Source organism: Loxodonta africana, chromosome 17 (genome assembly GCF_030014295.1).
Source record: "Loxodonta africana isolate mLoxAfr1 chromosome 17, mLoxAfr1.hap2, whole genome shotgun sequence".
Taxonomy (NCBI): Eukaryota; Metazoa; Chordata; class Mammalia; order Proboscidea; family Elephantidae; genus Loxodonta; species Loxodonta africana.
Window position 1 is genome coordinate 47,881,259 of NC_087358.1, and position 72,089 is coordinate 47,953,347.

Sequence of the window (72,089 nt, forward strand, 5' to 3'; positions counted from 1 at the left end):
ATGTTTTAGCTCATTACAAAGACGATGTTGCTAGTGGGTAGAGACACCCAAAGGGAAAATAAATGTCTTTGTAAGGTCATGAATTTAGAATTATTTAAGCATAGGCTATGCAACCATTTAGTAGAAGTGTTACAGAATACATTTTCAAGTGTTTTATTTAAGCATATAATATATGTGGTCACTTTTATTATTGAGAGTCTATGATTCTGTAGTGTGAAAATAGTATGCACTCTTTAAAAAATTAGGTGGTTCAGTTTACATTATACCTTCTGTGTAATATCCAAGATCATATTGTGTTAGGCTGAATAATGACTTCTTAAAGATATCCTCGTTCTAATGCTCAAAACCTACCAATAAATTACCTTGCATTGTGGAAGGGACTTTGCAAACCTGTCTAAATTAAGGACCCTGAGATGGAGAGATTATTCTGGATTATTGGGGGGTCCTATACAGTCACAAGAGTATTTGTGAGGGAAACAGGAGGATCATCATCAATAGTAAGAGATATGATGATTGAATCAAGAGTTTCGGGTTACATAAGGAAGGGGCCATGAGCCAAAGAACGCAGGCAGCCTCTAAAAGCTGAAAAAGCCAAAGAAATGAGTTCTCCCTTGGAGTTTCTAGAAGGGCACCTTTATTTTAGACTTCTGATGCCCAGAGGTGTGAGAAAGGAAATTTATGTTGTTTTACACCACTAAATTTCTGTGGTTACAGCAGCAGTGGGAAACCATGCATAGAATTTTGTTTATTAAAATAGCAATTCCTATTGGCAGACAAAAGAATAATGATGAAACTCTAGATAAGAGATAGTGTCCTTTATCAATGTTTTGTGTGATTTATATAATTTATACTACTCACAGACCTGAAGTATGTACAGTGGAGGTGGGGTAACTACTGAAATAACAATTGATTGGTGAGGTATGATGATGTGTGTTTTGAATTGAAGATGAATGAATTCTTGCTGCTGCTTTTCTGTTCACTACAACAGTAACACTCACTGCTGTGTCTAACAATAGCTCAAAACCTATTTCTGGAGGTTTGTAAAAGGAAGGTAGTGTGGAATTAAAAAAAAAAAAAATAGGTAATGGTCAGTGCTTTTCCTTCTCAATTGGTAAGCTGCTTCTATGAATAATTGCAGTTATTTGAATTCTTCCTCCTCTATCTTCAGTATTTTACATCATCTTCCCACTCTATTAGCAACAGAAAGCCAAGACCTAATGGAGGACTAAGAGTAAATGATGCATTCGCACTTCTCACTTAATTCAAGCAATTGGTTATCACTGCTTAATTTGCAGATCTCTGATTGAAATTTTACACTTCAGAACATTAAATGAGCTTGAACAACAGATGACTATCTTCGTATTTTTGGGGGTGTCAAGAAGTTTGAGTGATAGAAACTTGTAAAAGCCAAATAACAAATCCAAATGTAATGAGAAAGAAAGCATTTTTACAAATAGCGGCTACCACTTGTCTGTCAGTTTGTTGTACTGTGGTGGTCTGTGTGTTGCTGTGATGCTGGGAGCTATGCACTGGTATTTCAAATACCAGTAGAGTCACTCATGGTGGACAGATTTTAACAGAGCTTCTGGACTAACACAGAATAGTAACAAAGGCCTAGTGATGTACTTCCAAAAATTAGCCAATGATAACTCTATAAATCACAATAGAGTATTGTCTCATGTAACACTGGAAGATGAGCCACCTAGATTGGAAGACTCTCAAAATACACAGTGTACACAACAATGGACTTGAGCATACCAAGGTTGTGAAGATGGTGCAGGACCAGGCAACATTTTGATCTGTTGTACATGGGGTCCATCTAAGATACAAATATTGGCCTCTTCCCATCTGGAACAAAGGAGGGTGAAGAAAACCAAAGGCTCAAGGAAGCAATTAGTCCAAAGGACTAATTTTTCACACAAACTACAGCCTTCACAAGTCACAGATCAGAACAAATGGTGCCTGGCTAACACTACCAACTGCTTTGATCAGGATCACAATAGATGGCCTCTGACAGAACGGGAGGAAAATGCAGAACAAAAACCAAATTCATGAAAAAGACCAAACTAGAGGAACCCCCGAGACCATGACCTTTCCAGTTTGGATCTGAAGGCACTCCTGGAGATCACCTTTCAGCCAAATAATAGACAGGCCTATAAAATAAACAATAACACCCGTGAGGAAAGTGCTCCTTAGAATAAACAACTAAAGAACACCAAAAGGGCAACATTTGTGCAAAAGCAAAAATGAGAAAGCAGGAAAGAGCAGGGAAACCAGATGAATGGGGATGAGGAACTCAGGGTGGAAATTGGGGAGTGCTGACACATTGGGGGGATTGTGACCAATGTCATGGAACACTTTGTGTATAAATTACTAAATGAGAAACTAATTTGCTCTATAAACATTCACCTAAAAGACAATTAAAAAAAACAAAAAACAAAAAAAATCAAGTCTTTGTGAAAAATGCACCTAACTTTTCTCCTCATCATTCTGATTCTTTCAAAGTTCACTGACTTTCTTGAAACTTTCTTTTCTTATTTTGTTAAGGGTGCTAGAATAAGACAACCAGAAAACAGGTGAGAAAAGCTTCATGAGACCACCCTATCTTTTTTGTCAACGAGAAGTTAGGTACACGATAGGCACTTAATGCGTTCATGAGGAATGAGTAGTGAGAAACAAGAATATGGGTAGAGTGGGAGGCAAGACAGAGATTAAAGGTTCTCAGTTCTCAGAAGCAGAAAGTTTAAATTAGGATTGTCTGGGAAAGTAAAAAAAAAAAAAACTCAGTGCCATCAAGTCGATTCTGACTCGTAGCAACCCTATAGGACAGAGTAGAACTACCCCAATAGAGTTTCCAGGGAAAGTACATCCTGCTTATTTGAAATGGAACTGTTAAAAAAATTCAGGAGACTACAGTTTAACAAGAAAAGCAGGTATTGTAGATCTAAGACTTGCAACTTTTTTATTTAAGAGTTGGTTAAGATCTGAAATTTCAAACTTTCTCATCCAAAACTATTAGTACTGACATAATTTTGAATCACTATTTTTGAACACAGGAATAATTACAACAATTTGAAAGAAAACAGAATAGGTGCAAAATTTTAAGACATTAACTATGTATGTAGGGAGAATGTATTAGCTAACTAAAATTATAAATAATGTTATATTACTCATAACACTAGATGAAAGCATTTTAACAGTTTACATTTTGAAATACACATTAAGGCACACGCTGAAATTCTTAGAAACTATCTTTTGTTTTGTTTAAAATCAGTATCATGCCAAGTTAACAACAATGGGGACAAAAATTGATCACTTTTTTTGTTGTTCTGTTTTTTAACTGAATAAGATGGTAAACAAAATCTTCACTGATTATCATTATAAAACTCATTGTCAGACATATTCTTTCTGATTTTTTGATGAAAGAAGTACACTGAATTAGAGTCTGGGAAATGAGAGGAATGTCTGAGCTGATGGAGTAATTTTCTTGTGCTTGTAATTTCCCTGGTCTGTCTTCAGGACCAATAAGATGTTATATCCATGAACTTACACATTAGAGCGAGGTTTTAAAGCTGAATAGACATGAGTCCACCCACACACCTCCTTTAAGTTTCAGTGAATTTGGCAAATAATTGTTTTTGAGGAGGAGTTATGAATGAGAAACTCCAGCCTTAGAGGAGAGATCACCAACAGAGTCATGTCTTAGTTGTGAGAAAAACATTGCGGTAGGGACCATGCAACACTAGCTAATTTTCTTTTGGCTACAAGATAATCTGGCTACAGAAGCCATCAAGCAGCTACCTCTGGTGCTGATCTTGAGACGTGCTGAGTGTTTCGTCTGGATCAACCAAGAAAACCAAGGCGATTCCTTGACGTTGTAATGAATTTCAGTCATTTTCATTTAAAAATAATTTTTGATCATAGAAATTGTCATAAAAAACCTGTTGCCGTTGAGTTGATTCCAACTCATAGTGACCCTGTAGGACAGAATAGAACTGCCCTGTATGGTTTCCAAAGAGCAGCTGGTGGATTCAAACTGCTAACCTTTTGGTTAGCAGCCAAGCTCTTAACCATTGTGCCACCAGGGACTGTGATAATTAGTTTTATGTGTCAACCTCACTAGTCTGTCGTACCTAGTTGTTTGGTCAAGCACTAATCTAGATGTTGTTATGAAGTATAGACGTGTGATTAGCATTTAAATCATTCGGCAGTAAAAGAGGTAACATCCATAATTTGGTAGACCTCATCCAATCAGTTCAAGAATTTAAGAGCAAAGTTTTAGTAATGCCTGAGTTTATATATTTAGTATGTGAAACACACAGAATCTATATCTGACTAATCCAAATACATTGCGGTTACCACCACTTGATGGTGACCTATGAAATTTAATTGATCATGGAGCCATTATACTATATTTTCCCCAAAAAAATTAAGATAATTTTTTCTGACATGCTTTTGGGATTTTACACAGTTTTTATACTTTTTTCCACTTCATTGCATAATCTTTCAGTGAACTAGGCTAAACACTTCTATTTGTCAATTATTTGGCAATGTATAGATCTGCTGTTTTATTCAACTAGACTATAAATGAAGATTAATAAATTGTTTCAGTTTTGTTTTAGCAACTAGTAATACTGTTGCTGGTGTTCTTTATTCATTACTAAACTTGATTTTCAGCTCATTACAACAAATAATATTTTATTTCACTAATCAAATAGGCATTATTTCTGATTAAAAAAAGATTTTAGTAAGCACACCGTCGTTATTGTTTGTTGTGTTGTTAGGTGTGGTCTAGTCAGTTCCGACTCATAGCGACTCTATGCACAACAGAATGAAACACTGCCCAGTTTTGTGTCATCCTCACAATCCTCGCTATGTTTGAGCCCATTGTTGCAGTCACTGCATCAATCAATCTCATTGAGGGTCCTCCTCTTTTTCACTGACCCTCTACTCTATCAAGCATGATATCTCTCTTCAGGGACTGATCCGTGCTGATAACCTGGCCGAAGTACATGAGACGAAGTATCACCATCCTTGCTTCTAAAGAGCATTCTGGCTGTGCTTCCTCCCAGGCAGATTTGTTCATTCTTCTGTAAGTCCACGTAACAAGCACGCTAAGTACTTGAAATATTGTCTCAATATTATCTAGGGTGACTTATTATCTATGCATTTTCAGTGTGTTATTAAGCATAAACATTATTTTCAATAAACATTAACTGAACTCTATGGGTTCAAAAAAATAAAAATAAAAAGTTACTTCAGAGTACTGCTACTAAGTGTTTTACAATTTCTGAGATAGAGTCATCCTAATTCTTTATAATACTGAACCACTTGCTTGACTAATTAGGCTTTCTATTTTCCCCATTTGCTTCGAAGTGCCTTCTCTCCTCGCTTCTCTGGGCCATGCAAACAACCCCTTTCCAGTAGTTTTCTCTTTGTCCTATTGATCTTTGTACTTTATACATGCCAATCAAAATCGGTATCACCTCTAAATTTACCGCCTCAACTTCTGCATATTAGAAGTTAGAGAAAAGCATTGTTTTGATTGGACGCACTAGACACCCATAATATTTAAAGTTTATTTGGCTTTCTTTGTTACCCTCTTCACCTTTTCAGTGGTTTGAGAGGTTTTATTCCACAGGCCTCAAACGCCATCTCTATGTCTTTCACTTTCAGCGGATCTCCTCATTCAACACTCTACTGAAGACACTCTGACTGTTTGGAAGCACTTTCACTTACACAGTTCCTATTCATGATGGTTTTGTTACCAGAAAACAAACAAAAATCATCTTTAGAAAAAAAGGAGTTCTACATTCTGTTTCTAAACTCTTTCTTAAAGAAATTCCCTTCATTCATGCTAAATGTAACTTGTATACTTGGTTTTTTCCCTCTTCTTTGATTCTACTCCAGAAATGTTGCTGTACCTATTATCTTCCTAGTTTCTTATGTTATCACCCTCTCCCTCTTTATTATCTCTTTTTTGCTTTAACAATTATTTTCGCATATAACAACTAAGAAAAACTATTCAAACGCTTGCTTCAAAAAACCAATTCTCTTGTCAGTTGCTGTCTTTTCTTCCCCACCACCAAATTCTCACCCTTTGTAATAGAATCATGGACTCTCAGGACCAGAAAGGATCTCATCAGATGCCTGGAAACTTTATCACAAGTTATTCATTGTGGCGGTTTTTTTAATTATTATTATTAGCAGACTATATTTATTTTAGTATTTTTTTTTTTTTATTGTTTTATGGCATTCTTTAACAACCCCATGACATGTCAACACTCTCCCTTCTTAACCTTGGGTTCCCTATTACTAGCTTTCCTGTCCCCTCCTGTCTTCCAGTCCTTGCCACTGAGCTAGTGTGCCCCTTTAGTCTTATTTTGTTTTATGGGCCTGTCTAATCTTCCACTAAAGGGTGAACCCCAGGAGTGAGTTCATTACTGATCTAAAAGGGTACCCAGGGCCACACTCTCGGGGTTTCTCCAGTCTTTGTCAGGCTAGTAAGTCTGGTCTTTTTTTGTGAATTAGAATTTTGTTCTACATTTTTCTCCAGCTCTGTCTGGAACCCTCTATGGTGATCCCTGTCATAGCAGTCAGTGGTGGTAGCCAGGCACCATCTGGTTGTACTGGATTTAGTCTGGTGGAGGCCTGGGTAATTGTGGTCCATTAGTCCTTTGGACTAATCTTTCACTTTTGTCTCTAGTTTTATTCATTCTCCCTTGCTTCCAAAGGGGTGAGGACTTGGAGTATCTGAAATGACCACTCATAGGCTTTACAGACCCCAGGCAATACTTAAGAAAGTAGAATGTAGAACATTTTCTTTATAAATTATGTTATTCCAATTGTGGTAGATGTTCTCCAAGACCATGATCACAGGGCCCTCAGCCCATTAATTCAGTTCCTCAAGGAGTGTCTTAGTCATCTAATACTGCTATAACAGAAATACCACAAGTGGATGGTTTTAACAAAAAGTATTTTATTTTCTCACAGTATAGTAGGCTACAAGTCCAAATTCAGGGCATCAGCTCCAGTGAAAAGGTTTCTCTCTCTGTGGGCTCTGGAGGAAGATCCTTCTCATAAATCGTCCTCTGGCCTAGAAGCTTCTCAATACAGGAATCCCGGGTCCAAAGGACATGCTTTGCTCTGGGTGCTGCTTTCTTGGTGGTATGAGGTCCCCCTATCTCTCTGCTTGCTTCTGTCTTTTATATCTCAAAAAAGCTTGGCTTAAGGCACAATCTAATCTTGTAGATCTCATCAACACAACTGCTGCTAATCCATCTCATTAACATCATAGTGATAGGATTTACAACACAAAGGAAAATCACATCAGATGACAAAACGGTGGACAATTATAAAACACTGGGTTTCAAGGCCCAGCCAAATCGATACACATATTTTTAGGGTACACAATTCAGTCCATGACAGGGAGCTTGGATGTGTCTATGGAGCTTCCGTGACCTTGCCTTGTACAAGTTGTGCTGGCTTCCCCAGTATTGTGTATTGTCTTACCCTTCATCAAAGTTACCACTTACCTATTGTCTATTTAGTGTTTTTCTATCCTCAACATTTCCCTCCCTCATAACCGTCAAAGATTATTTCTTTTTGTGTGTAAACCTTTTCATGAGTTTTTATAGTAGTGGTCTCATACAATATTTGTCCTTTCGTGATTGACTTATTTTACTCAGCGTAATGCCCTCCAGATTCATCCGTGTTGTGAGATGCTTCACAGACTCACCATTATTCTTTATTTTGCATAGTACTCCATTGTGTGTATGTACCACAGTTTGTTTACCCATTCATCCAATGATGGGCATCTAGGTTATTTCCATCTTTTTGCTGTTCTGAACAACGCTGCGGTGAACATGGATGTGCACATGTCTATTCGTGTGATGGCTCTTATCTCTAGGGTATGTTCCTAGGAGTGGAATTGCTGGATCATATGGTATTTCTATTTCTAGCTTTCTAAGGAAGCACTATATCATCTTCCAAAATGGTTGTATCATTTTTCATTGCCACCAGCAGGGCATAAGAGTCCCAATCTCCACACAGCCTCTCCAACATTTGTTATTCTCTGGTTTTTTGATTCCTGCCAGTAATGCTGGGGTAAGATGGTACGTCATTGTGATTTTGATTTGCATTTCTCTAATGGCTAGTGACCATGAGCATCCTCATGTTTCTTCTTTGGTGAAGTGTCAGTTCATTTTTTAATAGGATTATTTGTCTTTTCGTCGTGAAGGTGTTGGATTTTCCTGTAGGTTTTAGAGATTAGATCTTTGTAGGATTTGTCATAGCCAAATTTTTTTTTTCCCATCCTGTAGGTTCTCTTTTTTGCTCTTTTGGTGAAGTCTTTTGATGAACAAAAGTGTTTCATTTTAGAAGATCCCAGTTATCTAGCTTATCTTCTGGAGTTTGTGTGTTTTCAGTTATATTTTATACCCTGTTAATGACATGAATTAGGGTTTCTAGCATTGATCCTATTTTTTCTTCTATGACCTTTATAGTTTTTGGTTTTGTATTTAGGTCTTTGATCCATTTTGAATTAGTTTTTGTGTATGATATGAAGTATGAGTCCTGTTTCATATTTTTGCAGATGGAAATCCAATTTTGCCAGGACCATTTGCTAAAAAAACTGTCTTTTCCCCATTTAATGGACTTAGGGCATTTGTTGAAGATCAGGTGACCGTAGGTGGATGAATATACATCTGGATTTCCAATTCTATTTCTTTGATCAATGTATCTGATGTCGTACCAGTACCAGGCTGTTTTGACTTCCATAGCTGTATAGTAGGTTCTGAGGTCAGATAGTGTGAGTCCTCATACTTTATTCTTCTTCTATAGTGGTTTACTTATCCAGGGCCTCTTCCCTTTCCACATAAAATTAATGATTAGATTTTCCATCTCTTTAAAGAATGTTGTTGGTATTTGGATTGGGGTTGCACTGAATTTGTAGTTTTTTTTTTTTTTTTTTTGATAGAGTTGTCATTTTCACAATGTTGAGTCTACCTATCCATGAGCACGGTATGTTTTTCCATTTATGTAGATCTCTTTTGGTTTCTACACAGTAATGTTTTGTAGTTTTGTTTGTACAGGTTTTTTACATCCCTGATTAGATTTATTCCTAAGTATTTCATTTTACTTTTTTAGGGACTATTATAAGTGGTATTGTTTTCCTCTTTTCCTTTTTCTTTTTTTGTTCTCTTTATTGGTGTATAGGAATCTAACAGATTTTTGTGTTTGTCTTGTCATGCTATTCTGCTGAATCTTTCTATTAGTTCCAGTAGTTTTCATGTGTAGTCTTTTAGGTTTTCTATGTATATTATAATATCTTCTGCTAATAGGGACTGTTTTACTTCTTCATTAGCAATTTGGATCCCCTTTATTTCTTTTTCTTGCCTTATTGCTCTAGCTAGGAGTTCTAGCACAATGTTAAATAGGAGCGGTGATAAAGGGCATCCTTAGGAAAGTAACTTTTTGATAAAGCACTTTATTTTCTTTTAATGTATTCTTAAGTGCTGGGCTAAATTTACTATAAGGTCTGTCTTGTCTTATCTAATGTATACCCATATGTTGAAGTTCTGTAGCAATGTAGAGCAATTTGACCAGTATTCCATGTTGTCTCACAGTCTTTCTTCCCAATCCTAATTATAGATATTCTTTAGAGTTTCATATTCCATTTTCCTTTATTTTCTTCCTACATGGTCCCCTATTGTAAATTCATCAATTTTAAAAATTTTCTAATGTGTTTTCTCAGCTTCATCTTGCATCTCCAAGTTCTTATTGCACATTGCCATTTGAACGGTCCGGTAGCATACCCACATGTTGAAAAATAGAACTCATCATTGTCCCCTTTTTGTCCAATGAAACTCCAATCCTTACTTTCTTAATTCCATCAAATGTGTATGCAGTACATTTTTATTTCCCTTTCTCTTTTACTTTACTTTGTCATTTGGTTTGGAAGTGTTGATCATTCTTTCATCCATTAGTTTTTTTGAGGTTTTGTTTTCTTTTGTTTCTCTTATAATATAATACTAAAAGGGAAAAAAATGTAACCTCTGATAGCTGGATGCTAACCTGGCACTATCAACTATACCTTACTGTTGGTAAGTATTGATCTGTCAGTAGCTAGGCAGTGCTGTTCTCCTGATGAACACAACAATTGTAGAGAAGACAAACCTCAGGCAAAGCCACTCTTCGGCTGTAATTGGTTAAAAGGAAAACAAGACTGCTCCATAATTACGACTATATACCAATGGGAGGGAGAGGGAAAGCAATATTGTCCAAACCACAGAAATGACCAAACATTCCCCATCCTGGTTAATAAGACTGATAGTGGTTTCTTTTCAAATTACAATTTTAACTATATGTAATTGTTTCTGACTCCTAGGTAATAATTATTAGTATACCAATAATAAAATCTCCCAGCTCCTGACACAATTCATTTCATGCTTAAATCCTCTCCAAAACCACCTTACAGAAGACCCAATTCTACAATTTATCTTTCCTAAAATTATTTTACTCATGCAGTGAATTCTTCTTGTTGCAAGAAATCAATAAACCCAGCTTTGTTCTTCTAGCTGATGGCCTTCGGCTGAAAGGCAATGAAAATCACTTTCCTTGTTTATAATACTTTTTATCTCACAATTGGAAATTTATAACAGTCTCTTAACTATTTTTCTGACTCAGATTTCTGTTGTATTAATCTTCAGATCTACTAATAAATCCACTAATTAATCTCTCCAAGTACATTCTGGTAGATTTTGGTTGTCACCTATCTTAATTATCAGTGCTGCTATAACAGAAGTACCACAACTGGATGGCTTTAACAAAAAGAATTTTGTTTTCTCACAGTCTAGTAGGCTAGAAGTCCAAACTCAGGGTGTCAGCTTTAGGGGAAGGTTTTCTCTCTGTTGGCGCTGGAGGAAGGTCTTCCTCATCAATGTTTCCCTAGACAAGGAGTTTCTCCTCACAGGAATCCCATGTCCAAAGGACACACTCTGCTCCCTGCACTGTTTTCTTGGTGGAATGAAGTTCCTCGGTCTCTCTGCTCCTTCTCTCTTTTATATCTCAAAAGAGCTTGGCTCAAGACACAATCCAATCTCATAGATTGAAATCTGCTTTATTAAAATAACTGCTGCCTATATTTTATCCCACCTCATTAACATTATAGATGTAGGATTTATAGCACATAGGAAAATCACATCAGATAAAAAAAATGGTGGACAATCACACAATTCTGGGAATCATGGCCTAGCCAAACTGATACACATATTTTGGGGGGGACACAATTCAATCCATGACACCTCCAATGAACCATAACTCTCATGCTTTAGTGCACCCTGTCTCCTTGAATCTTAGCTTGTCTGGTGATTTGGTTTAAATCAATAGAATGTGATGAAATTACACTGTGTCAGTTTCCAGGCTAAGCCTTACTAAGGTTTGGCACCTTCCAATTTTGTATTCTGGGGAAGCATGGGTACTCTGAAGCCTTCATTCTGTGGGTGAGAGTAAATAAGTGAGAATACGTGAAGACCGCTTTATTTGTAAATATTTAATAATTAGAAATCAAGCGAGCCAGTTGTTAAATAAAATATATGTATCTTCTTAACTTTAGAAATATAATTTAATCAGGACCTGGAAAGCCAATTCTCAGAGTTCTTGGATTTATCTCCTGGAATTCAGTGATCTGGGGATAGCAGCCTTGTCACTGACTCCCATTTCCTCACCCAAGGCCACTTGTCTTCACCCTTTCTTTCCATACCCAGTTCTGTCCTGCACTTCAAAGGGCCTCACATACATATCCAAAATTCATTCCTTTCCTTGGAAATATAGCTACACTTTTGCCAATTGGCAACATAGTAGGTTCCCAGGAGGACAGAGAAGACTTTAAAAGAGTATCAGGACTATTTTTGATTCCAGTTAGCTGCATTTGCTTTGGAACTTGCAGGAGTAGGTTCTGAGGCTGTAGTATCCTTTCACCTGCAAATTCCTCATCATATGGGACAGAGCATGGCAGGAGGAGGGCAAGAGCACTGCTCCAAAAATTGTGGAGCCCTGGGCAAGGGCCCTCATAACTGATGGTAAGGGTGGTACTGACGCCCGCTCTCCACATCTTATAAATTATACCTCATATGTTATTATAAGAGAAGCCATTGTTTTAGTGATTACGAATGAACCTGTCTCCATATATGCAATATTAAAGTTAGTCCTAGACCCAGTGTACTAAGTGGAATTTGTTCTTGCTATTCTCTACTTCAGCATGTGGGCTTAATTTTATGGCTCCCCTCTCCCCTCTCCTCAGGATAAGTGGTTGCCATCTTAGAAAGAAAATAAAACATCTAAAATAATTAAATTTGCAGTAAATAATTTTATTTCTTAGTGAGTTACTGGTTTACCCTATAACATTTGCTTTTAAAAGAGTTTTCTTGATGAGGTACTCTCATTATTTCTTGGAGTTACATTTCAATAACACTGAACAATTAGTGCACATTCAATCACTTTTAGGTACTTTTAAATGGTTTACTATATTCATAGGAAATAAATATGAGAATATATGTGATTATTAATATTTGACTCAGGGTAGTGCAAAAGAAGATATTTTGTCAGACTTCTCTAAGCTATATATACTTGATATATAATAGACCAGTTGAAGCATAAGTTTATTATTATTATTTTTTTAATAATTACATGTTTACTAGGCTAGAAAATCTTAAATTCCATATTGTCAGGAATGGTAGGTAGTAAGCCATTTGTGCTTGTGCTAGAATTTTCTACTTTTTTGTGTCTATTTATATCCAAATTTATGGAAAAAATTTTTACCAAAGATGACTTTTGGCACTCCATTAGATACTATATCAAGAAACATAGTTCTTTTAACAGCTATAAGAAGAGTGAGGAGATACTGAACAATTGATTTAAAATGTACATTTTCATTAACTTCAGATTTTGAAAGTGTTTATTTTTAAATTCAATATTTGGGTGTAGATTTTCAATAGTGTATCATGATTCCTAGTGGTATCACTAGGACTTGTGTTAGTGCAGTAACTAATGATGTCGTTCCCACCATGGACCTCCTCCCATTATAGACCATACAGAATCCTTAGTAATGTTTATTATCTATTTTAATCATAGAATAATATGTGATAAATATGGTTGTAAATTGCTTAAATGTAATATTTCTTAGGTTATATGAATGCTAATGACAAAATTGTTTTGTAAAATCTTTCTGCATATCAGAATGCATTAATAAAAACAAACCAAACCTGTTGCCATGGAGTCAATTCTTACTCATAGGGACCCTAAGGGGCAGAGTAGAACTTTCCCCTAGGGTTTCCAAGGTGTGGCTGGTGGATCCAAACTGCTGAACTTTTGGTTAGCATAGGAGCTCTTAACCACTATGTCACCAGGGCTCCATTAGAGCACATTAAAAAACAAAAACAAAAACAATGCTGTACAGTATATTCGGACTCATAGTGACTGTAAAGGACAGAGTGGAACTGCCCCATAGGGTTTCCAAGGAGCCTCTGGTGGATTTGAACTACTGACCTTTTGGCTAGCAGCCATAGCTCTTAACTATTACGCCACCAGGGTTTCCTAGGGCACATCAGAAGGTTCAAAAGGTAAATTAACACAGAGTATTAGCCTTGTAGGTGTATTGATACATGTAAGGTGGGCTTGTGAAAAATGTTTTTGTTGTTATAACTAAGTAGAGAGATATTTTTATAAAAAATAATAAATTTTGGCTGAAACACTGGACAAAAAATTTGTAGACAGTCTTTTTGGTGTCACCCTCTCTGACAGCATCACCCAGTGTGGTCCACACCCTTGCACCCCTCTAGTGATTCCACTGATCATTGTCATCATTTCATTTGCAGACATGTGAAGAAAACCAGTTGATGGGGGGGAGATAAATTCAGAGACTGAGTCTTAGAATATTTGGGTTTATTATTACCTAAAATAATCCTGATGTCTTGACTTCATGTTGAATAATCATTACATTTTGGCATTTACTGTTTCTAGTGTTCTCAAGGTACAGAGCATATAATAAAAAAACCAATTGAAAAAAGCCCACACTGAAGTTCACTTTTTTCTTCACCATATTGCCAAAATCATGAAGGCATATTTACAATTTAAGCTCTAATCTAGAGAATATTAGAACCACATTCCCTACTAGCTATAAGAGCACTCCAGAGTTGAAAAAAAAATTTTTTTTGGAGAGGTCCACTTATTTAAATGGGTATCTAAAAAGTTATATGTGGTCATAAGTTTTTGACTTGTGATTTTCACTATTTTTTCCAACATTGAATCCAGATTCATAAGCATATTTTTGCGTGACACACACTTCTTTTTTTTTTTGAATAATGCAGTTTGTGGATTGGCATTCAGGTGCATACTCTCTTGTGTCTATACTAAGCTCTTTGCTGCAACGATGTAGTTCGATCAACACTGATCAAAAATTACTGCAGATTAAAGAAAACACCCGTTTCCTTGTAGTATTTATTCTCAGTGATGATGGGACAAAAACTCATTAAGAACTTTTCATTCTTATATTAAAACACATTTTCCAATTGACGTACTGGCTCCATACCCATGAGTTTGCTCAAGTGTAGGTTAAAATAGCTGGCAGTCCAAACTCTTCATACTAATTGCTCTTGCGCATTAGACGTCATTGCAATGAACAGTCAACCATGCAATTTGATAAATTTATTTTTTCAGACTCTTATTCTGTTTTTACCCCCAAATGGATTATGTGTTATTAACTTTGCAAGCAGTTTAGAAGTTTCTCAGAAATTACATAATCATACATTTCAAATTTTTGAAATGTTTGTGAGAATAATTTTTTGTCAACTCTTCCTCTAGGGCAACCAAACAGCCTGTTGACCAATGGTAGATTTTTTTTTTATTGTATATTGAGACCTGGAAATTGGCATGTATTTTGCATACTTCCCTGGGTAAATAAAATATATAATAAAATGTATAGATAAACCCATACATACGTGTTTACATTTATTTGTATTATATTTAAAAACAGTATTTTTTTAAACTGAGACTTTGTATATAGACCCTGACAATCTATATATTTTAGTCTTATCTACAGCCAAGTATAAATGAAGTAATGCTATAGTATAAATTAAAGCGGAAATGAGAATATTAAGGATCTGTAGTTTTAATAGAAATTATTTATAAATACCTGGTCCATAAAATATGGAAAAAAAATATTATCTTTTCTTTATACTAAAGTGTTATTCTAAATCAGTGTACCAAATTTTTTGCATAATAACAAGTAAATGTGTTAAAAATACATATTCTGTGTTACTGGCACTAGATTTGTGTTCAGGAATTTATAACTGATATGATTGATATTATACCTCCATTTAATTTTGGAGAGGCAGTTTAGTGTCATTGTTAAGACCATGCTTTCTGCATAATGACTTGATAATCTTTAGCTCTGTGATTTTGGACAAGATAATTTACCTTCTTCTATGTGAATCTCCTCAATTGAAAAAGCAGGGTATTAATACTGTGGGTAATAAATGATTTAATATATGAAAGTACTTAGAAGAATTCTTGGTTCACAGTAATTCTTCACTACAAGCTCATAATTTTAAAAGAACATATTTAGACAATGTGGTTTGTGATGATTTTGGAAAGTTGGGAAAACTTTTTCTCCATATGATTTTCCAAAGCTCATCTGGTCAGAATGCACAGAGCTTATGGTCACAAATTCATCCATTCATCCACCCACCCATCCACCCGTCCACCCCCAACCACCTGCCCGCCCACCCATCCATCCATCCATCCATCCATCCATCCATCCATCCATCCATCCATCCATCCGTTCTCTTATTCATTGTGACAGTTATGGGAATACAACAGTGGTCAGTAAGAACTATGCTACGCCTTCAAAGAGTTTATAATTGAATGTATCTATATTATCAATCAGTAAAAGTTCTAATTCCTTTTTTATATTTTACTATAAGAAATATTTTTAAAGAAGCAGAGATTTGTTTAAGTATTTATGATAAGTCACTTACCTATAATTATCAAGGCTATTAAGAAAATATTAAATTTTCATAAGTTAAAATTATCTTTTACTTTTTTTTATTATAATGCTGTTGAAAAGGCATTAGAAAATATCTTTTTTTTTTTTTAATTTACTTGTTAAAAGTTTGATGGATTGGCTCTTTAACAATTGAGACCAGATAATATCTCTGGCTTGATGAAGTAATTATAGCAGAAAGAGAAATTAAGTCTATTCTGGAACATGGAATGTTGGATAATTGTAAGTTAGATTTGGAAATAGAATACTATCCATGTAGCATTAAATGTCACACTCAGTTTTTTTTTTTTTTTTTAATGTTACCCAATACCATATAAGTGGAAGTAAGTATAGTATGATCTGCACAGTGGTTGCTACTATATCAATTTTTATAGAATTTTATAAATTTTACTTCTGAGATAGCTCTTTCAACATAATAATTAAGCAAATTATATTACACTCCCAATATAAGTTGGAATGATACTTGAGAAAGATGATTGTCAGCCCTTTGAATCATAGGTTGGAAGCAATAATTGTAGAAGCAGCATTCCTCTTGATTGTGTGCATCCTGGATACAAACCTAATGTCGTGAAAATGGACATGATTTATGATGACTGTAGCATGATAGGGAAACCTGGTGGGTAGTGTTTAAGAGCTACAGCTTCTAACCAAAAGGTCAGCAGTTTGAATCCACGAGGCGTTCCTTGGAAGCCCTATGGGGAAGTTTTACTCTATCCTATAGGGTTCCTATGAGTGGGAATCAACTTGATGGCAACGGGTTTGGTAGCATGATAAGGAGTCCCGGTGGCGCAGTGGTTAAGAGCTTGGGTGCTTAGCAAAAGGTCAGCAGTTTGAATCCACCCGCCTCTCCTTGGAAATCCTGTGGGGCAGTTCTACTCTGTCCCATAGGGTCACTATGAGGTGGAATCAAGTCCACGGCAACAGGTTTGTTTGTTTATATTTTTGGTAGCATGATAAATGAATTTAAGATTACAAAAATGGTGATTCTCATCAAAGACTGTGCAAGAACAGAGACATCCTTAAGGAAGGCAGGTATTATTAAAGTTTAGCTGCCTCAGGGCACAGTATATAAAAGAAATATCACTAGGCAAAAAAGTCTAAGATTTTTCACAAATTGTAAGCATGCTCCTACAACTAGAGATTGTACTCATTGTTGAGTTGTAGAAAATTGTCTGATTTTGCCTAAACAACCTAATCCTGAGTTAAGGTTTGTAGGCCTTGTTATAACCTGATATATAATGTGATGTGTAGTACAATTAGATAATATTAAGCATATGGTTTTAAACACCCCATGTTATGCTAATAAATGCAATTGAAATATTCAATTTAGATTTCCCATATTATATTTTAATGGATGTTACATAGAAGCACAGTGAAATCAGTTGACACTATATATTCATGTGGAAAAAACTCATAACTAACACCTGTGTAATGTTTTATAATATAAAAACAGCCATCACACAAGTTTTCTCTTCATCACAAGACTGAGCAATGTCATGATAATTTCTTTGAGACTGATGAGGAAATAGGAAATCAGAAAGCTGAAGTGCCATAGTCTCCTCAGGGGCTAAGTGCTGGAGGGAAGTGACAGTACATTGGTGAGTGTCTTTTATAGGCCAAGCCCAGCGTCAGGATCCTTTACAAGCATCACCTCTTTTAGTCGCTCCTATCCTATGAGCTGGATTCCTGGTGGTGCAGTGGTTAAGAGCTCAGCTGCTAAACAAAAAGTCAACAGTTCAAATCTACCAGCCGCTCCTTGGAAACTGTATGGGGCAGTTCTACTCTGTCCTATAGGGTGGCTATGAGTCAGAATCAACTTGACGACAATGGTTCCTTTTTTTTGGTTTAGCCTATGACCTAACAACCATACAACAACAAATTCTATGAGGAAGAGTCCTTGGGTGGTGAGAATGGGCTGCTAATAAAAAGACTGGAGCTTTGAGTCCAGCCAGAGGCACCTCAGATGAAGTGCCTGGCGATCTACTTCTGAGAAATCAGCCGTGGAAAACCCTATGGAACACAGCTCTACTCTGACACATATGAGGCCACCATGAGTAAGAGTTGACTCAATGGTAACTGTTTTTGTTTTTGTTTTCTTACACTTTGAGGGAGATACAAATGAAGGAAAGAAGCCTGGGCCTTATAAAAAATTTGGCTAAAGAATTTCAGATTTTTATTTCAAGACTATATCTGACTCATCATCGGGATCCATGATCCATATCCAGGGCCTACCATTAAAACTGTCGTTTCAGAGTATGCACACTCTTTACCTGTGTTCCGAGCTCACTGTACTTAATCAGACTGACTCATAATAACTAAACTCACACAAATTAAAATATATACCAGTAGCTCAATGTACTGATTTAGAATGAGCACTATAACTATCAAACAAATCAAAATACTTACTTGTGTGGCTGAGAAATCAATGTAGGAAACCAAATCACAATCAGAACACTTCTTTATGAGCATGCAGGTAGAAAAAAGGGAAGTAATTTTGCATGATTCAAACGTTAAATAGCATCAAACTCTGATTGCTTCATTTACAGATTTCCACAGATGAAATATAGTTGTCACAAGCACTAAAACAATTGAGATTACGGTGCACGGTGTGAAGACAAATGGCCAGTTTTGCCTTCCTGTTCATTTTCTTTCTTTTTATTCTTGATTCTTCTTTTTCCTTTTCCTCTTTTTTTTTTTTTATTCATTCTTTCTGAGATATAATAAGGTCATCTGTTTTACTATTTTCAACTCTTACTCTATTCTGAGGACTGATCTCTTTTTTCATGCAAAAAGCTTGTTTCTGATGATTTATTTTCATTGCATACTTTATCTGTTATAGGATGTATAAAGTAGTGTTAGTTTCAGTTGCATGTAACAGGAAATCTCCAAATAACTGCCTTACAAACATCACAGAATTTTCTGGAGATTAGGTAGTCCAAGTCTGGAGATATGTAACCCAAGGCAGCCACAGTGGCTCCATGGGAAATCAGGAACATGCTCCTATATTTCCCCTTCATCTTCATTTATGACAGTTTTGATCAGCAATGTTACCTCATGGTCTAAGATAACTCACAGTACTACTCAAAGCAATACTTGGAAACTATAAAATAGTGCTCCACAGTATGTAATTTGCCTACAAATGGTGGTTTGAGTTGACTCATCCCAACTTGTAGCAAATGTATGAAGGGCCAATACACGCTTGACGGAGTCTGGAGAAGTCATTAGGAAACCTAAGTTCAGTTCATTCTCATTCATACTGGCTACGTATACTACTCCCATAAAATTCTATATCCTTCAGGTTCCTCTTACTTATAATGGATATAATTTACATACCTAGTGAGAATCATTGAGACTCAAAACATGACAATATTTCGAAAAGAATATATCGTTGTTAGGTGCCATTGAGTTGATTTTCAACTCACAGCGACCCCATGTGACAGAGTGGAACTGCCCCAATCTGCTTTCCTACACTATAATCTTTCAGGGAGCAGATTGCCAGATTTTTTCCTGTGGAACCTCTGGGTTGGCTCCAACTGCCAATCTTTCGGTTAGCAGCTAAATGCTTAACCATTGTGTCACCAGGGCTCCTTTGAAAAGTATGTAGTGCTAACCAAACAGATTGAATTTTTTAAGCTACATACACTGTGTAAAATATTTATTTTGCCAAAATCTAACCTAGTCTCTTTTCAGAGCTTATTCCATCTGAGTTAGATGTAATCTTTGTAAATTCAAGGTACACTTAGTCAATTTCAAAACTGAAACTAAGTCAATTCAGTATGGTTCCATATTTATTTCTTCCCAAAGTTATGACTAAGATATGTTGCTCTTACATCATAGATTTTCCATGTTAATAAAGGATTATCTCAAAAATGATTCCAATACCTAATCTTTTGCCTCCTCACCTGCATTGTTTTCCAGTATCTCCTGTGGAAAAAGAACTTGGTTTGGCCTTTTGTCTCTGGTTTCTGAAAATAGCCCTTAGATTTGCCAGCAATAACTGGCCTTTGTTTTATAAAATAGCCAGGCAACATTTAAATATGTGTAAATGAGTAGGGGCTGCACAGACCCCCACCCTGGCAACAAACCTCAGAAAGAGAGGTGGGCATGATGGAATCAGTCATACATCTCATTGAGTCTCACATATATATTAAGGCCTCAACCATTCGTATTCATTAGGCCCCAAAGACTAAGAGACATTGTAACTCTCTCTTTTAGGCTTCCTGGAATGGTGAGAACATTATGTCTATTAAAGTTTCACATTTACATAAACTCATCAACAATAGGCAACCCCACTAAGCAGGGAAATGGGGAAACTAGAGCTGTGTTTGCGTGTGCTCACATTATATGCATCGTGTAGCACAGAGTTATAGTCTTGTCTAGATGTTAAGAAAACAGAGAATGTTCATGAAATTGGCATAAATACAGGTAGAAATTATGGATTAACTATAAATTTTAGTGGAAACTGAAATTTTAAAAGCCTTTAAGTTTAACTTACATTTTTCGTCCTGTAATTCAAGTGTGAATGATCTAAAAACACCTTAGCTCGATAATAGCCCTGTTATTTATCGCCACAAAAAATAGCTGACATTGTCCAGTTAGTCTAAACGTTAGGAAAGAAAAAGAGTAATGGGTAAAATTAATGGAATTTTTTTAATCCTTAATACTTATACCCTGTGGAATCAATTTTCCACTGCCATGTTATGATTTTTATGATTTAGGAGTAACTCAGTGAAAGCAACTAAGGGTAAAGCAGTATTTTCTTTGTGCCCCATTCAATCCCCAAAATGAAGTTTCTTTTCTATCAAAGCAACATTCCAAATTTCTAAATTCTACCAAATTTCTAAGGGGCCTGATCAATCTATCTTTTCTCCACTGCTTAGCCTATTCTCTAAAAAATAACTCTTAAGGCACACAGGATTAGAAATATCACACTCACATAGGTATGAACTAATACTGTCATTGTAAAATGAGTTATCGTTAAGGTGACACAAGGTATGCCAGGCAAACAGTGATGCTGTCATATTTTCAGACCATTAATAAAAGCATCAAACTATACATCAATGTCTGCAGATGGCTTCTCAGAGAATGTATTGATCGAAAGCAAAAATCAAGTGCATTTTTTAATAGAAACCTAGTTTCTAAAATGAAATTATTATGTTTAAAACTATTTGAGACCTATTATCGATTTCAGCATTTCTGCCATTAACAAAAACATTATGTGTAATGTATTTTAGGTGTACGTTAAAAAAAAAAAATTGTTGCTGCTGAGTTGATTCCAACTCATAGCAACTCTATAGGATAGACTCATTTTTTAAAGAACTAAGAATCTTTCAGATTCTGAAATGAATCTTAGACTCCTGTAGTAATGAGGTCAACTGACTAGGCCAAGAACTGTATTTTGCAGATGAGAAAATAAAGATCTAAGAGGTTGAGATAACTGATGGCCGAGCTAAAAATCAGAGATCTGGTCTTCAAATTAATTGTCCCCCTCCCCCCCACCACCGACAACACCAACTCGTATGAATTACTTGATGCACCTCATATTTAGTTCAATGTATAGCACATTTATCATGAACGTTGTGGTAGTGACAAGCTAATTCTTCATGAAACCCATTTTCTTTTAATCCCAAACACATACTACTGTATTTTTTGTCAGCCTTCCTTACAGTGACGTATGCCTTAGTAACTCAGCTCTGGCCAATGAAATATTGGTAGAAGTGATGGCAACCCGTTAAAACCTGGCCCAGGACAACCTCCCACATGAGTTTACACACTTCCCTTACTTGTTTGCTAGCTGTTGGTTGATAATAGAGGAACCCTGGAAGCTGTGAGTACAAGAGCCCCTGCTGGCCTAACAAGAATTCCTTTGTTTAGCAGAGGTTTCCCTGCTGCCAATCCAGGAATGAAGGAGCCCCAGTAGTGCAGTGGTTAAGCTCTCAGCTGCTAACCAAAAGGTTGGTGGTTTAAATTTACCAGCCACTTTGCAGGAGAAAGATGTGGCAGCCTGCTTCCATAAAGGTTACAATCTTGGAAACCCTGTGGGGCAGTTTTACTCTGTCCTATATGGTCAGAATGAGTTGGAACCAACTAGATGGCAACAGGTTTTTTTTTTTTTTCAAGCCAGGAATACCCATATTGGAATCTACTTGAGAAGAAAACAAGCTTCTATTGACTTAAGCTACTAAGCTTTATGGATTTTTCTGTTATAAAATACAGCATTATCTTAGGTAATGCAAATATATTAAGAATGCTATCTGTCTTGGATTGAATTGTGTCCTCGCAAACGTGTGTCAGATGGGCTAGGCCATGATTCCCAGTATTGTGTAGTTATCCTCTATTTTGTGATCTGATTAGCCTACATTTTGCGATTTATTGAAAAACCTAGCCTCTTTTTTTTTCTATGCCTTTAGTTTTAGTCCCCTTAGGCAGTGAACTTTCTGTTACGTTAATGAGGCAGGATTAGGCCATGTTAACCCTTTCAAGACCCAATTATTTTCTGCTTTGAATTTTCTGTTGATACCATGTATTTTCAGTAGTGGAATGCATGCTGAGTCACTGAGTGTGTTTAAATTTTTGGTTGGTAATATAGATTTTGAGAAATATTATGTGAAAATACACGAAAACACATGATTTGTGGGAATACATCTTACCCATCAGTCTTAAAACCCATCAGTCTTAGCAGGCTTTGATTTCAGGCACCTTCCATTTGGGTACATAGGGCACCACTGTTTTGCCTATTACCCCAACTATTTTGCTTCAGTGAACATTTCTTACACCTTTACACAAGTTCCCACTGGTGAGAAGCAAATACTTTCAGTGGGAAAAGTATACTCTTAAAGAACCCCAGAGGCAGAAGAAGTGGATGGGATACCATATGTTCCAGGAAAGGATTATAAAAGGATGAGTGAGAATTAGGATAGGATGCAACATCCTTAGACAGGTCACAGACCTGACCCAATATAAGGGGAGTTTCCCTGGGGTGTGGCCTGCATCACCTTTTATCTTACAAGAGAGAAGCCAGCAGAGAGAGAGGGACCTCACTACCACCAAGAAAGGGCCAGGAGCAAAGTGTGTTGTTTGGACCCAGGGTCCCTGCACTGATAACCTCCTAGACCCAGGGGAAAATTGATGCCAAGACACATGGAGATCTCTAAGAAACACTGGGCCCACAATTGTTGAAAGGAGATAAGAACCTTCCTCTACAGCTGACAGAAAGAGAAAGCTTTCCCTAGAGCTGACACCCTAATTTCGGACTTCTAGCCTCCTAATCTTTGAGATAATAAATTTGTTTGCTGAAACCACCCACTTGTGTTCTTTCTGTCATAGCAGCACTAGATAACTGAGACAGTATCTGAAAATGGAATTCACACTTTCAGTTTCATGTTAGTACTGTACATCATACTTAAAGTGAGAAAATTGCCATTAATTTTGCTTTAAAAATCTATTTAACAGTATCTCCAGGAATGCTGCTGGAGAAAAGAAATATTTCTTTTAAATAAGTAAAATCAATCACAAATTTCAGGCATTTTTAATTTAATTTGATTTATTTTAAATATAATTCAAAAATCTCTTTTAGAAAGCCAAGGAAGGAGACCTCTATATTTTAAAATAAAAAGTTGTTTTCACTTACTGATATCAGGCAAATTTAAATTGATTCACATGGTACAAAAATTACATAACAACATGTTATTCAATATAGTATAATTTAATGATTAATGATTTTAATAAATAATTGTTAGCTGTATTTAGGAATCCTCGCTGTAGACAGTGACAAAATTGCTTTAATTTTCCTTGAATTCAGATTTCTGGGTTCACGGAATTGAGGTAACTCACACAAACCATGCACCCTTAGGTGTCCTTTGCCTTAGACATTGGGTTCCTTTGGAAAACTATTTATGTGCAGCCAGCTTTGAGAGGTAAGGGCTGCAGGGTCTGGTTAGAGGTGGTTTTAGGATGTATGGCTGTCCTTGGTGACTGTTTCTGTAGCCTTTCCTGTGCTTTGATGTTATCTTCTGAGAAATTAACATAATAGTGATCTACATAACCTGGCTTCACTCTCTCCTCTTCAGAGCTCCTTTCCAAGATATTCTGGTGAAGATTTGAATCATATTTACTCACAATGCATATATTCTGTTACACTAATTTTTGGTGTTTCTCTAAGCAATGTAGGTTTTTGACAATAGTAACTATCAATTAGCTACTTACTGATGACTCCTGGAAAGCAGCATATAGCTTTCCTTCATTAGTCCTTGAAGATATGTTAGCCTGGGTGTTCTGGAATGGAAATCTGCTGTAGGTTACGAACATCGATCTACATGATGTCTGCTCTGGGATGCCTGTGGCATCTGGACACTTCCTGGAGGCCTTGAGAGAAGTTGTAGGTGTGTATTTGTCTGAGCTGATACTCAGTGGTGAAAAGCACTCCTAGAGTGAAGACTTTGGCATCCACATTTTCGCTGAATAGCAGAAGATGCAGTGATGACACTGAAGGCCATATAGAATTGGAAGATCAAGCTTCCACTTTTTATTTCCTTTAATTGTTTTTTTCTGCATCACCTAAGATTTCCAAGCAATATAAATATATAGAGATTTTTTCTTCAGTACAGAAAGAGCCTTGATAAATGGATAAGAAACAACTAATAATGATATAGATAAAAAAACATAATTAGCTTCACCGAAAAAATTTCTTAAACATATGGAAAGATGCTCAAAATCTAGGATATTAAAAAAAACAGATCCCAAATTCACTTATAACATATACAAAATTTTTTTAAAAAATCTTGCAGTGTTAAAATTAGCAGTTTGGCAGAGCAGAATACATGATAATTAATATTTACGTATTTGGAGCCCGGGTGTTGCAATGGTTAAGAGCTTGGCAGCTAACAAAAAAGTTGGCACTTTGAAGCCACCAGCTGCTCTTTGGAAACCCTAAGAGGAAGCTCTACTATGTCCTATAGCATCGCTATGAGTTGGAATTGACAAGAGGGTAACTTTTTTTTTTTTGCTTTCCCCATGAAAATAATATAGCATTTGACATTATTTTTCAAATTTTCAGTAAAAACTATTCTAAGAAGGTATGCAATAGACTGATTTAAACAAATGAGCTTTATTTTTCACTCTCCCTGTATACATAATCTTTGTGATGCATTTTTGCAAATCCTTGCATTAAAAGGTAGATTCATTTTCCTTTCCTTTCACTCTGAGTTACCTTGAAAATTGGACTGACAATAAGAATGCAACAGAAGGGAAAGTATGCCAGTTTTGAGTATAGGCCCAAGGAGGCCCTGCATGTTTCTTGGACTCATACTACATATGCCATGAGAATCAGTCTAGGATAAATCTTGGGAGAATGAGAGCTGATGAGGAGCAAAACTGAGGCATCTTGTTGCCCAAGGTGAAGCCTCAAACATGAGAGCTCAGCCAAGTTCAGCAAGCCATCTAATTAACCTACAGCTGAACACGGTCACATAAGTGAGCCCAACTATGCTTTGGAGTGATTTTTATTACGTATCATTGTGGCTGTAGATATTCATTACAGAGTCATAGAGTTGTGATAACTATATTCCATCTCTAAAGATTCAATAGCCCCATTAAATACATCCCCTGACTCAGACCTGCAATCGTCAAAGTCCCAAATATGAGAAACTCTTCACACAGTTTATTCACAAATAAACTGTAAGAAAAAGAAAAGTCATTGGAAAGAGAAGCCATCAACTTTACAGATTTAAAACACATTTCTATAAAATGCAGTGTATGGCTTTGTTTGAATCCTAATTTAAAGAAAGGAACTATAAATGAAACCTTTCATAACTCAGATAGGGGAGTTGGGATACTAGAAATTTTTGATAATGGTTTTGTGTATTAATGGAGTAATAATGGTATTGTGACTTTACTTCTACAAAAAAGAAATCTAACCTTGGCGATCTACATACTGAAATATTTAAAAAGAACATGATATGTCTGGGATTTTCTTCAAAATAGTCCAATGTAAAAGTGGTAGAGAAGTGGGTTGGATTATAGACCAAAGTTTTTCCTGCTTTAATCTGCTTAAGAATCATTCTGGGTCTTGCTGCAGTGCAGGCTCTGATTTAGTTCTTCCTCAGTGGGGCCTGAGAATCTACATGTTTAACAAGGACCCAGATTATGCCAATGATGCTGGTCTAGAAAACACACTTTGTGCATTAATGCACAAGATGAAATAGAGGACCTGAAATGATAATTGTGTACCTGGGCAACGGGTACATGAGGGTTCGTAGAACCACTCTCCGTACTTCTGTATATTTTTGAAATTTTCATAATAAAAATGTTTAAAATAATGTTTCTAACTCAGTTGAGTAGCTAATGCTACACTGCCAGTGAAACAGGGAGACCCAGAATTATGTTTGGCTCACTGACATTAGGTGTAATAGCTATTTTCAAAGGATGAGCTACTGAGACCTAGGGGAGTTCAGGAGGCTTCAAGGAAGAAGCATTATTTTGCACCTGGTCTTGATGATTAGAGCTCTGGTGGCGCAGTGGTTAAGAGCTCAGCTACAAACCAAAAGGTCAGTGGTTTGAAGCCACCAACTGCTCTTTGGAAATCCTACGGGGCAGTTCTACTCTGTCCTGCAGGGTCGCTATGAGTCAGATTTAACTCGACAGCATGGGTTTTGGTTTGGTCTTGATGATTGGATAAGACTAAGATATGTGGAATGAAAGATTAAAAGATCTGAGCATTTCAGGGGAGAAACTGCCTTGTTGTTGCTTGCCATTGAATCGATTCCTAAAAAGCAAGAATGAGTGTGGCATGATTCCATACAGGATAATTAGTATGCATGCTGTTGGAAAGTTATTTACAAATTTGCAAGGTTGGCATGGAATTTAAAAAATCAAGATACACTACCCCACCTAAACTTTTTTTTTTTTTGGCTCCATTCACCGAAAGAAACTTTATGGGACAGAGTAAAACTGTCCCATAGGGTTTCCAAGAAGCAGCTGGTAAATTCCAACTGCCTACACTTTAGTTAGCCATCAAGCCTTTAAAACACTGTGCGCCAGGGCTGGCCCACATATATATGTATATATACGACCACAAAATTATTTGGTAATGACAGACCATATTTTTCAAAATTAACTTTCAAAATTAGTAAATAGCTAGAAACATGTTTTATTCATCGCCATGGAGGACATATACACATTCAGAATTCAGAATATATTGTGAATGCTATTATGAAATACGTAGTTACATCTCAAACATATCTAGAAGCCTGGAATTCTTACAATGTAACTCCTATTTCAGCAATAATATTTACTATTTCAGCATTAAAATTTACTTAAGAAGTAAAACGCTACTGAATATTCAGAAATTATGTCTATCGAATGAACTTTCATTTTCCTCAGAAAGTACTGTCCGTGGCTCAATTTGCCAACATTTGACTGTATTTAAAAAAAAAAACAAACATAAAGATACATTCTTATTGCTTTAATTGTGGGTCTTGCTAATGATATGCTTGTTCAATACGGAAAGAAAAGCAAAAGAGGAACATAATTTAACAAACCACAAGATGGAGCCAAAGTCCCTCGTGACCATTTAGACAGTTGGCCTTTTTCTTTTCTTCTCTTTTCTTTCATTTTCTGGGTGAGATCTGGGGAAGGACCAGAGAATAAGATAGAAACTCAGTGTTTTAAGTAAGTCATTAAAATAATTAAAATTTGAACCTAGCTATTACCAAGAATGATTTAATCATAAGAGAACTCATGCATTTTAATCACAGATATTAAATGCATTTATTAAAAAGAAAAATAGCTCACATTAAATGATGGGAAAGGTACATATTCATGTTTGATAAGTTTATTCTTCCTTAAATATCTTGGGCAAACAGAAAGACAAAGTTTTATTGGCAGTACTAATAACCTCTAAAGTTAATTCTTCAACCTTATTTATCATATTCATTATTGTGAATGTTTTTTGAATACCTGTACAAAACTGATGACTCAGGCAGAAAACTGGTCAATTCTTCATTTTTTTTTTTCTTAAAATGTTTTATAAAAGAATGAAGCTAATGTTGTTATAAAAGAATACGTGCCTGAAATGCCAAATGTATTACTCAATAGCAATGAGCATTTCTAGTGTTAGATACTGGTCTTAGAATTCTGTTTACAACTAAAAGAAGCTAGGACTTCTTGAGAAATGACCTGTCCCGTGTCTGCAGCAAAAAGTGTAAAGGATATTCAAGGAACATTTTTGTCTAGCAAGAAAGCTATCAGAGGACACGAGGGTAATGAGAGACGAAGTCATAGGAACAATATAAAGAGGCTCCAATTAGCTAAAGATGGGTTTTGAAAAAGAAAATAATTTCAAAGGATTAGAATCTATTAAAATGCTTAATTCTATGAGTTAATATTGACATTAAGAAATGGTAATAAAAAAAAAAGCTTGACCAACTTATGGGACAATAAAGAAAAATCCATTGCCTTGAAGCTGGATAAATAAAGGAAAATAATCAAACATTCATTCTGCAATCCCTTTAGGAAGGTACTACTGGGTATCCAATCATTGGGTGAGAAGACCACTCTGCATCAAAAAATCCCTAATAAATAAAATAAAAATTGGTAATATTAGAATGGCATCATTTTGTAACCCCACAATTAAGAAATGGATGTAGTCATTGAGCATCAGAGGTCACAAACTTAAAACCAGAAACAACCTGGTTTGTGACTCCAGATGAAAGCACATAACCTCAACTATGGTTTGCTCAAGGTTAGACCGTGGATCTACCATCCAATTTGTATCAAATAGGTAGGACAGGGGAACAGTTCAAACTCAGACCAGAAAATTCTACAGATCAAATAGCAAAGGGGGGAAAAGAGAGAGAGTGAGATGATGATGAAAGAAACTGTAAGTTATCAGAAAATTAAAAAATAGTCTGAACCTCCCATCCCACCTGCCCAAAAAGAAAGAGATGATTGTCCTATAGTATTCAGAGTTGCACATTTGTGTGATAAATAATTTTAAAATGCAAGGCATTAGTGCGATACTAGAAATGTCAGTGTAGTGGTTACCGTTGGGGAGGAGATGGTGTGACATGCTCAGATTTTTCTACGACATTGGAAAAATACTAATTCTTGGTCTGTGTGTGGGTAAAAGGGCATTTGACTTATAGTATTCCATTAAGTTAAAAATGCACTTAAAAAACTGTCCTAGTGTGCATAATACCACTTATATTTATTAATTGTATTTTTAAATATCAAATCATTAATTTTATTTAATGAAAAACTGTAAATAGATATAGATTTATATAGACAGTGTATCAATATGTGTTCATATATATAATAATGTCTTTTAAGTAAAATGAAGTAATATTTCAATGTAAAAAACCTGTAACATATAATACATCAATAATTATGACTGCATATTGCAAATTAAATGTACATGGGAATTCAAGTTGCATTCGAGGCAAAGCAATGAAAAAGGACTCTAGTTTACTGTAGTATCCAGGCTGCAAGAAAACGAAGTCTAGTTTGATAATCTGGGTTAGAAAGTTTTATATCTATTAATATTGATATGGACATAAATATTGATATTTATCATATGAATGTAAATAATTCTATGTAAGTTTAAGAAGTTCGAGTGCAGGAAAGATTGTTAAAATATAGTACACCATTGTGCATCAAGATAATATTAAAATGGACGAGACAGGGAAAGTGGGAGGTTAATACTATTTGTGACTACTTTTATATCCAAACAGTATAGTAAATATCTCTTTCTCTGCATAAAAGTATTATTATGTGCATTTTATGGTTTTAAAAATATGAAGCCTTTCCCAAATATCCATGTCCAGTAAAAGGCAGTGGTAGTCTTGGAAGGCTGAACTGAATGAATTTAAAATACAAGTTTCCCTGACTCCAAACATCCACTCTCAACCCTATCCCCTCCCTAAGTGGAGACAAAACTTCATTTAAGATAACAATGGTCTTCGGAATAGAAATATGTCTTTAAAGTGAATATCTCAATATCAACTTGCTTTTCTCTTCTCCTGTTCTCAAAATGGAAACCCTGGTGGTGTAGTGGTTAAGTGCTATGGCTGCTAACCAAAAGGTCAGCAGTTCAAATCCTCCAGGCACTCCTTGGAAACTCTATGGGGCAGTTCTACTCTGTCCTACAGGGTCGCTATGAGTCAGAATCGACTCGATGGCACTGGGTATTCTCAAAATAAACTTGTTTATACCAGAGACCATGTCTTATTCATCTCTGGCCATGCTTTCACATAGTACTTACTCATTAAGTGAAGTGTTTTTACCAAAATCTTACTTACAGCAAGTTGCCTTGCAAGTAATAGAGCTAGCTATTGAAACTGTCTGCCTGACTTCAAACCCACATTTTCTTTCAAAAATCTAAAATACTGTAATGACGTGGAACTTCTTCAATTCTACAAATAAATCCAGGCTTCCAAAATTAGAAGAGTATCATTGAAAAAAAAAATGTGGAAATAAGTTTTTATTACTGTTTAAAAAAAAAACATGAAATTGATGATGAGATCAACATGGCTTGCACAATCACTGCAAGTCTGCCAAAGGATGCTGCAAATCAGGAGTGATGTATGCAAATGAGATGAAAGGAGAGCATAAGCTGGCTCCCATTCTTGAAAATGTGTTTCCTCTTCTTAGAAAGATGTGCCTAGGTAATTTTTTGCCAGAAAATGCCTTAGTATTGAAATTTTTGCATAGGGTAGTCTACCAAACACTTTTTACTTGCATTTGTGTATGTGTTTCCACAGGGCATAGATCAGAGGACTTTTTATATCCAGTTAAAGAAAGGAAATTCTAAGTAAATGAGGACTTCTAATTTACTCTAGTAATTGTTTCACCGGTTTAAAAAATACGTTTGGTGTTTCAATCACATTTCTTTATATTTTGTTTCACATATGGACATGCCAACTACAAGCTCTCCTAGGGCAGCAAAGCCAAACAAATATAATGTAAAAGGTAGGTGAGAGTATATGATACTTGAATGTGTATGTTGTACGTGTGTATATATATATTCTATATATATGTAAAAATTGCATTATGTGTCTGTTATCTTTAGTAAATAAAACTGACATGGTGGCTGTGACAATGTGTTCAGATTTATCACTGATAGTTAGGGAATGTCACCAGACAGGGCAATGTTTTGATGTATTATACAGAAGGTCGCCAAAATTCTGAATCAGCTACATGGAAACTAACAACGACAATCTTTAAGAAGTGGAGTGTACTAGTCGAGTCTGAGTCAGACTACCTAGGTGCCATTTGACTTCTGAAGACCAGGTAAGGGTGGGTGGTAGGAAGAGATGTAAATGATTTTAAGTCTTGGGGCCTGGAAAATGGTTTACAGTTGCAATAGAGTTGCTTCCAACTCATAGTGACCCCATGTGTGTTAGAGTAGAACTGTGATCCCTAGGGTTTTAATGACTAATTTTCCAGAAGTAGATTGCCAGGCCTTTCTTCTTAGGTACATCTTGGGATTCAAAAGATGGGTTAAGCCAGACTATTTCTCTACAGTGCTTCAGAGGCTGTGGTCTGATAGATCCTCTTTCCTGCAGTTTATTTGGCCCAAGAGCATGCATTTCTCTTTTGGGTGGCTTCTAGGGACTCCTGGATCCTTCCCCTGCTCTGTGTGTCTGGTGTAAAGCTTTAACCTCTGTGCTTACCTTTTCTTACCATTTCCGTTGGCCCTCTTCAACAGGATCCAAGGGGAGTCCACTCTTGGCCCTTTCCTGCCACAAGAAACATTTCTCCTGATACGCTTGATAGAGCAAATTGGTCCCAAAGCAGCATCTCTGACAGGGTATTAGTTAGGACCCCCTTATCCTGACTTCAGGAGTTTTGGTGGCACAATGGTTAAGAGCTTGGCTGCTAACTGAAACGTCATCAGTTCAAATCCACCAGCCACTCCTTGGAAACCCTATGGGGCAGTTCTACTCTGTCCTACAGGGTCACTATGAGCCAGAACCGACTTGATGGCAACGGTTTGGTTTTTCTGGTTTATCTTATCTTCAGCATTTCTTGGCTCAGAATAAGAACACAGGGCATACTCTCCTTTAGCCTTCTCAGGCATGATTCAGAAGTCTGTCCTTCCCCAATGCAACAGACATCTTCCAGTGGTCCAGAGATTTCACACAAAGTTCCTTCACCAAGACTGAGGTGAGCAATGTAAACAAGGGACTACCCCCTCCCCTCATGGATAAGGCACAGGGACTCTGAGCAGCAACAGCTTCATCTCCAAAGGCATTTTGTCTCTAATCCCCTCACAAAACTTCTCTTACACCTTTGATACCCTTGATGTAGCTGAAGGACCCCAGCATTATGGAACAGGTCATCATGTAGTTACTTTGTATATACTCAATACTGGTGGTATAGGAGTTCTTTCTGTCCTGCTCTCATTTTTTTATAACTTTTTTTTTTTTGTATTGTGGTAAAATAAAACATGTATCAGAAACAATTTAAACAATTTGATTTTTCAGCTAATCTTAAGTGTACAATTCAGTGGCATTAATCACATTCATCATAACCCAAAACAGAAACTCGGTATCTAGCATTTAAAGCTTAGTATATGTTGAAGTTTTATTCTTTCTATTTTTTCCTCTAGTGGCTACTCTTAAAATTTTTAGCATATGTCTTAGGTGCCTAGTGCTGTCATAACAGAAATACCAAAAGTGGATGGCTTTAACAAAGGGAAATTTATTTCCTCACAGTCTAGTAGGCTAGAAGTCCAAATTCAGGGTGTCAGCTTTCTGTCTCTGCTGGCTCTGGAGGAAGGTCCTCATCATCAATCTTCCCTTGGTCTGGGAGCATATTAGCTCAGGAACCTCAGGTCACGCGCTTTGCTCCTGGTGCTCCTTTCTTGGTGATATGAGGTCCCCCTGTCTCTCTGCTCCCTTCTCTCTTTTATATCTCAAGAGAGATTAACTTAAGACAGTATCTAATCTTGTAGAGATCATCAATATAACTGCAACTAATCCATCTCACTAACATCATAGTGATAGGATTTATAACACATAGGAAAATCACATCATATAACAAAACAGTAGACAATCACACAATCCTGGGAATCATGACTTGGCCAAATTGACAGATATTTTGGGGGGAAACAAATTCAATCCATGACAGCATACATATCTGATTAAAGTCTAAAGTGTATTAGTATTTCTATCTTCCTTCAGAATGATCTCAGAAAATTTTATTTATAATTACCTTTTTCACTTCTATCTTCCATGTCATTGCTATCCATTATTTTAATTTCACCTTAAGTTTAGTCATTACTGAGATGATCATTTCTCCTTTTATAGGCATTATTTTAGATATGAATTCATACATTAGCTTAAAACCAAACCAAAAATCTATCACCGTAGAGTCGATAGACTCACAGACACCCTATAGGACAGAGAAGAAATGCCCCATAAATTCTCCAAGGCTGTGAACTTTACAGGAGCAAACTGACAAATCTTTCTCCCACGGAGCAGCTGGTGAGTTCAGACTGAAGACCCTTTGGGTAGCAGCCAAATGCTTTACCACTGTGCCACCAGGACTCCTATACATTAGCTTAAGTAGTCTTTATTTATTGTTACATCCTAGTGCAAAACATTTTAAAACTCTGGTATACAGCATAATGTTCTCATCAGTTTGTTAATGAGGAAGAATTATATATTTTTTAATAACAACACTAGTACATACACCTCAAGTCATTTCATTCCTATATAAAAATATTAAGGTATAATTTAATTAGGATATTTACTACTCAGAACTGTAAGATGAATCATTATTAAATAATCTTTGTGTGTATGTAGTAAAGAATTCTATGAAACACTGTTTTATGTAGATACATGGTAAATACTAATAAAAAAATTTGCCTGTCATGTGCATAATTTTGAGGTAGAACCATGCATAGGATATTTCCACAGGTTACATAATATTCCACTTTTACAGCATGCAGGAAAATTTGAACATCCAGTGAGCTTATTTATTGTTAAGTGAAGTTTTTCATGAATAAATTCTGTTACATTCTATCTGCCATCTTTGATTGTTCTTCTAGGGACTGTATACCCATTCTGTGTCATAGCCCTGCTCTATCTGACTCTTCAAATAACAAGTTTCTGCTTCCTTTTTCTGTGTGCCTCATCCTTTACCACTGTAGGGATAAAGTGTTTTACTTCAGACCTTTTGGGCAGAGAAATTAGTATCTTGACTGAAGTCTCAGCTGTAAATCGTTTTTTTCTGTTGGCCAGAATCTTTGCAATTATAGTATCTCCAAGTGTATAACATGGTTAAACATCACCCTGTAAATGCATCTCATGGAAGATACAAAGAACCAGTTGGAGAATATTTGTATATATATTTTTTCTGTCTCTATGTATATGTGTATATATATGTATACAAATACACATACATAGAGAGAGATGGAGCCCTGCTGGCAAAGTGGTTAAGAGCTTGGCTGCTAACCAGAAGGTCAACAGCTCGAATGTTTGGTGTTTTTGGTATATATATATACAGATATAGATAGAAAGATGGATAGATAAAGATACAGATATAGACATAGACATAGATATTAGAGAGAGAGAGAGAGAGAGAGAGATTCATTGGGATGTAGATTTTAAGGAACTGGCTTATTAAATTATGATGGCTCCTAAGTTCAAAATTCACGGGTCAGGTAGTAGGCTGCAAACGCCGATAAAATATCTATCTTACTGTCTTGAAGCAGAAGTCCTTCTCTTAGAAGAGAAATTAAGTTTAGAAAGGATATTAAGATAACAATATTATCAATTTTATAATTTTAAAATAAATTTGGCAGATAAGAAGTAATAATTTTGGGAACATTATTTTTATATTACCTCTTAATTTCACTATTCTTATTTATATTTGTCTCTATTATCACCAATAATCAAAAGGGTTTAATATATACACTAATTATTTACTTATTTTTTACAGTAAGGAAAGCCAGAGACAGCCTAATACATCTCTAATTTTAGATTTTTCAGTACTGCAATCTACATCAATATGAGTTAATCATAATACTTAAAATATAAATTGATTTTCCTGTTTTTTTGAATTAGTTTTTCTTCACTTATTTTAAACGCTTACCCTTCTCTCATATAGCTAGCTGGGAGAATTCTGGGCTTAAATGTCTCAGAGAAATCGTGTCATTGCAGAAAACAATAAATCAAAGAAACAATATTGTTTTTTATGTCTCAAAGCCTAGCTCTTGAAGGGATTTAAGCCTAGAAGAAAAATAAGAAAAGTAAGTGCTCATAGATGAGAAAAATTCCCAAAGTAGAGAGAAAATAAATAAAAGAAATGGGATACAAAAATTATACACTGAGATACTGAGTTGGATTTTTTCTTAGGCTGAGTGCTGTATTGGGGATGAAGGCAACTCTTCCTGCACACGCACACATGCATATAGGCCCGTGCACACACACATGCACACAGGCACGTGCACACACACATCCATACAGACATGTGCACACGCACACACGTACAGGTTTGATGGACTTGAAGACAGAAGCAACTGATGCCTAAATATCCAAACTGAGCAAGACCTCATATTATAGCATGGCTACTTTACTGTAATTACTCTTTTTACCTGTTCATGTTTGATAGCAACATTAAGCCCAGACAACCCCAGTTTAGCCCTTATTTTCAAAGTTTGATCTCCATATAGTTCTATCGGCGATAGGGCAAACCCCACCCTAACACGTATGCACCCTCCATATTATACTACTCTGATTTTTTTTTTCTCTCTGTGTAACATATTAATATTTGATACGGCATAATTTTAACTTTTCTTTCTTTCTTTCTATAAATGACCCCCATTGGAACATAAGATTGTAAGTGTTATGATTTTTGTTGTTGATGTTTTTTGCCGTCATTCTTACTGTTGTATTCTCAGCATCTACAATACAGTATGCATACCCAGAAACCATTTATTAAATAAACAAACAAATGAATGAGTAAAAGATAAATGCAAAATGAGCAGTGCAGGTAAGTAGTATTATGGAAATTCAGATGCCTTAAAGTGCATTTATAATTTTAACTAAGGTCGGGTTTCACTGAAGAGATTGGATTTGAGTGACACTGTAGGAGGTTGTGTGGTGCTTGAACAGCTCTACAGGAGAGCAAAAAGCTTTCAAATATGTACATGTGTATACTGGATTTGTTGGAAGAAGTGATATATGAATAATTAGTGCTAAATACATACCGGAACCCTGGTGGCTCAGTGGTTAAGAACTTGGTTGCTAACCAAAACGTTGGCGGTTCAAATCCATCAGGTGCTCCTTGGAAACCCTCTGGAGCAGTTCTACTCCGTCCTATAAAGTCTCCGTGAGTCAGAATCTACTCCACAGCAACAGTTTAGGTTTAGACACATATATTGCACTGAGCAGCTTACCTGGGATAAGGTTTTATTTTTTTGAAGCTGGAAATGGCCATAGTCTATGGAGTTACTTTAAAGGCAAATGGATGTCCACTTAAACTACTTCCGCAAAAAAAATGACATAAGCAGAAAGTTAGAGAAATAAACTGTGAGCAAAATGCAGACAGATGAGAGATAAGAGGCAGGGGAACAATTGGGAGCATATTTGCAAATGAGCATAAAAGCACGAGAGTCTATATATATAGTATATATACTCTAACGTATATACATTATACTATATACTGAATATTTTTATAATTTTCTGGGAAGCTTAGCTTTCTGAATGATCTTAATGTAACTTGACATTAGGTATTTTATTCTTAGAGAAAAACATTACTTTTTTTTTGCAAAATAAAAATTACATGTAAGTAGATGAGAATACTTAGACACTTGGACATTTTCTGTTAGATACTTAGACAGTTATTGTTAGTTGCTCTCTAGTTGACTCTGACTCATGGCGACGTCTTACGTGTAGAGTAGAACTGCTTCACAGGGTTTTCAAGGCTGTGACCTTTTGGAAGCAGATTGCTAGGCCAGTCTTTTGAGGCACCGCTGGGTGGTTTCAAACCGACAACCTTTTGGCTGGTAGTTGAGCACTTAACTGTTTGTTCGACCCAAACCAAATCCACTGCCATTGAGTCATTTCCGTCTCATAGCGGCCCTATAAGACAGAGTAGAACTGCTAGATAAGAGTTTCCAAGGAGCGCCTGGTGGATTCAAACTGCCGACCTCTTGGTTAGCAGCCGTAGCACTTAACCACTACACCGCAAGGGTTGCTCCACCCAGGGACTCCTAATTATAATAGTAAAAAGCAAGACAGAGAGAGGAATACTAGAGGCAATTTTAAAAATTTCCGTTTAAATTATTCCTGTTGGATTTCACTGACACTCATGATTCAGAGGGAAGGACAGATCTTCTCCACGAAATTAAAAAAAAAAAAAAAAGAAGAAAATTAAAGTTTAGTGAGATTAATGCCAGTTGAAAATTAAAAAAGTAAGTGGCACAGCAGAACAATGATTTTATTCTTTCTACACTAAACCTAGTGGTTTTCTCTTTTACATTATCCTTGTGCTCATTCTGTGTGGTTTATACAAATTTATGCACAGTAATATACTCAGTGGACTGGGATCCTGGGTAAAGTGACTCATGAATAGCTGAGATTTTCTCAGGCTGTCATTTATGGTTCTTGATGGTGTTATTTAAGCTGATCATTTTCAAAATTACTCTAAGTTTATAATTGTAAAAGGATTAATTAATCAGTTTTATCTAAAAGTTTGGCCTTTCAAATTCTCTGTGACTCCTTAACTTAGCTCCCTGAGGGTGATAAGGAGAAGCGCTGCTCTATTGGCTAATGAGCTTATCTTAAAAGCAGAACCAGGTATGTTCAGAGTTGGAAACTAATCTTTTCAAATAATTTAACATCTCCATGAAGGGTCTGGGAGATGGTAAAATGAACCCCAAACAGAAGTCAAGGCTGGAGAAAATATCATTTATAAATTCTGGTTTCAAATGCTAAGAGACCAAACTAAAGATAGTAACATTGAAAGTTCATTTCCTCAGACACACGATAAGCATACTGCCACTGCCACACTGAATGACACTGAATGACTGGAAATGGGTAATTGCTGAGTGATCGACAAGTATGTTGGCCTTTCATATCTTAATATCGTTTTTAGAAATGCACACATAGTAAGTAGAAAATGTGAGATAATTATCCTTCTATGCTTCCCTACTTAAAATGCATTACAATATTTCATTTCCTTCTCACTGCCAATTTGATAGTGATAAATGTTAAACTTCACAAGAACTTGAAAAACTGCAACATAGACACTTAGAATGTGGGAAGTGTATTAGGTAATATATTGTTAGAATCAAAATAATGGGGAGGGGAAAAGAAGCAGTCTGTCAGATATTTCTCTACTGGATCTGATTAATTCGCTTATTAATTAGAAGTGAAGAAATGCACAATAATGCTTACAATCCTTACTCCCTTTTCTTCATCCATCATCACAACCAGTAATTATTGCAGGACAGGACAAGGCAATTATGGTGCGTCATTTTTTCCTATTTCTATTTTTCTTCCTTTCTATTTGCTTCCTTCCTTATATTTCTCACTAATGGATTGTGGGGCCACTTTCTCTGTTTGTATATTTCTAAAATAGCAGTAAAATAATTCTAGAATACCACGTATTTACAAATCTGGTATACATTAAGATTTACTGGGTTTTATAGACTGATATATAAATTCACTAATTGACACAGATACAGGCTGTTTTCGAATTTCTTCATCTTAGAGTTCACCTACAAACTCTAAGAGTGAAAATAGAAAGGAAGCCATTACCAATTAATTCAGTTGTATTTGTTAAGTGTTTGGATCACTGAAATATTCGCAAAAGGGAAACATTCAATCAGTTCAGTACTTGAGCAAATATTATGCTATCGTTGTTGTCAGTTGCTGTCAATTCCCACTCATGGTCATATGATGTGTGCAGAGTAGAACTGCTGAAGGCTGTGACCTGTCAAAAACAGATTGATAGGCATATCTTCTGAGGTGTCTCTGGGTGAGTTCTAGCCATCGCCCTTCTCACAAGTAGTCAAGCGCTTAACATTATGAAGAGTTCTGTAATATCTGAAGACAGAGATGAGAAAGAGAGAGAATAACTCAATTCTTCACTTCAAGGAGCTTACAAATGAAGTGCAGGTATAATTAAAGACTGAAAATAAATACTTCATATTTTGAACTCTTATTTTACTAAAACAGTAAGAATCAAGGGAATAATTGGAGCATGGTGACTTTAGGGAAAGGAAGTTGAGAGCTGATCCTAGAAATAATTCATAAAACATGTTATAATGAAGAAAGTAACCAAGGAAAACATTTAAAGTGGGGTAAGTAGATTGAACAAGTATACCAAAAATGAAGTAAAGAAACTGTTGACGAGATTGTTTGGGACAAATCATGCTTTGAGATAAAACCATCTACGTAATTTGGTGAACCCATTAATGGAGTAGAATTGGTGTTTGTGAAAAAATTTAAATTGAATTAAACAGAATATGTGGAGCATACAAACACCTTGAAAACAGCAGGGAAATGAATAATAATGTCTTAGAATAATTAGTCTTCATTTTTGAAGGTGGCAAGGAGATTGTGAAGATAAAATATATATGTGGATGACTGAAAAATAAATGCTTTATATTAGAGTTTGATCTACTGAAAAGAGAGAAAGACGCACAGTATGAAAAACTTTGTGGCTAAGTAATAGTATACAAAACTTAGTGACTAAATGATATTGTGAGATCACAAACTAGTAAATAATTTTTATAAGCAACTATCTATAGGGTCGCTATGAGTTGGAATCGACTGGACTGCAGTGGGTTTTTCTGGAGTCACTAGTCACTAGGCGATGCAAATGGTTAATGCATTCAACTGCTAACAGAAAGGTAGGGGGTTTGAGTCCACACAGAGGCACTTTCCACACAGAGACACCTAGAAAGAAAGGCCTGGTGGTTTACTTCTGAAAAATGAACAACTGAAGACCCTATGAAGCATAAGTCTCCTCTGACATACAGAGGCTCACCAAGAGTGGGAATCACCTTGATGGTCAGTGGTTAAGTATCGTTCTAAGTGGACTGATTCATCTTATGAAATTTAAGTGAGACTGAATTCTGAGAATGTCATCCTACAGGTTTATCTAGAGTATATGATTTTTTAGGTGGGTAGCTCTCTAAACAATCTTAGCGTAACTTTATATTTAGTAGTTTTCCCTTAAAAATATTTTTTGTTAGAAAAATAAGAATTACATATGCAAATAAGAGAATAGTTAGAGAAATTTAGACATTTTACTATTTAAACATATGTGTAAGTGTCAAATTTTGGAAACATGAAAAATTCTTATTCTTTTGACTAAATGATTTCCCAAATACATATATTGTTTTAATAATGCATATAATAAAATTCACTCTGTTAATTAGAAGTTATACATATAAACTATTTTATAAGTATATGACTAAAATACTTAATGGAACGTTTAGTCATCTTAAAGTAGTTTTTCCACTTTTTTGACTATTAGTATTCCTTAATATAAAAATTTATGAAATAATTTGTTTGAGATATTTCTAGTACAGTCTTTCTCATTAAAGAAAGCTTTTAAAATATTTATAAGATCAATCTCTTATAATACTTCAAAATGATTTGTAAAGAAATTAGTTCCAAATATTTTTATCTGAAATAGTCACACTTTATGTTCTAGACAACATTCAAAATTTAAAGGATATAATTAAACAGGCATGGTTTCTGTGATTAAAACAAAGAGCATTGGAAACAGATTTTATTTTACTATTTTGTACAGATTTATGATTCAGATATTATCCTGAGCAGATTAAACTCTATTTAATAAAAATGCAAGCAGATAATAAAACATATGGGTAACGTTTTCATCCTGCAGCTTTCCCATTGCTTAGGTTGCAAAAGTTTTATATCTAAATAATTCAAAGTGATATAAAATATAGAAAAATATTGTGGTGGGTGAATGACAGTAGACTTGGATTTTAAAGAATGTTTAAATAAGGCATTCATTGATTTCTTGATGGCTTGTTATTTATAACAATATTTATAAGCATAACAAGCATAGTTAAACTCACGTTTACTTTCTCCATCTGGTTCTAAGCCGTGTTTGATCCTCCCAAATGCTAATTACTGAGAGACATAAAGATCTTTATGATCATAATAAAGCCATTAATATAATTCACAAGGTTTTCTCTACTCGATTGTCTACAAATAATATTGATTCTATTAATTTCCAGGACCATTGAATACAAGTGATTATGGAGGAATTGCCCTGTGATGGCCATGAGTAAATCATGTTCTATGCTCCACTGGGCAACACCTCTTAAAATTATATTGGAATCTATAAATATGATCTGGACAAAGGATGGAAGCATTTATAGCAGGGTAATGACAATGTGGTAATAAAAAATAACTGAGCTGGAAGTTGAGAAATCTGTGGCCTGACTCTGTTCTTTCACTAGCTGCGTTTGTCGGGGATATGCTGCTCCCTTTGTCGGCTCTCAGCATTCTCATTTGTAATGTGGAGGGCTGTAGTAGGTTTTCTAATGGTCTCTCCGGTTCTAAAAACAATTTGTAGTTTTAAAGTTAAATTTGTATGTAAATATAGGCTATTAGTCAACTCAGTTAATTATGTTTGCACTTAACGTACTGAAAGCTGCCTTATTTTAAATCTTTGAAGTTGGTTCTGTGTGAAAAAAAAAAACAAAAACAAATAAAAGAACGTAGTGGTTTATTCAGAATTTAACCTACACTAAATTTCTCAATATGGGAAGATATTTTTGAGTTTTCCTTTACTTTCATGATGTTATATGGACCAGTTTGGTTGGTTTCTGAATTACCTAGTTATTGTTATTTGCTCTTACATGCATATGACACTTGCGTGAAAGCAAACCTGTTAAAGGATGGAAGATTTTGTTTAAATGCACCCAGTAGTGGAATGTGGTTGTTATAAATATTTACCACAGTGTTATTAGGATATATATAGTCATTACAGAAAGATTTGATTTCAAAATATGTACAGAGTAGAGATAATGCACAGAAGACTGAATTCCTTCTATTCTTTTGAAATGTGATCGTTAGAAATTTTATTAGTTCAAAATATCATTAAAAGAGTACATACTAAGTGCCTCACTTTAAGCATTTTAATTAATATCTCTTGTTTTGTACACCCACTTATATAAACTGATATTGCTGTCTATCAGGCTACGTAGGTAGCTAATTAGATACCTAGCCAAGTAGCTAGCTATACCTACACACACACATATTTATATATTCATGTAAGTATAAATATATATTAGTTATATAAGCATTATTTTTATTTTAAACAAGTTTTTTGGTTTTTCTTTTCTTTTTATGTAAGTGAGGTTATATAATATTTTTTGTTTTATGACTCAATTATTTTAGTTAGCATGATGTCTTCAAACTCCATCCATACTGTAGCATGTATCAATACTTCAGTCTCCTACTAGCTGAGTAGTATTCCATTACATGTATGTACCACACTTTGTTTCCCGTTCACCTGTTGATGGGCATTTAGGCTGCTTCCACCTTTTTGGCTATTGTGAATAGTGACACAATGAATGTTAGTGTATGGCTCTTTTAGAGTTTCTGTTTTCATTTCCTAGGGGAGGAATCGCTGGGTTATATAGGGTTGTTATGAGTTGGAGCCAACTTGACGGCACCTAACAACAACATGGTAGCTCTATTTTCAGTTTTTTGAGGAACTGCAGTCTTGTTTTCCACAATGGCTGTGCACTATTTTGCCTTCCCACCGGCAATGGATAAGAGTTCCAATTTCCTCACATCTTCATCAATATGTTATTTCCTATTTGTTTGTTTTTAATCTTAATCATCCTAGTGGGAGTGAAATGGTATCTCATTATGGTTTTGATTTACATCTCTCTGATGGCTAATGACGCTGAGCATTTTCGCATGTGTTTGGTGCCATCTGAACATTCTCTTTGGTGAAATGTCTATTCAAGTTCTTTGCCCATTTTATTTTTTATTTGTCTTTTTCTTGTTAAATTGTTAATGTTTTATAAATATTTTGGCTTTTAAATTTTTTTTGGATATGTGGTTTCCAAAAATATTCTTCCAGTCAGTGGTTTGCCTTTTCACTTTTTTTAGCAAAATTTTTTGATAAACAAAAGTTGTTAATTTTTATGAGATCCCATTTATTTATCTTGTCCTTTGCTGTTTGTGCTTTTGTAATTATATTAGGAAATACATTGTTGAAAGCTAGGCCTGACTGCATTGCCCTTCCATATTCTCCTAAGAATTTTATGTTTTCTGTTTTCACATTTAGGTCCTTAATCCATTTCAAATTTGTTTTTGTGTATTGTGTGAGTCATGGATCCTGTTTCATTTTTCTGCATGTGGAAATACAATTTTTCCAGCACCATTTATTGAAGAGACTCTTTCGTCATTGAATGGACTTAACACTCTTGCCAAATATCAGTTGACCATAGATGTATGGGTTTATTTCTGGACTCTCGATTATATTCCTTTGGTCTAGGTGTCTATTGTTATACTAGTACTAGGCTGTTTTGATTACTGTAACTGTATAGTATGTTTTAAAATCAGGAAGTGTGGAGAGCAGGCTAGCTGAAAGCAAATGTAGATGAAAACAACATGTGAAGAAAGGAGATAAAGAAGATGATGTAACCTAGAGGAGAAAAACAACATAATCAATAGAAGACACCGGGACAAGCTAAGTCACAGACAAGGACTTATCAACACCAAATGGGCTCAAAGAGCTCCAACGTATGTAAAAGAAACGACACTTAAGACTCAGCTTTTCTTGGAGTCATAACCAGAGCCACCTTGGTCATATGCTGCGGCAGTTTGCCCGGGCCTACTCCCAAGCCCTACAGACGTTGTCTATCTCGGTCATACGTTGAGGACTAGGGCCCAGGAGGTCAGGAAGCAGTGGACTATGACAGCCTGTTTGGGCTCACTCTCAACCTTCCTCCTAGTCCAACATGCTTTTCTTGTTGCTTCACTATGACAGTCATACATTGAGGGTCGAGACTCAGTGAGCTAGGAAGCAGTGGGCTGCGGCAGCTCACCCGGGCTTACTCTTAGTTCACTCCTGACCCAACACACATTGCTTCGGTCATATGCTGAGAGCTAAGGGATAATAAGCCCTCGTGCTCAAGAGACGTGACGGAGATTCACGAGAGATTCTAGGGGATTGAGGCTGATTTGACATCCGAGCCACCGACGATGATGTGGTCAAGAGTTGGCCTGGACCAGAGAACAACAACGCCCAAACGCCATCCTCATTTGCCATAAGCTTGCTTGCTTTCCCTCTCCTTTCTCCTGGTGAATTGAGATCTCTGGCACCTGGGATAGCCAAGAACCTGTGTGCCTAATAACTAATAAAGACATTGTGGAAAGACACAAATCATTTGGAGTAGTAGTTGAGACTCCCTCCTCACGACAGGAAGTGTGAGTTATTCTATTATGTTCGCTTTCAACATTGCTTTAGCTCTTCAGCATCTCTTGCCATTCCATATAAAGTCAAGGATTGGTTTTTCTATTTCTCTAAAGAAGGCTGTTTAAGTTTCGACTGGTATTGCATTGAATCCATAGATAGCTTTTGGTAGTATTGGTATCTTAATAATATTAACTGTTCTAATCCATGAACATGGAACATCTTTCCATTTGTTTAAGTATTCTTTAATCATTTTTAGCAGTGTTTTATAGTTTTCATTGTGTAAGTCCTTCACATCTCTGGTTGGATTTATTTCTAGGTAATTTATTCTCTTAGATGCTATTGTAAACAGAATTGTTTTCTAATGTCTCTTGTAGATTTCTCATTGCTGGTAAATAGAAACCCAGGTGATTTTTGTTTGTTTACCTTGCACTCTGCAACTTTGCCAAATTCCTCTATTAGCTCTAGAAGTTTTCTAGTGAACTCTTTGGCATTTTCTATATATGGAATCATGTTATCTGCTAGTAGAGATCATTTTATTTCTTCTTTCCCTATCTGAATATGTTTTATTTCTTTTTCTAGTAGTATTGCTTTATCTAGGACTTCTAATACAATATTGAAGAGAAGCAGTGAGAGCTGGTGTCCTTGTCTTGTTCCCAATTTCAAGGGTAAATCTCTCAGTCTTTCTCCATTAAGTATAATGTTGGCTGTTAGCTTTTCATAAATACCCTGATTCATACTGAGGAATTTCTCTCCCATTCCAGTCTTCTTCAGGGAATTCATCAAGAAAAGGCATTGGCTCTTTTCAAATGCTGTTTCTGCATTCACAGAGATGATCATGTGGTTCTTTTCCTTTGTTCTATTGATATGATTCATTACGTTGATTGAAACTTTTCAACGATTTTTTGTTCTTTATTTTATATTTCTCAGCATCACAATAGTTTTCTATATAACATGATATTTTTGAGACTTTCTCACATCATGCTTTAAAAAATATATTAAGGGGCGGAGCCAAGATGGCAGACTAGGCAGACGCTACCTCGGATCCCTCTTACAACAAAGACACGGAAAAACAAGTGAATCGATCACATACATAACAATCTACGAACCCTGAACAACAAACACAGATTTAGAGACGGAGAAAGAACTAATATGGGGAAGCAGAGATTGTTTCCAGAGCCTGGAGCCAGCGTACCAGTCAGGTACGGCACAAGCACAGCGACCTGCTCCACCCTCCTGAACTAACCCCGGGAGGGGGACCAGCCGGTTCCACGGGTGGCATGGGACGCAGCTGGTAGGAGAAGTCCCCGGGAGGCAGTGACTGGTCTTGGAGCAGAAAGAGCAGCGTCCGAGCCGGGGAACCGTCCCGCAAGGATTTGGACTGGACGCAGCGGATTTTCTGGAAAAACTAGTTTCCCGGTGATGGCTCGGAGACAACAATCCATATCAAACCACTTAAAGAAGCAGACCATGACAGCTTCTCCAACCCCCCAAACAAAAGAATCAAAATCTTTCCCAAATGAAGATACAATCTTGGAATTATCAGATACAGAATATAAAAAACTAATTTACAGAATGCTTAATGATATCACAAATGAAATTAGGATAACTGCAGAAAAAGCCAAGGAACACACTGATAAAACTGTTGAAGAACTCAAAAAGATTATTCAAGAACACAGTGGAAAAATTAATAAGTTGCAAGAATCCATAGAGAGACAACATGTAGAAATCCAAAAGATTAACAATAAAATAACAGAATTAGACAATGCAATAGGAAGTCAGAGGAGCAGACTCGAGCAATTAGAATGCAGACTGGGACATCTGGAGGACCAGAGAATCAACACCAACATAGCTGAAAAAAAATCAGATAAAAGAATTAAAAAAAATGAAGAAACCCTAAGAATTATGTGGGACTCTATCAAGAAGGATAACCTGCGGGTGATTGGAGTCCCAGAACAGGGAGGGGGGACAGAAAACACAGAGAAAATAGTTGAAGAACTCCTGACAGAAAACTTCCCTGACATCATGAAAGACGAAAGGATAGCTATCCAAGATGCTCATCGAACCCCATTTAAGATTGATACAAAAAGAAAAACACCAAGACATATTATCATCAAACTCACCAAAACCAAAGATAAACAGAAAATTTTAAAAGCAGCCAGGGAGAAAAGAAAGGTTTCCTTCAAGGGAGAATCAGTAAGAATATGTTCTGACTACGCAGCAGAAACCATGCAGGCAGGAAGGGAATGGGACGACATATACAGAACACTGAAGGAGAAAAACTGCCAGCCAAGGATCATATATCCAGCAAAACTCTCTCTGAAATATGAAGGCGAAATTAAGATATTTACAGATAAACACAAGTTTAGAGAATTTGCAAAAACCAAACCAAAGCTACAAGAAATACTAAAGGATATTGTCTGGTCAGAGAACCAATAATATCAGATATCAGCACAATACAAGGTCACAAAACAGAACGTCCTGATATCAACTCAAATAGGGAAATCACAAAAATAAACAAATTAAGATTAATTAAAAAAAATAAAAAAATACACATAACAGGGAATCATGGAAGTCAATAGGTAAAAGATCACAATAATCAAAAAGAGGGACTAAATACAGGAGACATTGAACTGCCATATGGAGAGTGATACAAGGCGATATAGAACAATACAAGTTAGGTTTTTACTTAGAAAAATAGGGGTAAATAATAAGGTAACCACAAAAAGGTATAACAACTCTATAACTCAAGATAAAAGCCAAGAAAAACGTAACGACTCAGCTAACATAAAGTCAAGCACTATGAAAATGAGGATCTCACAATTTACTAAGAAAAACACCTCAGCACAAAAAAGTATGTGGAAAAATGAAATTGTCAACAACACACATAAAAAGGCATCAAAATGACAGCACTAAAAAACTTATTTATCTATAATTACCCTGAAAGTAAATGGACTAAATGCACCAATAAAGAGACAGAGAGTCACAGACTGGATAAAGAAACACGATCCATCTATATGCTGCCTACAACAGACACACCTTAGACTTAGAGACACAAACAAACTCAAAGGATGGAAAAAAGTATATCAAGCAAACAATAAGCAAAAAAGAAGAGGAGTAGCAATATTAATTTCTGACAAAATAGACTTTAGACTTAAATCCACCACAAAGGATAAAGAAGGACACTATATAATGATAAAAGGGACAATTGATCAGGAAGACATAACCATATTAAATATTTACACACCCAATGACAGGGCTGCAAGATACATAAATCAAATTTTAACAGAATTGAAAAGTGAGATAGATACCTCCACAATTATAGTAGGAGACTTCAACACACCACTTTCGGAGAAGGACAGGACATCCAGTAAGAAGCTCAACAGAGACACGGAAGATCTAATTACAACAATCAACCAACTTGACCTCATTGACTTATACAGAACTCTCCACCCAACTGCTGCAAAATATACTTTTTTTTCTAGCGCACATGGAACATTCTCTAGAATAGACCACATATTAGGTCATAAAACAAACCTTTGCAGAGTCCAAAACATCGAAATATTACAAAGCATCTTCTCAGACCACAAGGCAATAAAACTAGAGATCAATAACAGAAAAACTAGGGAAAAGAAATCAAATACTTGGAAAATGAACAATACCCTCCTGAAAAAAGACTGGGTTAGAGAAGACATCAAGGAGGGAATAAGGAAATTCATAGAAAGCAATGAGAATGAAAATACTTCCTATCAAAACCTCTGGGACACAGCAAAAGCAGTGCTCAGAGGCCAATTTATATCGATAAATGCACACATACAAAAAGAAGAAAGAGCCAAAATCAGAGAACTGTCCCTATAACTTGAACAAATAGAAAGTGAGCAACAAAAGAATCCATCAGGCACCAGAAGAAAACAAATAATAAAAATTAGAGCTGAACTAAATGAATTAGAGAACAGAAAAACAATTGAAAGAATTAACAAAGCCAAAAGCTGGTTCTTTGAAAAAATTAACAAAATTGATAAACCATTGGCTAGACTGACTAAAGAAATACAGGAAAGGAAACAAATAACCCGAATAAGAAATGAGAAGGACCACATCACAACAGAACCAAATGAAATTAAAAGAATCATTTCAGATTATTATGAAAAATTGTACTCTAACAAATTTGCAAACCTAGAAGAAATGGAAGAATTCCTGGAAAAACCCTACCTACCTAAACTAACACATTCAGAAGTAGAACAACTAAATAGACCCATAACAAAAAAAGAGATTGAAACGGTAATCCAAAAACTCCCAACAAAAAAAAGCCCTGGCCCGGACGGCTTCACTGCAGAGTTCTACCAAACTTTCAGAGAAGAGTTAACACCACTACTACTAAAGGTATTCCAAAGCATAGAAAATGACGGAATACTACCCAACTCATTCTATGAAGCCACCATCTCCCTGATACCAAAACCAGGTAAAGACATTACAAAAAAAGAAAATTATAGACCTATATCCCTCATGAACATTGATGCAAAAATCCTCAACAAAATTCTAGCCAATAGAATCCACCAACACATCAAAAAAATAATTCACCCTGATCAAGTGGGATTTATACCAGGTATGCAAGGCTGGTTTAATATCAGAAAAACCATTAATGTAATCCATCACATAAATAAAACAAAAGACAAAAACCACATGATCTTATCAATTGATGCAGAAAAGGCATTTGACAAAGTCCAACACCCATTCATGATAAAAATTCTTACCAAAATAGGAATTGAAGGAAAATTCCTCAACATAATAAAGGGCATCTATGCAAAGCCAACAGCCAATATCACTGTAAATGGAGAGAACCTGAAAGCATTTCCCTTGAGAACGGGAACCAGACAAGGATGCCCTTTATCACCGCTCTTATTCAACATCGTGTTGGAAGTCTTAGCCAGGGCAATTAGGCTAGACAAAGAAATAAAAGGTATCTGGATTGGCAAGGAAGAAGTAAAGTTATCACTATTTGCAGATGACATGATTATATACACAGAAAACCCTAAGGAATCCTCCAGAAAACTACTGAAACTAATAGAAGAGTTTGGCAGAGTCTCAGGTTATAAAATAAACATACAAAAATCACTTGGATTCCTCTACATCAACAAAAAGAACACCGAAGAGGAAATAACCAAATCAATACCATTCACAGTAGCCCCCAAGAAGATAAGATACTTAGGAATAAATCTTACCAAAGATGTAAAAGACCTATATAAAGAAAACTACAAAGCTCTACTACAAGAAATTCAAAAGGACATACTTAAGTGGAAAAACATACCTTGCTCATGGATAGGAAGACTTAACATAGTAAAAATGTCTATTCTACCAAAAGCCATCTATACATTTAACGCACTTCTGATTCAAATTCCAATGTCATATTTTAAGGGGATAGAGAAACAAATCACCAATTTCATATGGAAGGGAAAGAAGCCCCGGATAAGCAAAGCACTACTGAAAAAGAAGAAGAAAGTGGGAGGCCTCACCTTACCTGACTTCAGAACCTATTATACAGCCACAGTAGTCAAAACAGCCTGGTATTGGTACAACAACAGACACATAGACCAATGGAACAGAATTGAGAACCCAGACATAGATCCATCCACATATGAGCAGCTGATATTTGACAAAGGACCAGTGTCAATTAACTGGGGAAAAGATAGCCTTTTTAACAAATGGTGCTGGCATAACTGGATATCCATTTGCAAAAAAATGAAACAGGACCCATACCTCACACCATGCACAAAAACTAACTCCAAATGGATCAAAGACCTAAACATAAAGACTAAAACGATAAAGATCATGGAAGAAAAAATTGGGACAACCCTAGGAGCCCTAATACAAGGTATAAACAGAATACAAAACATTACCAAAAATGATGAAGAGAAACCCGATAACTGGGAGCTCCTAAAAATCAAACACCTATGCTCATCTAAAGACTTCACCAAAAGAGTAAAAAGACCACCTACAGATTGGGAAAGAATTTTCAGCTATGACATCTCCGACCAGCGCCTGATCTCTAAAATCTACATGATTCTGTCAAAACTCAACCACAAAAAGACAAACAACCCAATCAAGAAGTGGGCAAAGGATATGAACAGACATTTCACTAAAGAAGATATTCAGGCAGCCAACAGATACATGAGAAAATGCTCTCGATCATTAGCCATTAGAGAAATGCAAATGAAAACTACGATGAGATTCCATCTCACACCAGCAAGGCTGGCATTAATTCAAAAAACACAAAATAATAAATGTTGGAGAGGCTGCGGAGAGATTGGAACTCTCATACACTGCTGGTGGGAATGTCAAATGGTACAACCACTTTGGAAATCTATCTGGCATTATCTTAAACAGTTAGAAATAGAACTACCATACAACCCAGAAATCCCACTCCAGGAATATACCCTAGAGATACAAGAGCCTTCATACAAACAGATATATGCACACCCATGTTTATCGCAGCTCTGTTTACAATAGCAAGAAGTTGGAAGCAACCAAGGTGTCCATCAACGGATGAATGGGTAAATAAATTGTGGTATATTCACACAATGGAATACTACGCATCGATAAAGAACAGTGACGAATCTCTGAAACATTTCATAACATGGAGGAACCTGGAAGGCATTATGCTGAGCGAAATGAGTCAGAGGCAAAAGGACAAATATTGTATAAGACCACTATTATAAGATCTTGAGAAATATTACAAACTGAGAAGAACACATACTTCTGTGGTTATGAGGGGGGGAGGGAGGGAGGGAGAGGGTTTTTTATTGATTAATTAGTAGATAAGAACTGCTTTAGGTGAAGGGAAAGACAACACTCAATACATGGAAGGTCAGCTCAATTGGACTGGACCAAAAGCAAAGAAGTTTCCGGGATAAAATGAAGGCTTCAAAGGTCAGCGGAGCAAGCGCGGGGGTCTGGGGAACATGGTTTGCGGGGACTTCTAAGTCAATTGGCAAAATAATTCTATTATGAAATCATTCTGCATCCCACTTTGAAATGTGGCATCTGGGGTCTTAAATGCTAACAAGCGGCCACCTAAGATGCAGCAATTGGTCTCAACCCACCTGGAGCAAAGGAAAATGAAGAACACCAAGGCCACATGACAACTAAGAGCCCAAGAGACAGAAAGGGCCACATGAACCAGAGACCTACATCATCCTGAGACCAGAAGAAGTAGTTGGTGCCCGGCCACAATCGATGACTGCCCTGACAGGGAGCACAGCAGAGGACCCCTGAGGGAGCAGGAGATCAGTGGGATGCAGACCCCAAATTCTCATAAAAAGACCAAACTTAATGATCTGACTGAGACTGGAGGAATCCCGGCGGCCATGGTCCCCAGACCTTCTGTTGACACAGGACAGGAACCATCCCCGAAGACAACTCATCAGACATGAAAGGGACTGGTCAGCGGGTGGGAGAGAGACGCTGATGAAGAGTGAGCTAATTATATCATTGGGACACTTGAGATTGTGTTGGCAACTCTTGTCTGGAGGGGGGATGGGAGGATAGAGAGAGAGGGAAGCCGGCAAAATTGTCAAGAAAGGAGAGACTGAAAGGGCTGACTCAAGAGGGGGAGAGTAATTGGGAGTAGGGAGTGAGATGTATGTAAACTTATATGTGACAGACTGATTGGATTTGTAAACATTCACTTGAAGTTTAATAAAAGTTATTAAAAAAAAATATATTAAATCCATGTCCTGAAAGCAGTATATGATAGTTGGGTTAAAAATAAAAATATTGTTAAGACTCCTGGGTCAAATAAATTTAGATTTAATTCTATTAATGCCCCTTCTTAACTGTTTGAGTAAAGACAAGTCTTTAAACTGCTAAACCTCAACTTTCTCATCAATAACATGGATATTGGAAAAGGAGAAGACTTATACAGTTTTTGTAAGGGTAACATGAGTTAATTCATAGTAGGTGCTCAATAAATGTTATTATGTGTCATAAGCATACTTTGCATAGAGAATAGTATTAAAATCTGCCCATGGTTGTGCATTATACATTGAGAATATATACATTAAACATATTGTTGGACAACATTTCAATAAATACATAATTTGGTAAGTTTAAACTTAATGCTTCTATAGTGACAAATGGCTTTTCTAACTAACTGATTCTGAGGATAATAAAATTTACCTAATATATTAAAACATATTACTCCAATTAATCATCTGTAATTTTCCCTTAAATTTTACCAGGTCTTTTTGCTCAGAAGCTCAGATGGGTGCTCTGACCCATATGATCCAATTAGCAAGTTGCTTGTGATTCTTTTATACAATGGTTGCATGCCAACATTACATTAATCTATGCATAATTTTCGAGTAGCTGCTCCTTATTCATTCATTCACAGGAATCATTTTTAATGGTTACTAGGTAAGTGCTAATCTTTTTGGTAGGTCCTTGGGTCATCAATAAATAATACAGAGAAACTCAATGCTATTATACAGTTTACTCAAAGGACGGAGACAGACACCAAACAATAACAACAATAACAAAAAGGAAAATTACATAGTGTAGTATATTAAGACAATATGGATAACAAGATACATTGGGGTGAGATAAATATGTTATGTTTGGGAAGACAGCTAACATTTTACTTAGAGTAGTCAAGACTTGCTCACTAAGAAAATGGTGTTTGAGCAACTACAGAAGGAGTGAAAGTCAGCAGCTATCTGGTGGAAGAGTATTTCAGAAAGAGGAGACGAAAAGGTCCCGATGTGTATGCTTGCCTGTAGTATGCAAAAGGGAATAATAGAGGCCAGTGCGGTCTAAGTAAGGGTGAATGCAGTAGAATGTATAATCAGGAAAATGAGCAGATTGGGGTGGAGAGGGAATGGTAGAGCATGTAAAATGTCATTAAAAGATCTGTGGCTTTCATTCTGAAGGAAATGGGAAGCCATTGAAAGATTTTGAACAGAGATGTGGTAGGATAAGGTAAATGATAACTTTAGTATGTGGAGACTATCTAGAGAATGGAGCATTGGTGGTACAATGGTTAAGAGCTCGGCTGCTAACCAAACGGTTGGCAGTTCAAATCCATCAGCTGCTCCTTGGAAGCTCAATGGGGCAGCTCTACCCTATCCTTTAGGGTCACTATGAGTCAGAATCAACTGGAAGGCTAAATATTTATATAGAGAATGAATAGGCCAAGTTTAAAAACAAGGATTCAAGACAGAAAGCTGTTGCATAATACAGGCTGGAGTTGAAGGTGATGAGGCCCAGGGCTATAGCAGTGATGGTGACAAAAATATTCATAATCTGGCTATAGTTTGAAGATAGAGCCAACAATCATTTGCTGATAGACTGGATATGTGGTGAGAGAAAAGGAATCAAGATCATACCAAGATTTTTTGCCTGACAACCTGGAAGGGACATGAGACAGAGCATGCTACAACTTGCACGTACGGAAAAGGGAAAAAGATCAGGAATTCTTGTTATTATACTCCCAGTAGTTTTAGTTTTTCAGCTAGCTCTCTTTTTCTCTCTTTCATCCCTAACTTGTATTATCAGTGCCATCTCTGTCTCTTTAAGTAATCTTAAGATTTCTGTATAGGTAAAATATGTGCTGCTTTGGAAAAGATCATAATTTTTTGGTGAAATAGAACTTGACTTCCCACCGTGGTTCCAATTGTCCCTCTTATGTTTAAAACAAACAGCTTAACTTGAAGAAGGAAATATTTTGTTTCAATGTAAAAAAAGCCACATATCAGACCTATAAGAACTAAGATTTCAGATAAAAGCAATCTCTACAAGAATATGTTTTATACGGAGGATGCGTTGGATAACATGAAAATTGATTACTTTGAAGCCTATGATAATTTCTTCATATATTATTAAAAATAAGAAAAATTTGAAAACTCCTACCAGTAAATTTTTAGAACTTGTAAGTCTAAAACAAACAAAAAATCTCATCTATTACTCCAAATGCCATGTAATAAAGTATATTTGAACCAAATTTATTAAGCACAATTTGGAATCAAAGAAAATACTGGACTTTTGCCCTCTTTGACCTGGGATCATCAACCTATGTAATTCAGAGTAGAAAAGTGACCAGCCAGGGAGGTTGGCATGATTTGGAAGGAACTGGATTACTCTTCCAATTAGAGGCATATGCCAGAATGCTGCTGGGCCCAGTGCTAATGCTAGTCTCAGAATCAGGAGGGTGAAGTAGGATCTTCTCTCAGGTAAGAAAAGGGTGAGGAAGAGCTAGGGAATTGGGAAATATGGCTATTAACCACCGGGGAATGACCTCCTTTAGGTGTCTGTGGAAGATCAGAATGAAAACCTTCTCATCTAATGTCCTACGGAAAGTGTTGTCAGAAAGACGTGGATATTTTATCTTAAATTTTATTTTCTCTTTTTCAGTTTCTCCTTCTGGGAAAATAATTTTTCCATATACTCAGTCAGCTCAAACCATAAACTTAACAGTTGTTTTTAATCCTTCTTAATTCTAACATAGCATATATAATCATTACCAAATGATAAAAAAACAAGAAATAAACCCTTGCCACCAAATCAATTCCAACTTGTAGCAACCCTATAGGGTCCCTTTCATAAAAGCGATACTAAATTGTGATTACTTACTGAGTTTTTATATGTCAGGCAAGGTGTTAACAGCCTTATATCCACAATCTTATTTAATTATCTCAACAGCTCTACCATTATTATCCTCAAGACATTAAAGCTTATAGAATAAGCAATTTGCCCAAGAAGATAGATTTTAGAATATAGACAATCAAGTTATCTGACTTAATTGCATTATATAGCCTCCCCAAGGTGCCTTGCTTATATCACCTAAAATTTTATTGTCTTGGTCACTTTACTCCATTCCTATTGCCACAACTTAAATTCAGGCCACGTTCATATCTTTCTTAGATTAACACAGTGCTTTCATCAATTGCCTTCGTTCTCTATTCTTGCCTCAATCATCCATTTTACACACTACAACCACAAACACCTTTTAAAATCACAAATATAATCATGTTCATCCTTCTGTATTAAAATCTTTCATGTTATCCTATTTTCCTTCATCTTAATATAAAGGCATAAGGCCCTTTGGACAGGCATATGTCTAGTCCACAACCCTAGGCTTTACAATAACTTCCCAGGCCTGGTAGCTTATGTTTTTCAGTATACCCAGAACTAACCAGGGCGGCTGTTTTCCCTGAAAAAATAAAATTATACATAAATTTAAGGAAGAAAAATCTCTTAATAAAATCATAACTGCCAAGTAGAGTACTTTTTTCAGTCTCTGTATTTTCTACCAGTATTCAAATATATGTGGGAAGCAAAATTATAATGAGTATAGTTTCTAAAAGTATAGAATCTAAACATGAAGATTTTACTACATGGTATCAAGGGTAGTATCAACTGTTCATATTAGCCCGATGGGAACATCTATACTTGCCACAGGATCTGCTAATCCTACTTTCCTGAAAAAGCAAGATGTTGCTGAAGAATTTTCACTCTTTTGGCTTTCCATTTATGAACTCCATGCTGGCTGTCATAATTATGTTAGTGCTTCAATATCTAGATTAAAAAACAATACAATTTATTTGAGTTCATTTTTATAATTTACAATAATTTAATTCACCTGAACCTCTGATTTTCTCTTCAAATTACCAAGATTTGAATCTGACTTTTACTGAAATTCCTTAAACACTTATTCATAAGTTATTATTTGAAGTAGGTCACCTGTATTTTCTTAGGATCTCATTCTTTGCAAGGTCATTATTCATTAAATAAATAACTAAGTACTGAACAAAATTCTTTGTCCTTATGGAGTTTGCTTTCTGTTGGATGGAGAAAAACATTAAGCAATAACCCATACTCATAAGAAATGAATTTGTAAAGTCTGTCTAGACATCATAAGTGTAATGAAAATTCTTTTTTAAAAATAGAGAGTAGACTTAGGGGAATTTGGAGTATTGGGTGATTGTTATTTTAAATGGACCCAAAAATGGAGTGGTCAGGAAAAGCCTAATAGACAATGTGATACTTGAAGGGGTTAAAGAAGTTAACCATGTATCTGGGGGAGGAATATTTCAGGCAGAGGAAATAGAGGAAAATCCTTGTGGCAATTGTATATCTGATGGATGAGTTCAAGAAACAGAGGTGTGGGCAATGTGGCTAGGATGGAGAGAGTGAAGGAGCAGATAGTAGGAGAGAGGTAACGTTAGGCATGGGAAAGCCTTGTAGGCCATTGTGAGGACTTGGACTTTAACACTGAGTAAAATGGGAAGCCATTGCAGGGTTTTGAACAAAGGAACGAATTGTTCTGACTTACATTTCAAGTATCATTTTGACCACTGTGTTGAAAGCACAAATGAACCTTGAAAACATTATTCTGTGTGAAGTAAGTCAATCACAAAAGGACAAATATTTTGTGATCTCACTTATACAAAATACCTAGAATAAGCAAATGTATATATATACTTTTTTATAGAGATCAAAGTTTAATAGTGGTGTTTCCAGGGGCTGGAGGAAGTAAATGGGGATCATTGTTTAGGCAGCATTAAATTTCTTTTTACTGCAATGGAAAATTTGGCAACGATATTGATGAAGGTTGCACAGCATGGTTAATGTAATTGGTGTCACCGAATTGTGGACGGGGAAAATATTGAATTGGAAAATATGTTGTATATATATTTACAACAATAAAAAATAAGCCATGTAGGTGCAAGTGTGGAAGCAGAAGATCATTGAGGAGGCCTCTACTGTAATGCTAAGAAGAGATAATACAGCTGCTAAGACTTGGTTAGACTATACATGTATTTAAGGCAGTCAGTAGTTATTGCTGACGGGTTGAATGTAGACCAGGAGATAAAGAGAGAAGTCAAAGATCACTCCAAATGTTTTGCCTTGTGCACATGAAGGAATTGGTGAGTTGCCCATGAACTGAGGTGGGAAAAGTTTAGTTCAAGCTACTTTTGGGGGGCAAGTCTGGAGTTCAGGTTCAGAAAGTTAAGACTGGGCTATTAGTAAATGGCGAATAAGTAGTTAAATATATGACTCAGGAGATCAGGAGAGAGTTTTTTTGATTCATCAGAAAATACTGGTAACATTTTTAGACATGATATGAGAAGAAATCACCAAGAGAATGAGTGTAGCTAGAAGAGAAGAGATCCAAAAACTAAGCCCTGGAATATTCCAAAATTAAGAGGTTGGGGGAAAAAGAAACAATCAGAGATAGTGAGATTGAGAACAGGTAAGATGACAAATGTGAATTGACCCATTGATCTAGTTATGTGGGCATTATTAGTAACCCCAGCTAGAATATGGAATGATGTTTATGAATTATAAATTTCTTTTTAGGTACAATTAGTTTCAGGCATATGGAATCACTCTTATTTTCCCTCTAGTGCTACCCACATATTTCATAATAGTTTTCCAAAAAAAGAAAAACAAAAATGTGATAAATTTTGATGGAATATCTATACTACATTATATTTCAACTGAGGATCTAGCCACTAAGCATAAAGACACTTTCAATCCTCCCTTCTATCTAAATTGTATATTGTAGTCAATAGGATTTATTGTTTTGTGTACTATCTATCTTTAGTCTTCTCTGTTGCTTGTTGCCTCCTTCCTGGTGGCTGAAATTTGGATGTCCTGGTAGGAGCAGGTACCATGGACCATGATATAAAGATCACTAACAGAGAAATATAAGAAGGAAGGAGGAATACTAAGATGGATCCCTGGCACCATGACTCATAGCAGCCTTGCCATGTACCCAGATTTGTGCATAAGGAATAAAACGTCTTCTACATCATTTAAGTCATTGCTTTTTTTCTTTAATTGTTATTTTCTTCCTTCGCAGCTGATCAGAAAGTTAACTAATACAGGGGCCAAACCAAGAGCTGTTTCCTTTATACTATGGTGAAAGTAAAAGAAAAGGGATGGGGGGAAGAAATTATAGAAAGAAGAATCACATTAAGTATCAGTAAAGTGGACCATATATGCTGTTTAAATAAGTCGAGTAATTGGCTGATGGAAATAAAACAAATTTAAGTGGAAAAAAAAAAAAGCTGGGAATTTGGACTTAAAGCACAAGGTTTCATTTCAAGTGAACATCAAACGTCTCCTTGAAAACAATACTCAGAGAAGTTGCTGTAAATATGGGCATGTACGAATTCTTGTCAACATAGTCCCAGATCGAATGATCTAGTTTAATGTTTCTGAAAACATGTGTTCAAGATGGTACTCAAAAAAAGAATCTGAAGAGTTTTGTATCTTTTAATTACCCTTTGAGGGCAATATTTACATTAAGGGACTTGGGCTACAAGTCCTCCCGATTTACAATGAACTGGAGTTATGACAAACCCCATTTATGACCTTCTTTATATTTTTGTACATCTTATCATTAGTAATATATACTCCATACAATGTCACAGCTCATAATTTGCTGATGCTATCATTCTCAGATGTTCTTTCCCAGATGTTCAAAGATCAGATTTATAGAGATACTGATAATAAAAGGCAATAATAATGAAAATTAAAGAAAAAAAAAAGGTATTCAACTTAACGTTAGAATCGACTTAGAACAGAGTCAATGGAATGGAATCCTGTCTTAAGTAGGGGACTACCTGTATTATTATATTAAAATATTATTTGATTTTGCTTAACCAACATTTCTTAAGGACTCACTTTTTCTTGTTCATATAATTATTGATATCTAACACATGCCTTGGAAACAACTCAACAAAAGCTTTAGAAAAAGCTATTTTAATAGATAACCTCTATGCTCTAAGTTTTCTGAGTATTGTTTTTATTGATGCGGTAGCCAAAACAACTTTGCAAAAAATATAATAGCAAATAGTGGTTTGTATTCTGAATTCAATAACTATTGCTATCTAATTATCTCCAGTGTTTTTACTTTTCTAGCTTCCTTCTTTGTTAAATAATAATAACAGTAAGAATCGAAACATTTGCTTCCCTGCCTGGAAGATTCCTGACAACCTCTGTAAAAAAAAAAACTAATTCACTTCTAAGAAGAAAATCTATTTAATACATTTCAAAAAAAATCACCGACCAAGCAGTAAAATTACATTTCAACCATGATCAAACAAACGTAGCATAATCAATTGGTGTTAAAACATCTAAACACAATTATCCAAACACATAATTGAATCCAGAAAGTAGTCATTGAACTTAAAGCAAATGAGTTAACACCTTAATGGTTGTGCATTCATAGTGCACTCACAGATACGGGGCAAATTAGAGCAATTTTAAAAAGTAGATATTTACTGTTAAAAACTTTTAAATTATTTTTTAGGTCTTAGTTAAAGATACAGCTAGCTAACATTATGTAATGATTTATAAAGCCACAAATATTTCTTAGGTACATAACAATACTATAGAACTTTTTCTTAAGTTTACATTTATACTTCAAAAAGATGTTGAATAAAATATGTATGGAAGTAATTAATCATAAAAGCCCATTATACTGATTTTTATTACTTTATCTCTGAATTATAGCTATTTATATAGCAGGTCATGGAGCCCTGGCGGTGCAGTAGTTAAGAACTCCTCTGCTAACCGAAAGGTCGGTGGTTCGAACCCAGTAGTCCTTCCACAGGAGAAAGACGTGGCAATCTGCTTCCATAAAGATTTACAGCCTTGGAAACCATATGCAACAGTTCTACTCTGTCCTACAGGGTTGCTATGAGTCGGAATTGACTTGACGGCAATGGGTTTGGTTTTGGTTTGTATAGAGGGCCTAAATACTAGGAAAGAAATCTTTTAGTTACGAAGACAACAGCTCAATTAAGCTGCTTATTTGGCACAAATAAATTTAAATTTTTAAAATATTTATTTGGGCCTCTCTATTTTCAAAAACTTTTTCTGGCTACTGAGTATAATGATGGATAAGATATTGTATCTACCATGTTATATTTTCTTTAGCACAGTGCTTCTACTCTATCTCAATGTCATGTCATTCATAGATTTTTGTATTAAATGACTTAATAGCTCTGGAACACAATTAAACATCATATAAGATTGCTTTCATCAACATCACAGTAATCAGTACTATCACTCTTCATCATAATTTGTTGTTTTTCTATATTTATTTCTTCCCTTTACATCAAAAATAGAGTTATCTGTGTTTCAAACACAGTTCCTGGTATGTATGGCCATTTAAAAATGTTTAAAGGACCAATAATAACATAAAGATAGCTTACACAAATATAGGTGTAATTTTGGGTTGCAAAAATTATTTCCTGATTAGTTTTTGAAATACTAAAATATTAAAAATCTTATAGTTTTACATATGATATGTGATAATGGAATGTAGCAGATTTGTTTATAAACCAATGATTTAAAGAATAATCTATTTCTATTTCAATGTTTATGAAATAACCTGTGTGTTGAAGTTATAAGAATAATAGAAATTATTTTGTAGTGAAGAAAAATAGTCACAGCATAATCCACCACAATACTTCTTCATTAAACTGTGCTCATAAAGCTCATAACTCTAATTGAAATAAGGTGGCTGTAGATTATTAGTTAGACTGAGATGATATCATCAAGGGGGGGAAAATAGTTACCTACGTAATAAAGCTCAAGACAGGGACAACAAGACTAGGGGAGGTTGTGCGTCTAAGAGAATGAAACCAAGATGTATTCAGAAATATACTAGAACTTTTTTTAAGAGGTTTATGTCACAGATATATTACTTTTTTTTTTATTTTTATGGAGCAGCTGCTAGGCACTGAGAATGCAAATATAATTTAAAAAAACCACTAAATAAGGTCTAAATCTGGTGGAAGGGAAACATAATCACATATAATTTAACACCATATATGCAGTATTCTAATAAATTTGAGTGCAAAATTATTTCCAGCAAATAATGGAAGATGAATAAACTATTTTTACACAAATAACATGCATGTTTTTTGCCAACTGCACCCTCCCTCCCCTCAGATATTTTCTTAAGTACACTATGTATTTTTTTATTTTCCCCATAGCATGCTTACAAAAATACCTAGGAGGGGGTGGGAGGGTGCTGTTAGCAAAAAAAAAAAAAAAGTAGAACGTATTCGTTACTTGCATAAAAATAAGGAACACTGCCTGAGAAAGACAGTGAAAGTTTCAGCTGAGGACAGGATAATTAGATTGGATCTTGAAAATTGATTAGAAGCACAGCAGTCAGAGATGGAGGATGTCTTCTAAGCATTGGGAGCAGAATGTTCAAAATGTTGAGACAAAAGAGCACAAAACTCATCCCCAAACAGGTGCTCTTAAACTGGAAAATAACTAGGGCAGAGATGAGTTATTACATGTAGCATGTAATAGGAAAGATATTAGATGAAAGTATTAATCACTTAAAATTATGTAAGAGGCTTCAGATATTTGTTATAGAAAAATATCTGGCAGATGGATTGGGATGTGACGAAATTTGAGGAAAATGGTGTATGTAACATTATGTGAAGTAGGTTAGGAAAGAAGCAAAGATGAGGACTAGAAATGCCATCAATAAGTTTTGTGGCAAATTGTTTACTGCTTTCAAAAATAAGAGAAGGATAAACCTTGGTTACAGATCGTATAGGTCTTTTTTCAGTCAGTCAATTTTAATAAAGATTCACTGAATACCTCCTGTGTACCACACACTACAGATAGAGGGAAACAACAGGACTCTTTTCTAGGCACTCGTTCCATTACGAGAAAAATACACAATAGCAATATAAGGTGAAACATACTAAAATAGAGATATCTGTGAGATGCAATGGGAATACAGAAGAAAGAAATTCACTCAATGTTTACACCACTACTCTAAAAAAAAATCAAGATAAGAATTCTTATTTTTTTTTTTCTGTTGTTGAGAATATACACAGCAAAACATACACCAAGTTTTAACATGTACAATTCAGTGACGTTGATCACTTTCTTGTTGTTTCTTTTCTGAGTTGTTCCTTCCCCATTAATATAAACTTACCGTCCCCTAAAGATCCTATCTAATCTTTTAAGTTTTTATTTTAAAACCAACATATCTTTAAGGAAAGCCTTCTATGACCTCCATAAGCAGATTAAGTCCTTCTGTGCTATGGTTTTATAACATTGCTTACAATGAGCTTCACATTTATACATTGGAGTTGCATTTTGATCATTGCTTGTTTGATTATTATCATTAATGTCTGCTGTGACATCCAGAAGGCAGTGTGTTATAATAGAACTCATGACATCTGACTTCAAATAGACATTAATCCAGTGCTGGGATATTCAGTTATTAGTTGTGACTTTAAGAAAAATTGTTTATCCTCTCTCAACTTTACCATCTGAATAGATAAAATGGGTCCAATGTTAATATAATTTTCAACATGATGGTCATGATGAAGTAAGGTGTTGAATCTAAAGGGTTTGGTGCTTGGTTTTCAGGATACATCATAACTGTTATCTTCCCGTTAATCGTTGGTTGTCACAGAGGGCACTTTGGAGACGTGGGGTAACTGAGGAAGGATTTCAAAATCTGCCCCAAAAGAGGAGAGAATTGAGAGAGTAAGTTTCCAGCCCCCACCATTCTGTCTTGCCTTCCCCACTTCCCTCAGGAAAGCCTAGCCTTCATCTATTTTACTTATTTGTCACACCAATAAAATTTTGTTTTAAAAACTGAAAACTACTTATTTAAAAATTCCAGTTATTGTCATGGAAACCCTGGTGGTATAGTGGTTAAGAGTTATGGCTGCTAACCAAAGGGTCAGCAGTTCGAATCCACCAGGTGCTCCTTGGAAACCCTATGGGCCAGTTCTCTGTCCTCTAGGGTTGCTGTGAGTTGGAATCGACTCAACAGCAATGGGGTTTTTGGGTAGTTATTGTCATAAAACATCTTTTTTTTTCCTGTAATATCTTTACTATCCTTTGAAGTATTGAAATGTCACATATTACATTTTCTCTTTGCTTCTAAAAATAAAATGGTTTTCATTATAAGATACGTTCTAAATGTTTTATGTAATTGGTAATACGTTGGTAACAAGGTAATACGTATATCAAAAATATTCTGTCTTGACTGGGATAGCATGTGTAGGAATAACGCTTGCAAAAGCTCTGCTGAGGGTGTGCAAAAAAAGACTATAGATATATTTTGGTGGCTATATTTTTACTAAATCAGTCTTCTGGAACTTTTTATGACATAATGGTATTGAACACTTAACTCTACATGAACACAACACTTTAAAGTTGTTCCTACTTTTTTATAGAATTTGAAAATGTGGTATTCATTTAAAGGGAATAGATTTTATGGACTTTTAATTCTAATGTAGGTACGTTCAAAACATTTAAATGATTTGATAATTACATAAATTGTGTGTGTTACGTGAGTAAAACAGCCTTTTGTTCTTAAAGCTGACAGATGGTTTGGACCAATCTGGGCAACTGAATGATGGTTTGTGAAAATAACCTGAGTTTTTCAGCTTAACCACTTTAATGCACTGATTTTGAATCCTGTATGTTCCTTAGAATTATGAGATAATTTTTTTTAATACTGTGAATGTCAAACCTTACATAAGCCCATACATAATTAACTTTGAAATAAAATATAGACTTAAATGTAGTACCTAAAGTTATAAAATTCCTAAAAGAAAATATAGAAGAAAAATTTTGTGACCTTAGGGTAGGCAGTGTTTCTTAGATATAACACAAAAAGCATGGAACACACACACATAGGCACACAAAGTGGTAAGCTGGATTTCATCAAGTTTTTGTTTTTTTTTTTTCAATTGCTCTTCAAAAGACACCATCAAGAAAACAGAAAGGCGAGTCACAGACTGGGAGAAAGTATTCATAACACATACATCAAGTGAGGGACTGCTGTCAAAGATATATTAAGAATTCTTGTAACTCAAAAAAGATAAACAATAGTATTATTGAGGAAAGTTTCTGAACATACCCTTCATGAAATAAGAACTATAAATAGCAAATAAAATCATTAAAAGCTGCTCGACATCAGTAGTAACTAGGTAAATGAAAATTAAAACCACAGTGTGATACCACTTCAAATATACTTAGGTTTGGCGAGACTATGGAAGAATTGGAACTCTCTAAATCTGTTAACTCAGTGTGTGGTACAATTTAAATGGTTTTGCATTTATTAACTCATTCAATCCACATCATGAACCAGGAACCGTTAGGTCAAGTTTAAACACAATTATCTCCATTTTGGAGAATTGTATTTGAGAAAACTGAGGCATAAAAAGAATAACTTGCTGAAGGGTAATAGCTTATAAGTAACAGGGAAAAAGTTTCCAGGAATCAACTACAGGCAGTTAGTACCAGATGCATTTTTTATTTTTACCACCGTGTTCTACTGCCTTTTCATGTAGATTTTAAGTGTGATAACGGTGATAGAAATGAATAATCAGGTTTGTATCTAAATGGTTCAGCTCAACTATTTGTCTTCGTCTAAATAAACAAACAAAAAAATCCGTTGCAGTCGAGTCGATTCCAAATCAGAGCAACCCTACGGGACAGAGTAGAACTGCCCCCTAGGGTCTCCTTGGAAACCCTAAGAGCGCCTTGTGGATTTGAACTGCTGACCTTTTGGTTAGCAACCTTAGCTCTTAACCACTACTCCACTAGGGTTTCCAGTCTATGTCTAGATGACTGCAAAAAATGATTCCAATTTTTAAATTTATTTGGTACTTGTTTTCGTCAACCCCTTTAAAGCAGTGAGGATTGGAGGTCTTTGTTCCTTTATTTATTTTCCAGCATAGATCAATAACAATATCCAATTGTTTCAAATGCTCTAAGATTTTATGTTCTGGAGTGTGCGTGTGTGTGCTTGTGTGTGTGTGTGTGTGTGTGTTTTCTCTTCACTGCTCTAGGCTTAAAAATTAAAGACAGCATGATCCCAATTGTTTGAGGTCATGAAAGAAAAAGAACTAGCTTGTTTCAAATGATTGTTCAAGTGACAGACAGGCATAGCCTACATCACTGAACTAGTGCCTTTGCTGCTTGTAAGTTGAACCACAATTTACTTAAGTTAATTTAAGGTGTGAAAATAAGCCAAACATATTATGGAATTTCACTCTACCTTCACTTTCATTTTAAATGATAAATAAGTTGACTTTATACAGGCACAGCCATAATTGAGCTAAAATAATATTTTGAGTCTTTATTAGATCACACCCATTGCTGTACAGTCGATTCTGACTTAACAGTGACCCTACAGGAGAGAATAGAACTGCCCCATAGGGTTTCCAAGGAGCGGTTGGTGGATTCAAACTGCTGACCTTTTTGGTTAGCAACTGAGCTCTAACCACTGCACTACCAGGGCTCTTCTGTTAGCTGTTATTGCTATGAGGTGCCTTTGAGTCGGTTGCAACTCATAGCAACCCTATGTATGACAGAATGGAATGCTTCCCAGTTCTGCGCCATCCTCACAGTTGTTGCTATGTTTTAGCCCATTGTTGCAGCTACTGTGTCAATCCATCTTGATGAGGGTCTTCGTCTTTTTGGCTGACCCTCTAGATTACCAGGCATGATGTCCTTCTCCAGGTACTGGGCCCTCCTGATAACAAGTCCAAAGTATGTGAGACAAAGTCTCACCATCCTCAATTCCAAGGAACTTTCTCTCTATATCTATCTATAAAAGTACATACCTACAGTCTACATCTATGTCTACACCTACATCTATCTATTCATCTATCCTATCTGTCTATAAAACCTTAAAAAGGAGCCCTGGTAGCACAATAGTTAAGCACTCATTTGCTAACCGCAAGATTGGCAGTTTAAATCCACTCAGTAACTCCAGCAGGAGAAAGACCTGATGATCTCCTTTCCTAAAGAACAAAACCAAAAGAACCAAACTGGCTGCCGTCGAGTCAATTCTGAATCATAGTGGCCATATGAGACAGGATAGAACTGCCCTACAGGGTTTCCAAGTTGCACCTGGTGGATTTGGACCATTGACCTTTTCGTTAGCAGCCATAGTTCTTAATCACTGCTTCACCAGGGCTCCAAACAGCCTAGAAAACCCTACCAGGATGGCTCTATTCTGTCACATAGGATCACTATAAGTCACCATGCAGAACAATAACACCACATTAAAATAAAAACAATAATAAAATCTTGGTGTTTTATTGGCCTATCTGGGAGATGACCATCAGACAAGTTCCTTACTCTGTTTCATATATATATATGTTCTTTTCTTTTCTTTTCTTTAGTTTTCTTTCCTCCCTTTATAAAAGACAGGAAGGCTAGAGGGGACTGGAGTTGGCTATCTTCTTCCCCCTGGTAGATGTGGCTCTGGTAGTTTCCCTTGGAGTGTTGGCCTTTTTTAGAGAACTTAAGGAATATTTCACCACTCTTTCTGCCCCAAACCGGAGGATACTTTCTCAGATCTTCTCCTTGAGAACCTAGTGGGTCTCCTGGAGATAAAATCCAGGAAAGTGTAGACTGCAAGGCTGGACCCTCAAGAGTTTCTCACTCTCAAACTAGCCCACCCTCGGACTCCAGCTAGATTTCTTTGTTACAGCAGGATTCTTCTCCAAGAAACTTTGTTTTTTGTTCTCAAGACCTTCAACTGTTTGGATGAAGCCCACCCACATTTTGAGGGCAATCTCCTTTACTCATAATCAGCTGATTGTAAGTGCTAATCAAATCTACAAAATACTTTCACAGCAGAATATAGACTAGCATTTGATCAAACAACTGGGCAATATAGCCTCGCCAGGGTGACACATAAAATTAACCATCACACTCATATACATTGCCATATTTTAAAGAGATGCCCAGTCATTTCCACAAATCCCCCCCAAAAAAAAACAAACCCATTGCCATCCAGTCATTTCAATAAAGAAATTATAGTACTTCAACAAATTGTTTTGGAAAACTGGTTGACCATGTACGAAAAGATAAACCTTGATCCATATCTTATTCCACATGGAAATGTCAGTTCATAATGTATCACATACTTAAATTTAAAACCAATAGTCATAAAATTTTCAGAAGAATCTAAGGAGAGCATATTTGTGATCTTTATTTAAGGCAATATTTGCTTTTGTTTTTTATAATTGATACCAGAAGCATAAGCCATATGGAAAATATTACAAATTTAACTTCACGAAAATTAAAACCTTCTGGTTTATGAAAGATCCTTAACAGTAAGACAAGTCACTGACTTGGAGAAATATTTGAAAAATGTATCTGATAAAAGATATGGATAATACACTAAAAAATTACTAAGATAAATACACAAAAATGGGAAATGCTATGAACACATTATTTCACCAAAAGTAAGGAGGTGAGGATAAATCAGCACATGAAGAGATGCTCAACGTCGTTAATCATTAGTGAATAAAAATTCCCACTTGAGATACCCACTCAACCAAACACCAAACCAGTTGAGTTGTCGTCCAGTCAATTCAGACTCAAAGCAACTCTATAGGACAGAGTAGAACTGCCCCCTAGGGTTTCCAAGGAGGGGCTGGTGGATTCAAGCTGCCGGTCTTTTTGATTAGCGGCCAGGCTCTTCATGACTGTGCTACCAGGGCTCCTCACTACATACCTTTAAAAATAAAATGACATTACTCAGTATTGACAAGGATGCAGAGCAAATATAACTCTAATAATTTTTTGATAGGTGTTGCACATGTTACTATGGAAAAAAATATTTTATTGTGTTGTAGGTGAAAATTTACAGCATACATTCAGAAACCCTGGTGAGGTACTGCTACAGCTGCTAACCAAAAGGTCGGCAGTTCAAATCTACCAGGTGCTCCTTGGAAACTCTATGGGGCAGTTCTACTCTGTACTGTAGGGTTACAGTGAGTCGGAATTGACCCCACAGCAGTGGGTTTGGTCTTGGTTTTTAGTTTCTCATTCAAAAATTTACACAGAAATTGTTTTGTGACATTGGTTCCAATCCCTGCAATATGTCAACAATCTTCCCTCTTTTGCTTTATACCCAGGGTTTCCTGTGTCCATTCTTCTGGTTTTCCTGTCCCTTCCTACCTTCTTGTCTTTGATTTTGTGCAGGTGTTACCCATTAGGTCTTCTATACTTGATTGAACTAAGAAGCATGTTCCTCAAGTGTGTTATTGTATTTTCTATAGGCCTGTCTAATCTTGGCTGAAAGGACTTCGGGAGTGTCTTCCATTCTGAGTTAGTAGGGTGTCCAGGGGCCATAGTCCTGGGGGTTCCTCCAGTCTTCTATGGAAAATATTTTTAATATAGGATACATTGAAACACATAATTATTTCTTGTTGTTGTTAGGTGCCCTTGAGTTGTTTTTGACTTACAAAGACCCCATGTAACAGAGCAAAGCTCTCCCATAGGGTTTTCCTAAGCTGTAAGCTTTATAGAAGCAGATTGCCAGGTCTTTGTCCCTTGGAGCTGTTGTTTGGGTTTGAACAGTCAACATTTTGGTGAGCGGCCGAGTGCTTAATCTTTGTGCTACCAGGGCTCCTTATATTTACTCTTAGACCCAGCAGTCTCCCTACTACTTTTCCAAAAAGAATGCAAACTTTCATTTCCAAAAACACCTCTAGGTGAATACATACTTAATCAGTAAGAGGTGATATATAATACATTTCCTTTCTTGTATTCTTCACTTGTCCTTTTAATAATTTAATATGTTTGACTGTTCTCCCTAGATATCATTTATAAATTACATAAGAGAAGGGAACATGCCTCCTCAACTTTTGAGAAATAGAATTTTCTTACCATTGTCTTCAGTGATATATTTTAGGCTAGTGGCTCGGCTGGTTGTTGGTAGTTGAGGTCAGAAATATCTTCAGATGTTAGAAATAACAGAAAATTCAGTTCACAATAAATCAGAAACTGTAGTTTTTTAATCTTACAAGAATTCCTGAGGCAGACTAACCAGATAGATCCTTATCATTTAAGGCAGTGGTGCTATTTCGCTTGATAAGTGATGCTGTGCATGGCGGCGCTTGAAATGACAGGATATTAATAGTACATTTTCTTGCATCATAAATTATATTACAAGATTTGTGGGCAATATTTTGAATTTCTAGGTTCCTTACACTAGTATTTTAACTTTTAAAATTATTTTATGTTAATATAAATCAAGGGGGTATTAGGAATAAAATGCAACAGTTACCTGAATTTTTAAGCTTGTTATAGGATTCAAAGAATTCTCAGTTTATAGGAAGACATTGATTGCCTGCTCCAATCCATTTCTTAGGAATCTGTGACAGAGTATAAGTATGCTTCCTTTTATAGTCCAGAGAATCATCATATCCCAATATTTTATATATATATATGTACATACATAAATATATACATACATCAATATTGTAGAAGTTCTAAGCCAAAAAAAGAATTCGAAGAATCTAGTTTACTTTTACATTAACTCATGAGCCTGACAGAAGTAAAGGACATTTCTGAAGTCACTAAAAAATGTGGTGGAGCTAGCTTGAAGTATCCAGCCAGAAGTTTATGATAGTTTGGTTGCTACATTAAACCATTGCTTCAGCAATGTCCCTCATGATCATCTATGTGAGGAGCTCGATAAAATTAAGCCTGATAGTTCAGAAAAATAACATTTTAAGATTACTTCCCAAAGTCAATGAATCTACTTTTATTTAGCATGACTATCTTAGGTTTTTTATCTTGACATGATCAAGGTGTCTAAATATAAGTTGCATAAAAATGGAATTTTATTATTGATGGAATTTTTTTTATTTTTGTTGTTGTTAGTTGCTGTTGAAACAATTCCAACTTATGAAAACCACAGGGTTCCTGAATTCTTGCCATCAAAAGATTATTGCCAAGTAGTCTTCATTTTAAGACAAAAAAGTAATAACTTGTTTTTATTCTGCTCGCATCCTATAATTTACTAAAGCTCACAGTAGGGATCATTCATAATGACAAATCATTAGCATTCTACAAGCCTAATATTACATACTTTAGCAATGACAAAAATCAAAGGTAAATAGAAATGGGTAAAACAGCAGTTATGGGATTATGCTGGAAAATAAAGTATAACAGTTCACATTCAAGTTTAATATACTATACCTACGCACTTATCAGCTATTCTCATTATCCAACATTTCACATTTAGGACAATTGTAAAAAAAATCTACTACCTGATTATTTTTGTGCATTAACAACGTACGTCTGGCAGTAATGAATTCCAAGGTGTGAGGCGAGAGTAACACTGGCTGTGATGATTAAGGTTATGTGTCAGTTTGGCTGGGCCATGATTTTCAGTGGTTTGGCAGTTGTGTAATGATGTAGTTATCCTCCATTTTGTGACCTGATGTGGTCATCTTCCATTTTCAGATAATGCCAATTTTTGTACAACAACCTGGTCTTTGGAACCTAATCATGTTGATAAGTGAGAAGTGGATGTATATTGTAAACCTACAATTTATTTTCATTACTTCTTATGGTTTATTTAATGTAATATAGTGAATAATCCAACAAGTAACTTTCTATTTAACTTCAAATATTCGATTAGTAAAGACTTTGTATAGGTAATTTAGCTATGTTTAAGAGAATGTTAAAATATCAATTTAGTTTACATTTCTCTTCTTTTGAAAGACCTGCTTTCTTGCATTTGCTAATCTATTTAATGGGAAATAATAAAACTCAATAAATATAAAGCATTTATAATGATAGGTCTCAGAAAGTGCTTTTACCACAAGATAAAGAAAAAACAAAGAATATGACAATTCCAAAAGTAGGAGCATTGAAACCAATTTTTATGCAAATGTGTGTGTGTGCCTGTGTGTGTGTGTGTGTGTGTGTGTGTAGGCAAAGCATTAAAACAGCAAAATGAAAGATTTTCTTATTGAAGCTATGCTGCATTTGGAATGTGAAAATATACTTAAGGGAAATCTTAAAATATCATAAGAACAAATGTAAACATAATAAAAACAGGATAGATTCCTTGCTTTATTTTTCTTAACATGTAAACTTAAAGTTGCTTCCAGTGAGAATCCTATATTTAATGAATAAGTAAATGTCATATAATTTAGCTGTCATTTTTATTTTTTAAATAGATCTTGTTGTCCACTGACTTCCATACATTATTGACCATATGAAATGCTTTGAAACTTTCTTTTTAGGTTAGTATTTTTCAGCAATATCCTGATTTCAGAATCTTTCTTATTATCTGCTACTATGTATATTCCTAAGTATATTAGAGTTTTTTTTTCCCCCTTATGGCTGATAATGTCTTTACTCATAACAGAAATTCCAAGAAATTTACTCTTCTTTTCATCTTTGATTTTGGATATTTATAATGGTTAATATTCTTTGTTTGTGTCAGTGTTCCCCAGAGCTGGTGATGGACAGTCTAAATTATAATTTTCATGTGGGTACAGTTAACCCTAACTCTGGCTGATGTGCCAAGTATGCACAAAAAACCATAAGGAATCAGTTAATTGGAATGAGGAAGATATGTTTCAGCATCTACAGATAAGGATGCAGGACATGAGATTATTAGCGTCCCCACAAAGGTATTGAATATGAGAGGATATCTCTTACTGAAATCATGAAAAGAGTCAGTAATGCAGGGGGAATCATGGTTCCATGGTCTAGTGTGCACCCAAGTGGTATCCCTGAAGTGCCAGATGCCAAACTTATGCAAGTCATTTCTAGTTTC